This window comes from Cyprinus carpio, chromosome B20 (genome assembly GCF_018340385.1).
Source record: "Cyprinus carpio isolate SPL01 chromosome B20, ASM1834038v1, whole genome shotgun sequence".
NCBI classification, from domain to species: Eukaryota; Metazoa; Chordata; class Actinopteri; order Cypriniformes; family Cyprinidae; genus Cyprinus; species Cyprinus carpio.
In genome coordinates this window covers 17,702,058-17,763,005 of record NC_056616.1, presented here as the reverse complement: position 1 = coordinate 17,763,005, position 60,948 = coordinate 17,702,058, and the positions used below count along the sequence as shown (strand labels likewise).

The window sequence follows — 60,948 nt, the reverse complement described above, 5'->3', positions numbered from 1 at the left end:
CTAAACCTGCTATAGGAAACCTGTATAAGTGAATTTATGTATCCACTAAAATCACCAGTTGGGTAATGGAAATTGTAATTAAAAGTAAGATTGAGAGAAAAATATAAGTCGCAAACACTTGGGGAAATAAAGAACCACAGGAAAAGAAAGAAATACAGAAAGGAGGACAGAATTACAGAACTACTGAACAAAAGAACTATGGAAAGAAAGAAAGAAAGAAAGAAAGAAAGAAACTGAAATTAAATACAATAACAACATAAGAAAGAAAGAAAGAAAGAAAGAAAGAAAGAAAGAAAGACAGACAAATGAACTCCAGAAAGAAAGAATAAAAAGAAAAAAAATGAACTCCAGAAAGAAAGAAAAATACAAAGGAAGAAAAAATACAGAAAGAAAGAAAAATAAAAACAGGAAAAGACTACAGAAAGAAAGAAAGAGAAAGAAAGAGAACTACAGAAAGAAAGAAAGAAAGAAAGAAAGATTTTCTTAATGATCTAACAACCCCTTGTGCAAGTAAGGGTGACAGAGACACAGATGTTCCTTTTGTTTTTCTCCTTACAAATGCTGAAAATATTGCTCAGTAGCTGCTTGACAAATGTATCATTAAAAATCCAGCACGACTGGCTCACTTTGGTTATGTGTGAGGAGGTGCTGCGGCCGCCTCATCAGCGAGCACGTGATGGGGAACTTCAGCTTTAAGAGAATGAATCTCCTGCTGTGGGATTAAATTGAGTTCTCTGGTAGCTTGATGAGTCAGTCTCATACACACACAGTCTGAGGCAGCCTGAAGGCCAGGCGACACGGCAGACTCTCCTGAGCTCACTGATTTAAGTGTCAGTTCAGAGCACGGCCATCTGCACTATTTGGGTCAAGGACTTTGTGTTTTGATGCACATATAAGACGGTGCAGTGCTTTTTTTTTTTTACTCTAGCTGTGGTGGTATCTCAGTGTAGTGAGGGTTTTGGAGAGCTCCTAAGCAGGTGTTCTGTCTGAGAGATAGGGAGGGTGGAGTGAGAGAGAATGAGAATGAAAGCTGCAGAGTGCTGCCGCAGTGCTGGAGCTCACCTTGTCAAGCCCCTCTCTGCGGGCAGGCCCTGGCAAACAGCAGACCACCAGGCGGGTGTCTCAACCATGAAGAACTAGAGCTACTGTCCTATTTAAAGGAACATTTCAGTTTAGTGCAAGTTATATTCAGTCAACAGAATTTGTGGCATTATATTGATAACAGAAAGTATGATTTCATTTTTCAAAGCAAAAATTAAGGCTACAGTGTGGCAGTTAAAATGGAAGCAAATGGGACCAATTTTTAATTTACTATTTAAGCGAAGTAGCGACCGATCATTGAATCCTTGTCATGTACATCCAAGTGAAAAAAGATTATTGAAAAAAAGAAGCTAAATAAATCAAGCTAAATAATTGGCTAAGTCATACACGTCAAAAGTGAATCTGCCATTTCACTGGAAGACCAAGTTATGACATTGTAATGAAAAATTACGGGAAAAAAGCATCAATTATTCGCAATAAGATCATTAAGATGCTTTTGGAAAATAGTCATTTAGAAAATAGAAAATGTCATGTAAGCAGAAATAGTAACGTAGCCAAATGTTAAATGTTAAAACGTGCATTATCACGTGCCTATAAAGCTGTTTAAATTATTTTTACTTTCGTTTTTTAGTTTATAGTTGCAAAATTGGATAAAACTTATATTTTACACATTAAAACCGTGTTTCCATGCATACTGTTTCACGTTTGGTGGCTATACAGACGATTTTAATGTTTACATATTTGGCCCATTCACTTCATTTTAAGTGCTTCAGTGAAAAAAAACAGATTTGCCTGTTTAAGAAAAGGAGGGAAAGGTGGAAATAAATTTAACTGTAATCAACACTGTCAAAAAAGTTATTGTTTAACTTGTAGTTAAGTTGTTTTTCCTTTACCCTTCGCGGAAGCGGCTTCCGTCGAGCACACCGCGGTAGTTTGCTCCATATGTTTACTTCTCTCGGGTACGTTTCTTCTCCCTTCTACTATTTTGCAGTCTATGATTCCGGCAGCTTCAAAGCCCAACAAAATAAACACAAATTCAAACTCTCTCTTCGCATTAGCGCATCACAACAACAAGCGGCGAGGGTTTCTGACAGAATCTTCTCTGTCTTTATCGCAAGAGATATCAAACAGTCAGACTTGTTCTGAGGCAGCAGTTAGTTAGGCTGATGCCGTTCCAGACAGCTGTCATGGAAACAGATGTCTGTTCGGTTACAAGCTGCAGTTTTGCTCCCGTGGTAACGGCTTGCTGGTGCCTTTGATTGTGCCTCGCTGTGCCTGCTCCGAATGTGGCTTCCATTGAAGTCCCTGCACAAAGAGGCCTCATCGTGTGGTTGTTGGATTCATTAGTGTTAATTCCCCTACACTTCCTTCCAGATTTGAGGGCCCGAGTCAGCTGTGACATGGTTTTTGAAGAGAGCAGAGACCAGATGTGCTGTAATGATGGGGTGTTTTTGGTGTGCCTCCTCCTTCCCTTAATCTCCAACAAATTATCACCGTGTTTGATTATCAAATAGCCTTCAGATGAGTTCTAAACGTTACCAGTTGGAACAACTAACTTCCATAAATATTACAGAATGAGCTAATCTACATTCCCCATTAGGCTTGAGGATAGTTTTCATCTTCAGATCCAACAATAAGACTTGCAAAGAGACAATCCTCCATACAAGGCAGGCTCAAGAAACCTGAAGCTGTGAAAGGTTACGAGCACTAAATCCTCCTTGTTTTCACCAGGCAAGGACAATCGGAGTCTCCTGACCTATAACTGTTGACCGCACATCCCGCTCTGAAGGTCTTGGATCTCAGCGGGAATTCAGAGAAGCTGAGCTCTGCAAGCGAAGGTCAGGACGGGCCGCGCTGGGGCCCTAGTGTTGGGATTCTCACCTGTTTATTTCATGAAAGAGAAGTTGCCTTCACTCCTCCTCAGCCTGCTGTGCAGCTTATCTGTATTTAAGACAACACTCAAGGCATCTGTCTAGACGCAGGCTTAAAGCAGAGAATCGGACAGGACCCTTATAGCTTGAGATAAACGACAGAACGAAGAGAATTTAAGAAGAAGAGAACAGGCCAAGGCTCTCACTATATAATGAAAATTCATTTTTCCAGATTCATGTTTCCAAACCTTTATAACCTTCTTTCCTCTTTGGTATTTTGATGAGACTTGTGGTCAAAAAAAATCTGGACTTTAGACTAAAAAAAAAAAAATCTGAATGATCTTTTTGTGTTCAAAGAAGAAATAAGTCAGATTTTGAACATGACTAAATGTCAATTTTCATTTTTGGGAAAAAAATATTCCTTGAAAATGTTGAAATCCTTCTGTGTAAATCATTTTCATAGGTTTAAATATTAACTGGATAAAGCGAATTGGACGAAGTTCTCATCAGCTGTGAAGAAAATTAAAAAAAAAAATACTAAAAACAATAAAATCAGAATATCCCCATCATTTAGTTAAAATAACACGGGTGAAGATAGGAAAGGCTCCGTAATAAGAGAGCAAAGCTAGATTTTTGTAAAGATAAAATCTAAGTTTTCATCCTGAACTGCAGTGACTCCTGCTGTTCACACTGAGGCATTTCAGCACTGGTGCATTTGAGAGCCATGACCATTTCTTAACTGAAAACACCTTGCTGAAAATAAGAGCAAGATGATGCATTCAGAGATAAAGAATCAATAATACATTACGGTGGCAGAATATTAGCCAGGTTGGAGACTTACACCGGTACAATCACTACAATTATTTTTGTCTCTTGTAATGGATCCCAAAAATGTTCTAAGTGCTTCTGAGAGATGGGAAAATAAGTACCAGCAATCAATCTCAGGAACAATATATATGACACTTTAATTGACAGAACAATCAAAAACAAACATTTTGGATAAGCACTGCTCTTCAGAAAAGATGAAATCTTGTTTTTCGAGAGTTGCTTAGAGAACATTACAACACTAGCCCAACAAAAGAAAAAAAAAGTGCATTAGCCATCAAGGGTAAACAAACTACAACCTCATCCTAGGCACATAAAACAAAATGTAGCATTATAAAATGAACATAGCAACACTGGACTAAGACGAGGGCTTTGCTGCTCCCTCCCTGGACAGTCTGTCTGCTTCCTCATTGCCTGTATAGCCAGCATGACCTGGAATGTGCATCTAGAAATGAAGAATAAGAGAGATGGTACATTTCTTCATTTATTCATTTCACTGGCCATGCCATGCATTTGTTTCATCACTCATTGCATAATGCCAGAGAACATTTGAAAGTGAGCAGCAGGGTTCTGACATGGATAGACTGTCCTCAATTTTTTTTTACAAAAAATGAAAAACAGTTTCTTCAAAAAACTAAACATTAATGTTAGTATGAAACAATTATAATAAATAGCTATTGTAGCCTGAAGGTATCTCTCAGTTTCTCAAAGTTCTGGTATAGTCTTCAATATATGAAAGTTAGATTTAATACTTGGATACTGATTTAATATTGTTGTCGCTGGACTCTAACACTGAATTGATTCTTTTTTTTTCAGACGCTGTGTGTTATGTTTGATTGTAAAGTGCTAGTAACTATAGTCATCCAGCCAGTTTACATCAATACCAAGTTTTGAACAAGAAGTGCAGTATATTCACTATCCTACATTCAGAAGTAGTTAAAGATCACTTCCAGACAATATAATGGCTATAAATCACAGCATTCTTAATATATCAGCTGCTTTGATATCACATTCCCTCCTTAATTACCTGCATCAGCAAAAATTATGCAGATATGCAAGACATCTCTCTTTGTGTGCGTTTATCAAAAAAGATAGAGTGAAAGTTTACAGCTGCACATTTCCATCCCAAAAGAATGTTTACACACAAAGGTTGGGACATCATGCTTGAAATGCACAAACTGATGAGCAGATGCCATATTGTACATTACTGTGAGTACAGATAAAACATACCCATACGACCTCAAGTTCTGCGTTTAGTTTATCCAGCTTTTGGAAGTCGTCCTTGTTGACTATGGCCCCACCACCTTTTAGCCTCCAGCCATTAGACTTCCAAGTCTTAACCCAACTTGTAATGCCTTTGGAAAGCGAAAAAAAAAAGTAACTTCACAAACATTGAAATAAACTCAAAATTACTATTTGTAAGTTACGTGTATGTATGAGAGTGTGTGTGTGTGTGTGTTTGAGATATATATAGTATTTAAACAGAACAGCAGGAAGTACATACCATTAATGGTGAACTTGCTGTCCGTGTATATCACAACCTTTTTAAAATTATTTTCTCTGGCTTGCTCGAGTGCCTTGCAAGCAGCCTGTGATGAAATATTTACTGATACGGATATCGATAAAAGGGTATAAGAATTTAGAACGAACACTGCTTGTGAACACCTCACTGTTCTTACCTGCAGCTCTGCTCTTTGGTTGGTCTGTCTTCCTGGAAGCCTCTCAGCCACATTTTGGGAAACAAAGTATTTAAAATATTTTTTTTTTTTTTTTGACACTTACAAAACAGTGAAAATGTTCACAGGGCAAAAGAAACAGTGGACATGAAAGTATTGCTGTTGTTTTTTAGAATGCTCTTAATCAGAGATGACTTACAGTGGATGATCACGACCCCAATATACACCAATTCCTGCACGTGCTCCTGCTCTCCCATTGGCTGTGCAGCAGCCATCAGTGTATACTACTACAGCATCACCTGTAACAAATGCATACAAATTTTTACTATGGTATAAATGCAATAAACAGTTTACTATGGTAAAACCTTCATTTAAAACATACAGCACTATAGTCTATTATTTGTAAATATTGTAACATACATTTAGTATATATTATGTATTAGGGGTGTCACGATATACCAGTATTGATGATAACCGTAATATTCAAAGCAACAATTATTGATATTGTGTTAATTTTGTGTGTGACCGTTATATACTGTTATTAGCGATAACCGCAATATTTATAATGAACCGTTCTCTTATGATAACACCACATGTAAATACTCCATCGCCAGTACCTGGTTGACCTCCCAGGTGGCAGTATTGTACCTTAACACTGACACCTGTCACACAAGACGACGCAGCACTCGCAGCTACTCTGAGGAGAGCTGTGTTCATCAGAGTAAGTTATCATTATTTTACTAGTCATAGAATGGGAAATGTTATATGAACCTGTTAACAGCGGTTTTCTGTGTTCATATATTTAAAGGGTCATTATTTTAATAAGTACTACGTTTTCTTACTCATCTTATTTTTGTATTTGCAATCAATACGGCCTGTGCGTAGTGACACTTTATTTCTTTGTTCAAATCTATTAACAGTTACACGATTAAAACTGATCTTGAACAACTGAGCAACCACATTGCTACATTAAACTCTGTAAAGTGTTAAGTTGGTCGCAGTGACATGCACTTAATGCCTCATCTGCAGTCATTCTTCAATAAGGTTCATTAGTTAACATATATAAATAACATTAATAATGAACAAAATTTCCAGAGCATTTATTGATCTTAGTTCATGTTAATTTCAGTATTTACTTGTGCATTATTAAAGTCACAAGTTGTGTTTGTAAACACACTGTGAACTAACATGAACAATGAATGACTATTTTTATTAACAAAGATTAATAAATTGTGTAATAAATGTATTTTTCTTTGTTCATTCATGTTAGTTAATACATTAATGTTAACATATGACATCTTATTGTAAAGTGTTACCATTAATATTTATTCATTATACTGTTGAACTTGACAGTATTTTCTCTCGTTATTTCATAGGAGCGTCAAAGAAGATTGAGAAAGCCAGAGTCTTGTGCCCTGCATTTATCAGTATCCTTGTTTGTCGGGTGAAAAAGAAAAACTCAATAAGTAAAAAATAATTTGACTGATATCTTCCCCCCCAAGGATTCTATAGATATCACGATATATCGATATTGTGAATTCTTATGGCCACAATAACCGTGATATGAAAAATCTACTATCGTTACAGGCCTATTTTTAATATATTATATATATCAAAACTTTTCAAAGTTGTCCTAAAACTTAATACCAAAATGTGTTCTTTTCTTAGGACAACTTTGATTAACTTTTTTTGATCCACTTCAATTGTTGACTATTTTATATGATAACCATTATCGACTGTAAGACTATTGTAGACCATATATGTAACATATGTATATGTAACAATTACCCATATATGTAAATCCATCACTACTGGCTGCAGCTGTCTTTGGTTGTGGGACCTCAGTGAGTTTCACTCGTTTTGGATAGGACAGTCCCTCATCATCATCATCATCATCATAATAATCATCATCATCATCAGAGTCCTCCTCATATGTCCTTTTACTTCCAAGGGGAACAGCCATTGAGGCATCAGGCACATTTCTAGAAGGCAGGGCCTCATAGTCGCATCCTTAAATGGAAACAAATGTCAGTGTTCATTTCTTGCATTCCAGTATGTTTTAGCAACCTATCAATCCACAATTGCTGCGACGTGACGCACTACAATCATTTAAAACTGCATTTCATCAATTCTTTTTAATTGCAGTGAAATCTGATTTTATAACCTTGTATTTATTAACTCTTTCCCCGCCAGCATTTTTTTTTTTTTAAAGTTGCCAGCCACCGCCAGCGATTTTGATTTTTACATTAGTTGTCCTGTAGGTAAATCAACATCAATAAACAAATATCAACTAAATTCTAGAACATAAATCATATAAATATGATCCAGAGACAAAGGATGCCACACATTAAGGTTCAAGACATTTAAATTAAAAGACCTCAGAGCACATCCTATGTCTGCTTGTCTCCCTCACTTATTTATTCAATTTTAGTTTGCTTAATCTTAATCCTCCCCCTCTTGCACGCTTTTCTTTACACACCTGAAAACCTGATGATGCATAACATGGTGGATCTTTATAAGGGATGTGTATGGAACACTGGTCATTTTAAATAAACGTACACCCTTTAAATTACCTTTTGGTCTCCCAAAAGATGATGCTGCTGCTGACTGGCTCCTCACAAAGGCCCAAGCATCCTGTTCAGAAGCGAACTTCTTAAAACTCGCAGAGGGAAACTTATCCACCTGATGTTTACATTCCTCCCTTTAGGAGAGAACACGTAGTCAAGCATTGCAATGCAAATGCGTTCACAATTTCAAAGAATAGATGATATATCATTGCTCACCATGTTTGGTATACTCCTGGTCTAAATCCTTTCCTCACAGCGTAGAAAAAAATTCCTTTCTTGCCCATCTCTTCTGCGGCGTCACAGAAAGCCCTGCGTACAACATTAAAAAACCCAGGCAGTCTCAACATTGTTTCTGCTTAAAGCAGAGTAAACACGGCTTTATCCTTTAGTGGTGGCATTTTAAAAAGACAATGACCATAAAAATAACCTGACAAAGACGAATCTTTAACAAAATACTTATGGATTCAGTGGTTTTGACCGTCTTTTGCAAAACTTCTGCAGCATGTGCACTGACTGCCTCTACGTTAGCGGTCAGCTAACCAAATACTTCTCTCTCTCTCTCTCTCTCTCTCTCTGTTTTTATTGGCGGGTCGCAACCAACTTGTTCAGGTGCATACCGCCACCTACTGTACCGGGGTTTGCAACTTCAGGGCTTCACGTACTTACCATTTATATATATATACATACATACATATATATATATAAAAAAAAGAAAAGAAAAACAAAAAAACAAAAAAATAAATAAATAAATAAATAAATAAATAAATAAAAAAATACCTTATATACTGTGCTCTAACCCTGTATATTTAAGAAAACTAAAGAGAGCTTTACTACATTCCCACATTTTCTCATCTGCCCCCAAAATCCCCTTCAAACTCCATTCTTGTTCCAACTTGTATATCTTATCTTGCAAGACCCTCCTTTCTGCATTATATTTTTTACACCTCATAATGATATGCTCCACATTTTCTGTAACATTACAATCATCACAATTGTCTGATATGCATTTTCCCATTTAAAAACAGGGTTGCTTTTAAACCAGTATGTCCAAGTCTTAATCTTGATAAAATCACTTCTTCTCTTCTGCATTTCCCTTTAAAAACCTTGACATTAATCGATTTCTGAATATTATAATAATATCGTCCTTTGCTATCTATGTCCCACTTTTTCTGCCATGATTCTCTCACTTTTGTTTTAATTAATGATTTGGCCTCACCTTTACCAAATGGGATTTTCATTATTTCCTCGTCCTTTAATTTCAGTGCATTCTTTGCAGTCAGATCTGCAATCTCATTGCCCTCCACGCCAGTATGAGCTGGAACCCAACAAAACTGAAGATTAATTCCAATTCTCTCTATATTTAACATTATCATAGATATCTCTTTATATAAATCCTCTCTTATTGTATCAGTTGAATTCAAACTATTAAGAGCTGCAACAGAGTCCAAACAGATAATAACTCTTTGAGGTCTTACTTCTTCTACCCATTGCAATCCTAAAATTATGGCTACTACTTTGCTGTAAATACCGATAAATTATCATTAATTCTTTTGCATATTGTTTCATCAAACTCCAGTATTTACACTCCTACTCCTACATGATCATTCCTTGAATCTTTAGATCCATCAGTGAATATTGGTATATACTGATAGTAGCTCTGCTTAACATATTCTTGAACCAAATATCCAATATTATCAGCATTCCTTTCAGTCCATTCTTTCTTTAGTTCTAAAAGTTTCAAGTCTACCTTGGGAACGGGAAATATCCATGGAGGAACATTACCCCATACCACATTTGGGCCATACTCAAATCTCTTTAAACCATATTCTTTCACTACTGTATTAATATTCCAACCGAATCCTTTACCTTTTCATTTATGCAATTACTCCCAGCAATCACATAAGACCTCTGTCTTTCCCAGAATCTTTTAACTTAACCCAGAATGTCAGTGACAGCTTTATCCGTCTTGTGTATAGTGGTAATTCTTTAGTTTCTACAAGTAGCGCATTAGTAGGAGTTGTTTTAATAGCACCAATACTTAGCCTAAGAGCTCTGAACTGTATTCTGTCTAGTTTTTCCAAGACACTCTTAGCTGCCGCTCCATATACCATACACCCATAGTCTATACATGATCTTATTAAGGCCCTGTATATATCAAGTAATGACAGTTTATCTGCGCCCCAATCACATCCTGAAACTGATCTCATAAGATTAAGTACTTTAATACATTAAGTTTCAATCTGTTTAACATGTGTCCTCCATAGACATTTCTCATCAAAACCCACAATCCTAAATATTTAAAACTTTGTTACCCTTTCCATATTCTGACCATATAGTTTAAGCTGTATATTTCCTAACTTTCTTTTCCTGGTAAATAACATGTAACATGATTTAGCAACTGACATCTTAAATCCCCAGTCATATGTCCATCTTTCTATTTTAATTATAGCATTCTGAATATTATTAATCATGTGTCTAATATTTTTCCCTCTTTTCCATATTGCCCCCCATCATCTGCATATAATGAATACCCAATACCTGTACCAACATTCTCAAAGATGTCATTTATCATGATGTTAAATAGAATTGGGCTTATAGCACTACCTTGCGGAATACCATTTACTATTTCCAAATCATTTGAAACATCATCTCCAACTTTAACACGAAATGTCCGATTTGATAAGAAGTCTAAAATCCAGTTATACATCCTTCCACCAATACCCATATTATGTAATTTAATCAGTAGTCCTTCTCTCCACATAGAGTCATATGCTTTCTCTATATCAAAGTACACTATAACCATGACCTCTTTCATACTAATTGCTTTTTCAGCTTCATTACTAACTTTCACTAGGGCATCTATTGTAGATCTACCTTTTCGAAAACCACTTTGTTGTGAACAGATCAACCCTTTCTGTTCTACATAATATGACAGTCTATGAACTATTACCTTTTCCATCCATTTACACAAGTGAGATGTTAACGCTATAGGCCTATAATTCCCTGCATTGTCTGGGGTTTTACCAGGCTTACTAAAAGGCAATATCAGAGCACTTTTCCAATTATGAGGCAATTTGCCTTCTCTCCATATCTTATTAAACAGCCTTTGTATAATTTCCATAAATTCATCTGATAATTGCCTAAACATAGCATAACACAGTTGGTCTTGCCCTGGAGCCGTATAACCACTTTTCTCTAAAGCCATTTTCAACTCATGCATTGTGAATTCCATGTCTAGTGTTGATCCGTTAGTGTCCTTTTTTCCTTAATACATCTGAACATTTCCTAATAATATCCTCTTTTCGTTGCTTATGCAATTCATCTAAGTGACTTCCACTATGAATACCTGCAAACTTCTTACCTAATAAATCAGCTTTCTCCTTATTTGTTATTGCCAAGTATTCTCCATCTACCAGCACAGGGATTTTAACAGATTTCCTTTTCCCAGTCATCTTTTGAATCATTGACCATACATCATTCAGATGTATTTCTCTACCAATAGCTGAACAGATAGTGGCACGCTCTTAAGGGCTGTTCAACTCTCTCCATGCATTCTTCTTTGATGACTTAATTATTTTCCGTGCCTTGGCTTTCTTTCTTTGGTAATCAATCAAATTGTCTTGACTCAAATGCTTCCTAAGGACTCTAAATGCATGATTTCTTTCTTTTATTGCATTTTTACATTCATCATTCCACCATGGAACCATTTTTCTTTTTCCCATTCACTATGCTTTTTGGTATACAATTTGATGCAGCATTAATAATTGAGCATGTCACGGCACTAGTACAGCTATCTACATCTCCTTCCATTGATATAGTTTCAGCAGATTCCTTGCAGCTTACTCTAAATTTCTCCCATTCTGCTTTAGAAAAACACCATCTCTCTATTTTGTAACCTTCCTGTACATGTAGCCTCAAAATTAATTGTGCATAATATCATATAGTGATCACTCCCAGTGTTAATGTTATTCAGTATTTTCCAATCACACGAGTTACTCATATTTCCAGAGACTAAAGTAAGGTCTAGGCATGACATACTGAGTTTCTTGTAGCATCTATCCTAGTACCACTTCCATCATTAAGACAAACAAGTGATCTCTCATCCATTAATTCTTCAACTAATTCTCCATTTTTATCTGTGTGATTACTTCCCCATAGATTATTATGTGCATTAAAATCTCCGCACCATATTTCTCTTCTGTTAACACTTGGTATAATGTCTTGAGATATTTGCATTGATAACTTCTTGCATGGGTTGTAAAAATTTACTAGTTTAATGTTTCCTCTGGGACTACATATATCTACAACTACACATTCATATTCATTTTGAACATTTATCCTTCTATATGCTAGAGTATCTTTAATGAATGTTACACATCCTCCACCTTGTGATCCAATTCTATCACATCTAACGGAACCATACCCTAGCAAAACAAAATCCAAATGTGGTCTTAACCATGACTCTTGAATACAAATAATATCAGGCACAACATCCATGTCAGTTATGATTTTCTTGAACTCTTGCCCATTTGCAATCAGACTTCTGGCATTCCATTGGAGGATATGAAATACCATGAATATGTTAATCACCTTGAGACAAACCATTATAATTAGTAGGGTTCAGCATCTCATGAATCATTTCAGCCTTAATATCTTTTATCCCTAACAGCTCTGTAGCTGCCTGTACTATTGTCTTAATTCTGTCACTTTTTCTTTGTTGCTGCATTGCCACATTCACAATCTTACAGATGAAAGTCACAAAGCTGATTTTATCCATAACTAGTGTATCCTCGTTAATATTTTTGCAACATGTGATTATTTCTGTTTGCTTTTGATTTTCTGTATGAGACAGAATCTCAGCTGACTGTCTTCCCACAGACAGGTTTGTGTTACTTGCTACACGAGTATCTTTAGATCTAGCTAGTTCACTTTCCTTAACCTTTTTAACTGCGTCGGCATATGAAACTTGATTTATTATCTTGTACTTCTGTACCTCTCTAGCTTGTCTTTGAACAGGACAACCTCCAAAAGCAGCACTATGTTCTCCTCCACAGTTACAGCATCTGGTTTTTGCATCTTTATCACATTTGCCGTATTCATGTTCCCCCCCACATCTAGCACATCTTAATTTTCCTTTGCATTGTCCTGCAGTGTGTCCCATTCTTTGGCATTTAAAGCATCTCATAGGGGCTGGGATATACTCCCTAACATCGTAACTCAAGTAACCCATTCTTATTTTCTTGGCATAGCACTTTCAAACTCAAGGAGAACTGACAGGCTATCCTTTTTCACCCCATTTCTTATCATTTGTAATCTTGTAGCTTTCATCACTTTACCTCCTTTCACTTCCTGTATTATCTCTTCCATTGTCATTGCCACAGGTACATCATAAATAACGCCTTTAAGCTTAGCTGCATTTCCTGGTATATGAACACTGATTCTCTCTCCATTCAGCGTTTCTGCACGGAGGAACTTATCTCTTTGTGGCTTATCTTTAGTAAAAATCAGTAACCTCCTGTTACTTAAGTATTTGGCAAACTTTATTTTTCCCATTTTCTTTTTCAATAGCTTTTGTCAACTTTAATGGATGAAAATGAACCCCTTCTCTTTTGAATGTTACCATTACTTTCCATTCCATTTCTTCATCCTCCCTCCTCAAGCTTGACTTTGCAGCCTTTGTTTTTATTCCCACGTCACTCACCTCCAACCCTAAACTTGAACTTCCAGAGCTATTACTCCTATCCTTTTTCCTTTTCCTTGACACATCCTGCCAATGCATACCCTCACTGTCTCCATCCGTACTTTCACCCATGATAGTTGCACCCACGGTACAGTTGTTGCTAATCCGTCGCCCAAAACAGTTTGAAATCAAGCGCCGTTCCGATCGATTCCGCCGTGACGTCACCGCAAACGCCGCTCGTGCCACCAAATACTTCTTCTTCTTCTTCTTCTTCTTCTTCTTCTTCTTCTTCTTCTTCTTCTTCTCCTCAAGCGTTTTTTGCGATTGACGCTTTACCGCCACCTGCTGGACTGGAGCGTGGAACAAAAGTATATATTTTAAAAAACCCGATTATTCTATGATCTTTATATTCGTTCTAGAAGACCTTTCTCTTTCAGATATATGAAATTAACTGTATATGTTTTCCTTAGTGCTGTTCCAAGTATATTTTCCAACGTAAATTTAAGTTTACATTTTTCAAATACTTCTTTTAATATTATTCTCTTATTTTCATATGCATAACATTCTATTATTATATGTTTTACTGATTCAGGTTGGTTACAATGTGTACATAAATCATTTGTGTGTTTACTTATTTAATGCAGTCTTATTGAGCCTGTATGTCCTATTCTGAGACGTGTAATGACGATCTCCTCCCTCCAGATAAATGATACATTCGTATAATCTAAGGATTATATAGTACATTTAATTTAAAATGTAATGTCTACATGATTTCCCAGATCCAGTACTCATGAGAGCAGATGCTTCTACTATATTATTTTTATTTCTTCGTTCTATCCACTGTAAACCTAATATTATTGCTACCAGTTCTACTGTATACACTGATAGGTCATCTGTTGTTCTCTTATTAATATTTTCCTTGCATTGTAGGATGTATACTGCAGCACCTGTGTGACCATTTTCAGGGTTCAATGAACCATCTGTAAATAAAATTATTTTATTGGTGAAATGCAACTCCATATAGTTTTTTTTTTTTTTTTACTGTACACCAGACAGGCATACGTTTGGATTTTCTTTTTATTTCTTCCTGTAATTGCAAGACAATTACTGGCATTATAAACCTCCAAGGGGGAACTTCAGAGTATGGAACTGTTGGACATTTTATGCCTTCCTTGCTTTTGCACTTCCTATATCCAAAACTCCTAAAATTTGATTTATTATGTTCCCAACACTCTTGTATTAATGCCTTTTTATGGTGTAACTCACTATGGCCTTGTATGTTAACCCAAAATGCAAGCATATGTTTAAGTCTTTTAATGCTTAGAGGCATCTCCCCAATTTCTACCTGTAAAGCCGCCACTGGAGATGATTTAAATGCTCCACTACATATTCTTAGCGTTTGAGCTTGCTCCATGTCTAATTTCTTTAAGTTTGTTTCTGAAGCAGAAATATAAGGTATTCACCCATAGTCAAATGTTGATCACATGAGAGCCCAGTTTATATTTCTTAATGAAGACCTAGTCGCTCCCCAATCTAGTCCAGACAAACAACTCTAGACATTATTAATTTTCGTACATTTTGATATAATTTTATCAATATGCTCTTTCCATGTAAGCTTTTCATCTAAAAGAACCCCAAGAAATCGAGTTATCCTAACTTGTTCAAGTTCTTGGTCATTTAACTTTAATGAAATCTTCTTATGCTTCTTAGAAAAACAAAGTACCTGTGATTTTGTTACTGATATTTCAAAACCCCACTTGTGTGACCACTTTTCCACTGCAATAATTGTTGTCTGCATTTTCTTTTGCATATATTCCACATTTCTTCCCCTTATCCATAGGGCCCCGTCATCTGCATGATTTTCTTATATTGTGATCAATTTCTTCAAAAATGTAATTAGCCATCATATTAAATAATAGCGGACTGCACCTTGCGGTGTACCATTTTCTACAGAGTGCATACCTGAGTAATCCTTTCCAACCCTTACTTCAACTGTCCTATCAAATAAAAAGTCTAATACCCAATTATAAATCCTACCCCCTATATTTTATTTATTTAATTTAATAAGGAGTTCTTCTTTCCATAGCATATTGTATGCTTTTTCATTGTCTAAAACAAAGCTATTACACTCTCATTATTTGTTTGAGCTTTCCCGATTTCTGATTCAAGACATAATATAGCATCCATAGTATTTCTTCCCTTTCGGAATCCACTTTGATATGATGAAAGCAGGTTTTCCTTAACATGAATGTTAGTCGACCTGTTACCGTCCTTTCCATTGTTTTCCCTAACTGAGAGGTTAATGCTATTGGTCTATAGCTTGAGGGATCAGGTTTTAAAACTGTACCAGAGAATGTCTAATATGGCGAAAAGTTTCACTCTCACTACACTTCCGGCTTCTGAACTGGTTGCAGTTCCACTCTGATTCCATATGAGGGCGCTCACATGACGAGTGCAGAATGAATGGAGGTCAATGGCGGTATACCCCTCAAAATCCACTTTTCTCAGGATATAATTTTTTGTCTAGTAATTTGAATGTTGTATTCGAAAGGAGATGCAAAGAAATTACACACTGCTGGGTGTTAGATTTTTTTTAGAGTCTTTTATTTGCTTTAAAAAGTCTTTTAAAATGTCAATGACGTCATACGTTATACGTTCATTAGCAGAATGCTAGCGTGGTATGGCAACAACAACTCAACCTGTAAGAAATCGAAAGGGCATAAGTACTCGTTCATTCAACTTTCGACCTATAACCCATGTTGAACTTGCAAAACCTACAATCAGATATGAGATTTCTCAACGGCAATCGGGTGAAAGGGACAAATTTAGCCGTCTAGCCCCATAGACTCCCATTCATTTCTGCACTCATGGCGATCGCCCCCAGTGGAACTATGGTGGAACTGCAACCAAAATTCGGTACAATAGGACTTAATAGGGAGTGGGAAGGCTCTCCGTAGACGGGCTCTGACTGTACTATAACAGACTGCTTCCATACTTTTGGGATTTTTCCTGTTTCCCATACTACATTAAAAAGTTTTAAAATTATATCAAGCATACTATTGTATAACAGATATTATATTTCCCAGAGATGTTTTCTTTGCATTTAAAATAGCTTTCTTTAATTCAAACATAGTAAAGGGTAGATCAGTATCATTCTCTATCATATTTCTTTTTTCTGTTATATTGCGATTTTCCGCCATTGTATTAATTCTTTCTTGCTTAACTGCATTTGATAATTTTTTCAGAGCTTTGGATCTTTATGTATATATATATATATATATATATATATATATATATATATATATATATATATAATATATATATATATATATATATATATTTAACTTTTAATTAAATGTGTGACCTTTACAAATTCTGATAATATCTTGAAAACTTATGATAACTTTCTTAATAAATTCTGAATTGACAAACCACTTATACCTATTGACTTGATTTGATTTTCTAGTTTTAACCTTTCATTTTATATATCTGGTGCATTCTGACAGATCATGCTCTACTGTCTCCGGGTTTTACCCTTTGTTTTTGTTTTTTTTGTTTTTTTCTACAGTTATAAACCTGACTCATGTTTCCCAATACATGATTTTTAAAGTACTTCATAATTTGCAAGTCAGTATTTTCAGGAAAAGATAAACAAACCTATTTTAATGACTGCCAAAAAACAATTTATAATCCTGTATACGTGACTTATACAAAATAAAATAAAATAATGCTTTTATTCGGGGCGCCCTCTGTGCCCGGGATGGTGATTACAGTTCCCATCATGCAACGCACCACCGCGCTTTTACTGGTGTCTCGCGAGAATACGGCCTCTTCCCAGGCCGTCGTTGAAAGAGGTGAGACTATTGAATGTGCCCAGCTAAAAAGAAATCGAATTAAAATGTTTGAAAAAATTTTAGATTTGTGTCCACGATAGATCTTTATGTGATATTTAGACAGGGATGCGTTAGATGCGAGTGTATTTGAGAATGGATGGCTATTTTAGAAATAGAAATGTGTACATTAAAGATGTGCTAGCAGACGTGTCTGTCCTACAGTGTTACTGGGCCCCATGTGCTGCTCGAAGCTGGTCTAAAATGCTTACATATAGTGAAATAATAAAGTAAATCTCGATGACCTACACTTCAGGTAGAATTAAGCTTGTAATGTAAATATAGTCATTCTAATACTAGCTAGTCAATGCTAACGACATGCTAAGAACATGCTTAAGCAGAGTTAGCCTAAATCGTCTTCTTAACGGTAGTTGCTGAATTAAGTTAAGTTACCGAGAACAGCTGAAGTGAAGATAATAAAGTCGGAGATACATAATTCCATTAAATCCCGAGGTATGTAACTAAATATCTCTGAAACCGGTATTATGGTTTCTAATGTTTAGTATGTCACCTTGCTTATCTGCAGACCCAGTAGGTTGAATGTCATCTTTGAAGCACAGTTAAGTTATGTTGTTTTAATTTATTCATACTCATGTTGTTCTAAATCTTGCTGCTTATGCAGAACACAAAAGACGATGTTAGTGCTGACGCTTTTAGTCTACATTCACTTTCATTGCATCTTCTTTCCTCCATAAATTGAAATTAAATTAAGAATGATGCTGTCAGTTTCCAGCATTTGTGTATAATGAGGATGTACTTTTTGTTTGGGAACGACATGGGAGTTAATAAATTAGACATTTATTTTGAGTGAGCAGTTTTCTGTTGTGTAATTTTTTTTATTCTAATAAGTCTGTTTGTGTTTCAGACACAGGCCATGTTCAGTACCAGCGCGAAAATAGTTAAGCCAAATGGCGAAAAGCCAGACGAGTTTGAGTCTGGCATTTCCCAGGTATAGTATATGATCATATATTTTTTTTTAAATGTGATTGTGTATCTGTGGCCCCTAATGATAAGCTGTTGACTGTCTGATGTAGGCTCTTCTTGAGCTGGAGATGAACTCTGATTTGAAGGCTCAGCTGAGGGAGCTTCACATCACTGCTGCTAAGGTAAAAGCTCTGCTGGTTCATTCATTTTGAATGATTGCCATCACATCAGTAATTCAACTATAGCTGCTTCAGAATAAGTAGCTGTTTGAACTGATAATTGATAACCAACGTGGACATCCTGTGAGATGGCTCTCATGTGGCTCTGTCCATGTGGCGTAAGGGAGCGCAGCACTTTGGTGCCATGACGTACAGTCCCGTTCCACGACGTTGGATAGCAAGCTTGTCCCTGGCCTCTGGCTGGTGTGGACTGCGTCCTGTATATTCCTACATCTTCCCAGAGCCCTTAGGGCCATTACTGGGGAGGTAAACCATGCAGTGCACATGTCCTTAACTGTACTGGTCCTTGCAGAATGCTAAGTTAAGTCATTCATATTTATGCTCTTGTAATTGTATACTATTGATTCCCTCTCTTTCTCTCAGGAAATCGAGGTTGGTGGTAGCAGGAAAGCCATCATCATCTTTGTGCCTGTTCCCCAGCTGAAGTCCTTCCAGAAGATCCAGGTGAGGCTCGTGCGCGAGCTGGAGAAGAAATTCAGCGGCAAGCATGTGGTGTTCATCGCACAGGTAAGGCTTGTCCTTTCTAAACTTGTTTTTAATATAGAATTGAGTCATGTGCTTAGTGCAGGTATTCATCATTTTAAAAATTAGATTGCGTGCATTTGAACAATCTAGTTTTTAATAGCCCAATCATATTTCACTGGTATGGACTTTTTTCAATCTGGAGACCGTTGGGTTGGGCAATTAAAATTTTTGAACTATGTATTCATGACACATTTCACAGGACAGTTTTACAATCTAGAGAGCACTAAAAAGTACATTTAAGTTTCTTAATTGTGCACACCTGCAAAAATTGACTGGACTATTTGAAAATGTAAATGGTCCAATCACATTTTGCAGACATGCTTGATTAAAATAATTTGTCCAATCAAATTTTACATTTAATTTTTTTAGGTTTTAAAGGGGTCATATGACGTTGCTAAGAAGAACATTGCTGTGTATTGGGTGTTATGCAATGTTTATGTGGTTTAAGGTTCAAAAAACACATTTTCCACATTCTGTACATTATTGTTGCTCCTCTGTGCCCCGCCTTTCTGAAATGCATCGATTTTTACAAAGCTCATCGCTCTGAAAAGTGAGGTGTACGCTGATTGGCCAGCTATCCAGTGCGTTGTGATTGGCTGAATACCTCAAGCATGTGACGGAAATGTTACACCCCTTACCATACTGTGGTGCTGTCTCCTGTCGTGACGAGACAACACCAATAAAACCTGTTACAAACGAGGCATTTGTTGCATCCAGTGGGGACATAATTACTGATTATAATGACTTATATTGTCTTTTTACGCGTTGTGTAAACACAAAGCCATGTCCGCATCTGTGATTGGAGGAACGACAAACAAGCGTTACTCTACACTGCTTAAAACTCTCGTTTGAATTGTCAGTGGCAAATTTTTTAATACAAAAAACATACAGACTGTGAGTCAGAAGTGCCAGACTGTACTTGCAAAGTTGGAACTGCCCCACTTTGTAGAAACAGCCGTTGTGCACAGAAGCATTGTAGGCTACTGGTTCAAGAAACAGTCCTCCATAAAATACGCTGCAGACATCTGAATATTTAGGTTGAACTGGTCTGGAACAGTGTTGTAAATACAACTTAACCACTGATTTCTAGTTGTCCTCTTTTGGAAGGCAAAACAAAGTAGTTTCGCTTTCACAACGAAACACACAGCGGACTTGAGAATGGCGTGGCTAGCAGATTCAACAAAGGAGCAACCACATGTGATGACCCCGGGCTGGACTCTGCTTCGTCCACAGTGAAAGCTGATCCAGTGATCCACAGTGTGAAGTTGATGTATTTCCTCAGCGACCAGCACGGATCAGCTCTAGGCATGATGAAGTGGAAATCGTCCTCTTTTGGAAGGCCAAACGAAGTAGTTTCGCTTTCACGGCATCTCCACAACATGGCGGTGGCAACAACAATACTACAGCGAGAATAAAAATTACGCGGCCTTTGTGTGAACATTTGGGCGGTGTTATGCAAATCTTACCACACAGTGATGTAGATATGTGGGGGCGTGTCTAAACGAGGTGTTTTAGGAGGGTGTGGACTAGTCTTAATTTTTATCAAGAATCTTTTTTTTGTTTGAGACTTAGTCTTTGCAACTTTAGGGATCTTATCTATTCACGAACAGCTTGTAACACTCCAAAGAGAAAGGAAAATTTTATATTGCATCATATGACCCCTTTAAAATGTCCCTCTTTATCTGCAACCTAACTAGCATTTACTGTCTATTGGTCTTATTTTTAAAAAAAACTTTGTCCAGTTTAACATACTATTTTTAGGATCATGTTTGCACTGGTACAGAAAAACTCCAAGTGATTTCATAAGGTCCTTAAACTTTGATTTAGTCTTGGTGTGATTGATTTTTCCCAACGTGGACATCCTGTGAGATGGCTCTCATGTGGCTCTGTCCGTGTGGCGTAAGGGAGCGCAGCACTTCTGTGCCATGACGTACAGTCCCGTTCCACGACGTTGGATAGCAAGCTTGTCCCCGGCCTCTGGCTGGTGTGGACAGCGTCCTGTATATTCCTACATCTTCCCAGAGCCCTTTGGGCCATTACTGGGGAGGTAAACCATGCAGTGCACATGCTTTTTAGAGCAACAATGATGTGATTTCTCCTGAAGAATTAGCATGTTGACCACCAAAATAATTATTTTAATCTTGATTTGATCTTGTCTTCCAGAGAAGAATCCTGCCTAAGCCCACAAGGAAAAGCCGCACAAAAAACAAGCAGAAGCGCCCCAGGAGGTAAATGTCGTCTTGTTGCATTTTGGAAGCTGTGTTTGCGGAGTCAGGGTTAGTAGATGCTTGCTTTTTTCAGTGTGATTGTGCCTACCGTAGCAATGTTGTGCTGATTGGCTTGTTAGCATATATAAAACCAACGTGGACATCCTGTGAGATGGCTCTCATGTGGCTCTGTCCGTGTGGCGTAAGGGAGCGCAGCACTTCTGTGCCATGACGTACAGTCCCGTTCCACGATGTTGGATAGCAAGCTTGTCCCCAGCCTCTGGCTGGTGTGGACTGCGTCCTGTATATTCCTACATCTTCCCAGAGCCCTTTGGGCCATTACTGGGGAGGTAAACCATGCAGTGCACAGCCAAAACTGTTATATTTAAGATGCTTAATTTGTGGGTTACTTGAACTTCTGTTTAGTGGCAAAGTTAATCCACTTAATCTGTTTTCCCTTTCAGCCGAACTCTGACTAACGTGCATGATGCTATCCTTGAGGACCTGGTCTTCCCCAGCGAGATTGTTGGCAAAAGGATTCGCGTGAAACTGGACAGCAGCAGGCTCATCAAGGTCCATCTCGACAAGGCACAGCAAAACAATGTTGAACACAAAGTGAGTACCACCCTCTTAGAATTTTTTTTTTTTTAATTAATAATAATCACCCAACGTGGACATCCTGTGAGATGGCTCTCATGTGGCTCTGTCCGTGTGGCGTAAGGGAGCGCAGCACTTCTGTGCCATGACGTACAGTCCCATTCCACGACGTTGTATAGCAAGCTTGTCCCTGGCCTCTGGCTGGTGTGGACAGCGTCCTGTATATTCCTACATCTTCCCAGAGCCCTTTGGGCCATTACTGGGGAGGTAAACCATGCGGTGCACATTATTAATTGGTAGAGTGGGGCAGGATTTATTTATTTTTTTTTTTTTTTGCCTGTATTATCAGGCAATCCTAATTTGATTTGTGCAGTCTAAACATTCTCAGTTTTATTCCTTATGATTTTAACAATGTTTTCCTTATGAAAACTTCTGAATTAGTATGCATTAGTTTTGTTTTGAGATTTTTAAATTTAGGAGTTAGTCTCAGTTGCCTAAAGTTTTTAAAGGGAGACTCCACCCCAAAATGAAAATTTTGTCATTAATCACTTACCCTCATGTCGTTCCAAACCCGTAAAAGCTCCGTTCGTTTTCGGAACACAATTTAAAATATTTTGGATGAAAACCTGGAGGCATGAGACTGTCCCATAGACTGCCAAATAAATAAGTGTCAAGGTCCATAAAAGGTATGAAAGTTGTTGTCAGAATACTCCACCTGCCAATTAAGAATTAAGTCATTATTTTTTGTTTTCTTCGCTTACAAAAAGTGTTCCTGTCGCTTCATATAACCCAGAGTGCACGTCTGATGGCAGATGGAGTATTCTGACAACAACTTCCATACCTTTATGGACCTTGGCACTCCTATTTACTTGGCTGTCTATGGGACAGTCTCAAGCCTTGGGGTTTTCATCCAAAATATCTTAAATTGTGTTCCGAAGACAAACGGAGCTTTTATGGTTTTGGAATGGCGTGGGGGTAAGTGATTAATGACAACATTTATTTTGGGGTGGAGTATCCCGTTAACCAGATTTTTTTTTAAAACTGGACATTTAAGTAACCAAGGTAATTTGGGTTTTGTTTCAGGTTGAGACCTTCTCTGGTGTCTACAAGAAGCTCACAGGCAAGGATGTGATATTTGAATTCCCAGAGTTCCAACTGTAAAGCGCAGATGACAAAATAAATTTGTTTACTGTCATGTTCCCAGTCTGTTTTTTTTATTCTTTTACTAAGTCACTGAGTGACTTCTCAGTTTTTATTTGGTCATGTATTTGAGTAATGTGCTAGTTCATGAATGTATTACAGCAGAAAAAGACATGTTCTGAAAAGGTATGAGGTCACAGCAATCCTTTACTCTTGTTTTTGCATTATTGTGCAGCAGATTAAGTGTGAAAAGGATGCAGGTTAGAGAACATCCATTGTGAATGGTGGTCCATGTTTTGACCCTGTCGTTATAGAGGCCACAATGATGAGTAAACTATCTTTTATAGTGTTGAAACTAATTTCTGTTCTGATCATGACTCCCAGAAGATATGGTTTAAGATGTGATATAAACCAGGCTATCCGGCAGCCAAGATTGTGGCTATATTAAGACCATATTAATTGCCAGAAATCATATGCAGATAGTATGTTGGTCAATGCCCTGTATTGGCTTTAGAATTAAAATGAACGTTGAAAAAAAAAAAGGTTAAAACATTCAATCAGCAAATTAACAAGTGTGTTTTCCTCTTAACAGTGCAGCGGGTCAATAAAAACTGCCTAATTTTAGCTTATTTTATTGGGTGCCGTTCAATAGATTTTGTAAACGACATTCTTTAACTACATGAAACACAACTAACTCAAACGAGAATTTTAAAGCACTGTGTTGTTGTGGTTCCCAATCCTGGTCCTGGAGGACTCCCAACACTTCACATTTTAGATGTCACCCTATTCAAACACACCTGGTTCAACTCACCAGCTTATCAGTGAAGACTCCAAAAACTCAAATGTGTGTCATGAGAGAGACCCCAAAAACATCCAGTGTTGGGGGTTCTCCAGGACCAGAATTAGGAATCACTGGTACAAGGTATACAACTGTTGTGGATTGGTTTACTACTTGTGGTAGTTGTAGTCCTGGGCCCGTATTCACAAAACAAAAGTAACTAAAAACTCACCTATTTAGGAGAAAATCTTAAAAATAATGGACATGTTAATCCTAAATTTAGGACTCCTAATTTTTTTGCTCTGAGTATTTCATAAAATGTTTTAGCGCTAAAACTGCCTCTGAATGTAAACATTTGATGATAATGACCTTTTAAAAAGGTATCACCTTTGGTTTTGAAGGTTACCCCAACTCCAAATTTTCCTTTGGTTATATACTTCATTTTGTTTTTATTAACCAGTTGGGTAAGAAGTAACAGATGTGCTTGTGTACAGGTCGTTTTTATATATATATATATATATATATATATATATACATTTGCCTGTATTACTATCAGCCATGATTATTCTACTCTGTTAATTAAAAGGCTGTTTATATGCATTTCCGCTAATTGTTTTGAAAAGGCTGACAATAAGCTGAACATGTACTTGTTTAATTAGTGATACTTATACAGCATTTTAAAATCTTTATTTGAATGTGGCGATTAACACTTTTTTTTTATTTTTAAGCCTCTATTTGAATACACATAATATTGTGCTCTACACACATTTCATTACACCAAATACACAGAATACACTTTTTAGCAGCATCATATGACCTCTTTAAGACTTCTATTTCTAAGTAAAAGTTTGTCTTTACTTTCTCAGTAAAAGTTTGAATAGGTTCTTTAAGAGAAAACTCTTTGCTAAAAACCTTTACTGTTATTTAGGAGAACTCAGAGTGGAAAGATAAAATGTTTTGTGAATACTGACCCGGATTTAGCACCTTGTGCGCCGTTTAAAATGTTTCAGAATCTGTTCGATACAAAATCGATAATTATACTGCATAATTGAGCACGTTTAAAATGCACGTGTAAAAATAAGCGTGTGTGTTACATGGCGGAGAATATTGCACAATGGCATCTGATATTTTGCTAGGCCTGTTATTGTTCATCAGAGGGCGCTGTTTTTCCAGAGACTCACTGACGTTGTTGGGACAAGAATGTGAGGTTCATGGTAGTAATACATAACGTCTATGTAGTAATGGAGCATTAGTCAGATTATTGTCACAAATTCAAATTAGAAACAGTAGGCTACACTTCCGTTTACTGTTACTGCAAACGTCTCACGATTATGTTTTGAGATTACACTATGCTTTCATAATATCCAACATGACAATTGTTGATTAAGACTGGACTTCAATCTGTTTAAGAGTTTGTTTTTGAGTACCAGTTAAATATTATAGTTAGTCGACCTATTATATCGCAGAGAGTTAGCAATTCTCTGGATTATTGTGATTTTAAACGAAAGCTAAATTTAAGTGGCAATAACATCTAAAATCTAATCACAACAAACATGGAAAATCGACCAGTGCAGAAGGAGACCAGCAGTCAACCACACTTCCTACAGTTCAACAACCTCGCAAGCGAAACAGCTGGAGGAAAGGTGAAAAATGGAGCATTTGAAATAATATCTTATCACTTTATATATATTCTGATATCCGTAGATTGCGTTTGCTCACTGAAATTGATGAACAAACTACTAACATTGTCATTAAAGGTGTTTTTTTTTTTTTTTGCCACGGATGAGTGGTTTGCCCCCGCTAGAAATCTTTTAAAGGTAAAGTCCTTCATGTTTTTAACATTTTCTAGAATTATTTTGTATTAATTATGATGATCTGAAACTTTTAAGAGACACTCCAGAATTCATAGCCTCAGCGTTTACTGAATAGGGAAAATGGATGGATGGCTGGGAGACGGGAGGAAAAGAATTCCAGGTATTAGTCCATCTGCTCAAATCAAAGCGAGTTCATTGTAAAACTGGGAAATAGGGCTCTGTGTGTTTCTCATTTCTCTCTAATGAGCTCTAGTTCCATTGAGCCTGGATGAATTAGAGCAGAATAGCTGCAGGCTACTTCCTTCTCTCATCCATCCAGTCTCTCTGAAGATCTGTGAAATGAACGCATGAGAGAAAGATGTACTGCAATACTGAGACGCTTCCTCATCTGATCAGGCTTTCAGGGCATGTTTTGTAATCTCTAAGAGTGCTCTGTCTGTACTTACAACAGATTTCGGTGATCTCATGAAAGATGCATGTGTCTCTCATCTTGTGTTAAAGGTCACGACTGGTGCATCATTCAGTTAGGAGTTCCAGGAATTATTCATGGCTTTGATGTGGACACATCTTTCTTCACGGGGCACTATGCACCATACACCTCCATTCAAGCTGTGTGTCTTGGTGGGTATCTATGGCTGCAGCCTTTCAGAACCAAAGTATAAGGTTACCCTCTTTATATCTAATATATATCACATTATATCAGATCAGATGCCATCATTCACTCTTGAAGGAGATCGTACAGGCATGGCAGCTTCCCCAAGCCAGTTTGAAGCTGTAGCACAGGTATAAACCATCCTCCGGTGCACTAGATATTTTTTATATGTATAATCTTCAGCCTGTGTTTCTGAGGGAACTCATTCTGAATTTATGTTGAACAGCTTAACTCAGACAACTGGGAGGAGCTTGTCCCGATGACAAAGCTGAAGCCAGGGTACTCTAAATCATGCCACAACTACCTGAATGTCACCTACCCACACAGAGTTACCTATATCCGCCTTAACATATATCCAGGTAATACACCATGAATCATTCAGTGCAATTAAAAAAAATGACAAAACAGAGAATGTGATCATTCATAATAATAATAAAAAATGGCCCGGGGAGAGATGCTGCAGCGGAGCAGCATCTTAGAGAGCCATTTGTTTTGTAAAATGAAAACAAATGAAGGGTTGTAAAATGATAATAAAATATTAACATTTTATTTATATACCACCTAAACACTGGTACAATATGTAGTTCACTTTTTTATGTGGTAATTTATTTACTTATTTTTCTTAGCAGATGATTTCTTGCCTAAGTTGCTTACAAGAATCTTTTGATAAATTGTTGTAACAATTGTAGCTTTGACTTAAAGCTGAAGTGTGTGATTTCTGTGCCACTAGCCACTAAACCTTTCCTGCCACTGGTTGGTCAGACAGTTAGTCCTGGCCTACACCAACACTATAGAGTGCAACACACCCTTACAGTGCCCTTGGTTCCGGAAGAATTTTTCACATAGGAACAAAAAAAAAATTAAATAAAGTCTTTGTTACAGTGTTATAAGCCATGAATCAAACCAGTAAGTTATGATGTGAATTACAAACTTTGATTTGAAGCAAAAAAGTAAATACATTTTTTTTAAAGATGATTTGCCTCAGCATATTAAAATAAGTGTTTTAACAAAAAAAATGACACGCTTTAAATGTTTTATTGATGTTTGGCAGATGGTGGCATTGCGAGGCTGAAAGTTTATGGCATTGGGAAGAAGGACTGGTCCACTGTGTCTAGACCTAGTGATCATGTTGCCCTGGTCAGTGGGGGTGTATGCGTAGGCTACAGCAATGCCCACTTTGGTCACCCATGCAATATGACTGGTGAGAGATTTTTTTGGACTGACAAGTTGAAAAACATCTTAGAGAGGCACTATGGCTCTTTTTTTGTTCAGTTGTGCCAAGAGAAGCATCTAAAATGCAGACCACTTTTACAGACTTTTTCAATCAGGCATGTCATAACAACTCTGTCTGGACTGTTTCCCCTAATTCATTTTTAATAACTTCCTGAGATAATACTACACATCACTTCCCAACAAATAAGTTATGGTCTATTTAATGACTGTTTGGAGAAGATTATGGAATAACATGAGAGATTTCGAGATCTAGATCAGTACTTTCTGATTGTCTGAATGTGTGTCTCTCTGTAGGTCTAGGGAGGGCTGACAACATGGGTGATGGGTGGGAGACAGCCAGACGCCTGGATCGGCCCAAAGTTTTAAAGGTAGAAGCATTCTTTAGGAAACATCACAAATATCAGTTATATTCCACACTGATCCCATATATTGGTTTTCAGGTGGATGAGAAAGGCATATTACAGGTGCCAGGTTTTGAGTGGGCTATTCTCAGACTAGGACTGGCATCATAAGCAAAATTGAGGTAGAAACCAACCATTTTAAAGGTACAAAAAATATTAAATATTAATTTCCAGTTTGTAGGATTTTTTGTCTAAATGTTTGACATTTAAAACAACAGTATCTGTATGGAAGCCTGGTTTCGCCTCAAAATAGCTAATAAAAAATTAGCTTTCAGATAAAGTTTAAAATAAGAAATAAAGTCACCAAAATACAAAATTACAGCGTGAGATATATAATCACATTGTGAGACATATGATACTTTTTAAAAGTTTAGGGTCAGCAAGATTTATTCAGCATAAGAGACTTTTTAATCAACCATTTTCTTTAGGAAATTTCCCAGACTCCTGCAAGATTGAAACCTGCTGTTTGACCCCAGATGAGGAGAACAACTTGATTCGTAACCAGTGGCGTTCTGACAAAACCCTCAAGTGGAGAATTCTTCTTCCTCCTCAAAAAGTATGACTTGCTTATCCGATAATTTCATTTGACTTCATTTTCAACTTTATTCCTTTTTGTTTTAAGTAAATGTGATCACAGTCTTCCTCATCTAGCTGAAGGCACACCACAGACATTTGTTTTCTGGGGCGTCTGTGGTGCAGTGTGGGCCTGTGACTCATGTGTGTCTGGTCATAGCTCCTGACAGAGGGGTCAGGAGACTCAGACTCTGGGGTCGACCGGTGTCGAACAACATGACTCGCCCTCAGCAAATCTCCAAACTGTAATGCCATCATGTACTTTCAACACACAGTTAAAGAAGATTGAAGGTAATCCGTTGTGATTTAAAATATTAACACAATAATGTAAATAACAACACTGAAGACTGAGAACATACTATATACAATACAATACCTTATAGCCTTAGCTTTGGTACAGTATAAAAATAAATTAATGTCAAGGCCAGTGTTTCAGAAAACACCAATAAAATACTCTCAAAATAGCTAATAAAATGAACCTTCACTTATTTTGTTTGCATTGTATATTCCCAAGTCTGACATTTCAGATATAAAAAAGTTTTGAAAATACATATTATGCATATAATACATATTGTATCTGTCTATCAGTGTTAATATGAATGTTTGCCTAGATCAATTTTCATTTTAATTTAATTGAAACAGTAATGTGAGCAGATGCAGACAGTAAGACAGTCTCAACGTGATGGACATAATTAAAGGCATTCCACAGACTGTACAGTGGCACTGAAAATAACAGGATAATTGTTTTCACAACTACCATTTCATATACATTTGGAAAGTTCTGCTTGCATGCATCATATAAAAATCTCCTCTGAAAAATATAATTGTAACAATATAATAATTATTGCTGTTTTATATATGTATTATTATATATACATTTATTTCACATTTTGTTATGTTGCAGTCTTATTTTAAACTGCTTTAAATTACTTTTTTCCACATCAGTCTACACTCCATGCACCATAATGACAAAGCAAAAACAGAACTGTCACAACTAAATTTATTAAAAATAAAAAACTGAAATAAATACATTGCATAAGTGTTCAAACCCTTAACTCATTACTTAGCTGAAGCACCTTAACAGCCTCAAGTCTTTTGGGTATAATGCAACAAGCTTTGCACATCAGCATTTGTCAATTATCTGTCATTCTTCTCCTCACCTCTTCACCTCTCAAGCTCTGTCAGGTTGGATGGTGGCAGATGCACATTTTCAGGTTTCTTCAGAAATATTTGATTGGGATCAGTCCAAGGCTCTGGCTGGGCCACTCAAGGACATTCACAGAGTTGTCTATAAGCCACTCTTGCTGTGTGCTTAGGGTCATTGTCCTGTTGGAAGGTGAACCTTCTACCCAGTCTGAGGTTCTGAATGCTCTGGACTAGGCTTTCATTAAAGCTATCTCAATATTTTGGTGCACTGAGCTTTTCTTCTACTCTGATGAGTCCCTCAGTCCCTGCCGCTGAAAAACAGCCCCACAGCATGAGGCTGCTATCAGCACACTTTACTTTTGGGATGGTACTCTGCAGGTGATGAGCAGAACTGGTTTCCTTCAAACATTATGCTTGAATTGAGATTCATCAAACCAGATAATTTTGTTTCTCACAGTCTAAGGGTCCTTTAGGTGCTTTTTTTGTGCAAATTCCAAGTGGGTTTTTGTGTTTCTTGACTAAGGAGAAGATTTAGTCTGGCCATACTGCCATAAAGCCCAGATCGGTGGAGTGTTGCAGTGATGTTTGTCCTTCTGTATGGTTTCTCCCATCTGCATATATGATCATAGAGCTCAACTAGAGTGACCATCAGCTTCTTGGTCACCAGTCTAGACAAGGCCCTTCTCTATCAGTTGCTCAGTTTGGCCAGGAGGCCAGCTCTATGAAGAGTTCTAGTTGTTTCAAATGTCTTCTATTATGGATAGGCTACGTGATTCTGTGACCCTTCAATGAAGCAGATTTTTTTCTGAACTCTTTTACAGATGTGTGGCTTGACGCAAACCTGTTTCTGAGCTCTTTTGACCTCAAGGGTTGGTTTTTGGTCTGATATGCATTTTCAGCTTTTTATTAAGGCATGTGTACCTTTCCAAATCATGCCCATTCAATTGAATTTGCTACAGGTTAACTTCGCTCGGAGTGTAGTAACATCTACAAGCAATATGAATCCTCCTGAGCTAAATTTCAACTGTCCCAGATAAGGGTTTGAATTCTTATGCAATGGAATCATTTAAGTTTTTTTTATTTTTAATAAATTTGCAAAGATGTTAAAAACCTGTTTTTTGCTTTGCCTTTATGTTGTATGGAGTGTATAATGATGTGGGGAAAAGTAATTTAAAGCAATTTGACAAGCAACATAACAAAACATGAAAAAAATGAAGGGGTATGAATACTTTCGCAAGGCACTGTATACAGATATATATAATATATATAAATATATATAAAATCTTTAATGCTGTAAACTTTCAACTAAAGTGTTGTATTATAAAAGGAACAATGGTGTATAGTTAGATGAAAAATATCATGCCTGCTGTGTGTGTCCCTCTCTGATGGGCAGTATTTTCTAAAATATTTTGATGACATTTTTCTGATACGGGAACATGCATCAACAGGTCTTTGATTTTAAAAAATATCTCTGAGTCAAGAAACCAATTGGAGCTTATCTCTATTTACATGAAAAGTTGCAGTTGACACATTCATTTGACGTTTCTTCCACTACGTGCTTATCCCTCGGAACAGTTGTGAAAAAAGGTGGGATTTTGACATTCAGTGACATGTTTCAAACTTGCTGGCATTTACTCTGTGCAATTGCACAGATAGCTTCTGCAGATGCAGTGATTTTCCAGTGAGCTGTTTTTTTCCTCCCAGTCATTTTGTCATGTTTCTCCACAGATTAAGGCAGTGGACCATAGCAGGACAAATTGTGTCGGCATGGTGGAGAAAGATTCTGCAGGAGTCATGTACTATCAGGTCAGGCCTTCTGTGCAGTTATGAAGCCATAGCCATATAAAATACAGTCAATGGGCCTCATTCATGGAGAAGAAATCTCAATGTAGATTGTTCATGAAACCATTTCAACGCGAACCGTTGCATTAAATTACCTTAAGAATGGGTTTATGAGTTGTTCAAATTCTGTTTGTGTTCCACGAATGAGGCATTTATTCTAACTGAATCTGAATCACAGTGAGAGATGTCACTATTTTTACAAACTATAAAAATCACATTAACTAATATTTCAGCATCGAATGACATATCCAAAACAAAATAAGCAGTATTTAAAACTGCAAAAATGAATATGCATATTGTGCCCATAGTTCTAGATGTCCTTGAACAGCCTGACATGTGGAGACGCAAGACAGCACCAGACATCTCTCATTTCTCTGGAGTCAAACAGGCTGCATTGTGATTAATTACAGTATATTATGCTCACTCATGCAGACACATGAACACTCACTCACTCTCACACACTCAGGGCTCTTTGCTGTGGAGGAAGATAAGTGTTTGTTGGACTGGGCTTAAATGACAGAGGGGGGTGAACTGCACACTCAGCACTTTGCTTTGAGAAAAGGTCAATGTGAAATATCTTGCGTGTCTTTATTATCATGAAATATTACAGCTTGGTTTTCCACGCCAACTATTTTGTTGAAAAAGGTTTGTTTGTGCACATATGTTGTATCATGTATTTGTCAGTTCATTTAAAACAGGTTTCATACCAAATATGTTTCATTTAAGTAACATGAAATGTAACGAAAATGCCTTAAGAGAAAAGTAATGAGACTCAAATGAGACATTTGTTGGCTAATCTAGATATCATATCTAAGATAATTTAGTCTTGGAAGAATTTGATGAGAAGTATATTGAAACTAAAGACTTTAAGCTACAGACTTTCTCAGGGGTATTGTAATTAACTAAAATTAAAATCATAAAGCCAACCATATTTGTTACTTGAAATAAAATGTTGCCAAGCAGACATTTCTCATTTTAATATGGTATAACTTGAAGTAACTAAAACTGAAAATATAATGTAATATAATGTTACACATTTCTGTGTGTGTGTACATGTCTATACTATATAGACATTTTGAAAAATAAAACTGCTAAAAATGACAAAACAACAAAATTACTGAATTATTAACAAACTGAAAATGGAAATTAGAAAAATAAAATCTTTAAAATTATTACTAAAAACTACAAACAACTAAAAAAAAATCAACTTAGGAAACATTAGTTTCTCAGTTATATTGAAATAACTACTTACGGTCGGTGAGAAATCGCTAAGATTTTAGCTGAGACATGAATTCACTCTTAAATAAAGGTGCTTCACAATGCCATGGAAGAACTTTTTTTGTCTAAATGGTTCCATAAAGAACCTTTAACATCTGAAGAACCTTCTGTTTCACAAAAGGTTCTTTGTGGCAAAAGAAGGTTCTTCAAATTATAAAAAAGATAAGAAAGAGATGATTCTTTAAAGAACATTTGGCTGAATGGTTCTTTGTGGAACTATAAATGGAGTATGAGAGTATTTTTTATTTTTTTTCTCAGTCTAAGAAGATGAAGACAAAAGTCTCCATTTGCTTATAGTTTAATCCCATTGCTGTCTGAGAGAAACAATGCAGATGTTAAAGACACATAATTTTTTTTTTCATATTGTATTGAATCTGTTTGAGAGAAAATGTGACATTTAAGAGAAGTAATGTGTGTCTGAATATATATTTTGAATATTTGGATATTTTTGTTTTAAAAATATTTCAAAATCATGTTACATGGCTTATATGTAAATTGGAAAAGCATTTTAAGACTAAATAATCCACATGGTGTGCTATGCATAATATTAATTGATCACCCATCAACAGAACTGCTGGACTGTCACCACATACTGTACTCAGATGGTCCGTTCATCTAGCGCTCACCAGCAGGGGGCGACAGAGGCCCAACAAACCTCTTCTGACCCCACAGGTAATGTGAGACTTGTGTGCATCTGCTGTCTTAGCATGACCTCTCTTCTGTCTGTCACTGTTTGTGTCTCTGTGTAATCCAGTGGCCACAACAGGCTGTAAATGTAGAACTGCATTAAAAAAAGTATTATTGTAAAGCATGTGGATCTGGATTGACAGGGGTTATAAATGATGGTAATTTTTTTTATTTTTGAATTAATTGTTTCTTTAACAAACACCAATTTCTTCAGTGCTCTTTGATCTCATGCAGCAATGGGATTGTTTTACCCCAAACCCTGAAGCTCTGTTAGCGCACATAGTCAGTGCACATTGATGAAGTGGTAAAAAAAAAAAAAGTAACTCTACTTCTCATCACCCAGAGGGAGAGAAACATTTCACCTAGATGCCCTGATCTGATATGAAACGCTCCATGAAATTCAGATTTGTAATACGCGCACCAGCTCCCTAATACATACACAGAAATACACACACACACAAACTCCCTTTTTTGCCTCCACCTTGCCCTCCTCTCTTATTCGGCAGCCCTCTCCATCAATATCTGTCAGTTGGCTGCCAAAAAGAAGGATATGCTCAGGAATTACCTCTTTTTTTCTAACCCTTCCCTTCCAGCATGTTTGGATTTTCTCTGTTTGATCTGGATTGTTAAATAAGACGAATGCTATTAGAAATTCATGGCTGTGCTGTGCCATCAATAAATGATTAGTTTGCTGTGCTTGCCAGTGATTGATTGGCTGGGCAGGGGATGTATTGAAACCAGACTCATTCAATGCCATGGCGAGTCGCTGGGGAACGGCTTAGCTTATCAGTGCCTGAACAACCTAAAGTGGTGTTTGTTAAGAAAGGTAGAAAAAAGAAGATGGAGAGAGAGAGAGAGAGAGAGAGAGAGAGAGAGAGAGAGAGAGAGAGAGAGAGTTTGGAATTTAAGACTGCTGTTTGTAGTTAATTGCACTTATCTACTCTAATCTGATAGATTTGATATACAGAATGCATAAATTCGTCTTGGAAAGTTCCATTTTAACACAGTAAATCTGATCAGTGTCAAGGTATATTAATGACTTTATATTCTGCTATATTTTTATGGTAATATATAATTCTTACAGGCTTCAGAAATCTGTTATGCCAAGACTTTGATAAAAAAAAAACACTAAAAACTGAAATATTACAATTTAAAATAATTGTTTTATATTTGAATATATTTTAACATGTAATTTATTCCTGTGATGGTCAAGCTGAATTTTCAGCAGCCATTATTCCAGTCTTCAGTGTCACATGATCCTTTAGAAATCATTATGAATTACAAATCATGCTGATTTGGTGCTCAAGAAACATTTCTTACTATAATCAATGTTGAAAACAGTTGTGCTGCTTAATATTTTTGTGAAATCCGTGATGAATATTTTTCATGATTCTTGGACAAATAGAAAATTCAAAAGAACAGAATGTGAATCTTTAACAATGAAAAGTCTTCACTGTTAATTTTGATCAATTGTATGCATCCTTGGAACTGTCTTTCCATAAGTAAGTAAATAAATACATAAATCTGACCCTAAACTTTTGAATGCACATCTCTCTGGAATACTTCATTCTGATTGGTCATTTGCTGCATTGAGCAAATAGTGATGCTTTATTGTTTATTTCACCATTGGTCATGGCAAAATACAGTACCATATACATTCATGACTTGTATCATTCCACAATCTCTTTCATGTCAACACAAGTTCAAAGCTCATTAGCGCCATCTTGCAACTCAAAGCAGCTAGTACAGCTATCAACTGTCATAAAATTAGCAACCAGGACTAAAAATATTAATTGTAATATACACAATTAATGGCAATGAAACATGATTAAAGATGACTGAAAGTTTAGGAGTCCCCAAATAAAGCAATTAAAACTTTCTCATGGAAGAACAAAAAGCTGGTAAGAGAACTGTGGCTAAATGTGTTTTGTTGGATTGCAGATTAATAATACATAAATTAATATTGTTGCAGTGTTTTTTGTTACGTGAAGTCAAATCAATATTCCATGTGATATATATATATATATATATATATATATATTACATACTGTACAGTGTACGGAAAGTATTCAGACCCCCTTAAATTAAAAAAAAAGAAAAACTGAAATATCACATGGTCCTAAGTATTCAGACCCTTTGCTCAGTATTTAGTAGAAGCACCATTTTGATCTAATACAGCCATGAGTCTTTTTGGGAAAGATGCAACAAGTTTTTCACACTTGGATTTGAGGATCCTCTGCCATTTCTCCTTGCAGATCCTCTCCAGTTCTGTCAGGTTGGATGGTAAACGTTGATGGACAGCCATTTTCAGGTCTCTCCAGAGATGCTCAATTGGGTTTAAGTCAGGGACCTGGCTGGGCCATTCAAGAACAGTCACGGAGTTGTTGTGAAGCCACTCCTTCGTTATTTTAGCTGTGTGCTTAGGGTCATTGTCTTGTTGGAAGGTGAACCTTCGGCCCAATCTGAGGTCCTGAGCACTCTGGAGAAGGTTTTCGTCCAGGATATCCCTGTACTTGGCCGCATTCATCTTTTCCTCGATTGCAACCAGTCGTCCTGTCCCTGCAGCTGAAAAACACCCCCACAGCATGATGCTGCCACCACCATGCTTCACTGTTGGGACTGTACTGGACAGGTGATGAGCAGTGCCTGGTTTTCTACACACATACCGCTTAGAATTAAGGCCAAAAAGTTCTATCTTGGTCTCATCAGACCAGAGAATCTTATTTCTCTGTTTTTTAGCAAACTCCATGCGGGCTTTCATGTGTCTTCAACTGAGGAGAGGCTTCCGTCGGGCCACTCTGCCATAAAGCCCCGACTGCTGGAGGGCTGCAGTGATGGTTGACTTTCTACAACTTTCTCCTATCTCCCGACTGCATCTCTGGAGCTCAGCCACAGTGATCTTTGGGTTCTTCTTTACATCTCTCACCAAGGCTCTTCTACCCCGATAGCTCAGTTTGGCCGGATGGCCAGCTCTAGGAAGGGTTCTGGTCGTCCCAAACGTCTTCCATTTAAGGATTATGGAGGCCACTGTGCTCTTAGGAACCTTAAGTGCAGCAGAAATTTTTTTGTAACCTTGGCCAGATCTGTGCCTTGCCACAATTCTGTCTCTGAGCTCTTCAGGCAGTTCCTTTGACCTCATGATTCTCATTTGCTCTGACATGCACTGTGAGCTGTAAGGTCTTATATAGACAGGTGTGTGGCTTTCCTAATCAAGTCCAATCAGTATAATCAAACACAGCTGGATGAAGGTGTAGAACCATCTAAAAGAAGGAATAGAAAAAAAGCAAAAATAAAGAGTTAACCCTCTATGGTACGGAGTTGCCATATGGCAACAATTAATTTATACTCATTTCCTTGTTATTCTGAAAAAACTACGATATATCACATTATGGGAATTAAAAGGTTAGGCCTTAAGGTAGCCAATGACGTGCTGTTTTTAAAGTCACATGACAACTGAATGTCCTCCCAAAACTCCTTTTCCCACTGTCACCCTCACACAGAAGACACCTGTTGAAGTGCTCCAGAAATTGCTCTATTAACCTAATTTCTAAACATCTTTTCTCAAGGGGGATTTTTTTGCAACATCTTTGGTAAGTAAATTAGATTTTTCAATCATAAATACATTTTGTCTAACATAGTTTTACTGTAAATTAAGAAAATATCAAGGTTGCCATATGGCAACTCTGTACCACTATGGAAAAATAGGTGTGTTGCCATATGGCAACACTGTACCACAGTGGAATTGCAGTAATGTATTTCCCCATTGGGATTTTTTATAGATAGTAGCATCAATAAAATTATCACAGTTATTTAATGATTTGAAGTGTTTATTGTAGTATAGTTGTATTTATGTATAAATAACAAAATTATGTCTTCATTTCAGAAAATGAATATAGCTATATTTTATGGAAAGGGCAATAGGAAGAGTGCAGAGTTGGCCTGTCATGGAGAATAAAGGGAAGTGCAAATACCCTGGCTGCAGGGGGATCGTCCGCATGAAGTGCAGCAAATGTGACTTGCACCTTTGCATCACAGCTGAAAGGAACTGCTTTTTGCAGTTTCATGGGATGTCATGAATTGTGACTTGAGTTGGACTGAGACATGTGCACAGTGATGGACTAGGAAAACCCACACTGAGGGGCAGCTGTGGCCTAAAAGTCAGAGTGTTGGACTAGTTACCCAAAGGTCACCGGTTTGAGTCTCGGTGCTGGTAGGAGTTGCCGGTGGGTGGAGAGTGAATGAACAGCGCTCTCTTCCACCCTCAATACCCATGGCTGAAGTGCCCTTGAGCAAGGCACTGAACCCCCAGTTGCTCCCCGTGCGCTGGATATAGCTGCCCACTGCTCTGGGTGTGTGTTCACGGTGTGTTCACTTCTCACTGCTGTGTGTGTACACTTGGATGGGTTAAATGCAGAGCACCAGTTCCGAGTATGGGTTACCACACTTGGCAAATGTCACAACTTTCACTTTTCACTTTACTTCAGGGAGCCCCCTATCGTAATACCTGAATTTTATGTTTTCATGTTCTACATGGTATTAGTGCATGTTCCATGCTACCAAACATTTACTTAACTTGTATAAAATACTTTCAAAAAGACTTGTTTTTGGAATCTTTGTGGATGTAAAACAATAAAAAGTTGATGAATTTGATATGCATATATGGTACACAAAAGCGAATTTTTTTGTCCGTTTGCAAGCATTATTATAATACTTTTAAGTACTATTTTGAAGGTTAAATGATAGGAACCTACTTACTTTTGGTTTGCATGAGTTCAAAGTATAAATATCTATCAATATCTAAAAGAAATGTCAATTTAAATAGAAAAGATAATCATAGTTTAAATAGAAAAAACTACTTTTTTGGTCATTTTCCATTGTGGTACACTGTTGCCATATGGCAAAGTTTTCCTAAATACCCCCCAAAAAAAATTTTTTACATTTTTTTTTTGGATTTGTATAATTGAAGCTATTTCATGTAATAAAAACTTATTTAAAAAAAATATTTCATGGTTATAACAAAAATAGAACCATAAATATATAAATTACAACAGCAAAACATCAAAATATCTAAAACCATGTGATATTTCAGTTTTTCTTTTTTAATAAATAATAAAACTGCAAAAATGTTAAAAAAAAAATTTTCTGTCAATATAGGGTGCTGTGTGTACATTAATGAGGAAAAAAAAAAACATAAAAGAAAATAGCAAATGGCTGCAATATAACAAAGAGTGAAAAATTTAAGGGGGTCTGAATACTTTCCGTACCCACTGTGTACAGTATATATATTTTATGTGGGAAGTAGCTGTATAATTTAAGGGATAATTTAAATTCAACTGGTCACTAACACAAAATAAACTCCCTCAGGGATTCATTTTGTGATCATTTCCAACTGACTGTACATTAGGCTATCCCTTACATATTAGTCCAACAAAATTGTGGTTTCACTTGTGTGCGAACATGCTGAGTCTTTAAATCCTAAATTCTTTTTGATGTAGTCTGCAAATCGCCCAGACTCCACAGACTCCAAGTTCATTGCCAAGCCTGAGATGAGAGCAGCCAAGCAGCAGAAACAAGTCTCCAAATCTCCCTGTCTCCACTCATCGGGGGGTAGATACCTGCCAATGGGCCGAGCCGAGTGTGTGTGTGTGAACACTTTTAAGCACCGATGCTAATTCACAGGCTCGTAGACGCTACCTCAGACAGTAGGCAAGAAAATCAGTGCTGTGAAGCGAATATTTTAGCTCTGCTCAAACTCAAATAGAGTCATAAATTAATTCAGCACTTACAGGGAGTCCTCTCAACCTTGCCAGAGTCTTTCTCAGTCTCGCTTTTAGTATTTCTCGCTCTCTTTTATTTTATGTGGGGTGTGGAGACTACCATAAATCATTCATCTCATCATAACCAGATCAGACAGACGATTGTTTGGGTCATACAGTGAACCTTTTTTTTTTTTTACAGCTCCGCTCAGACTGAGCTGCTATTTCCAAAGGCAATGCAAATCAGTGCTTTTTCTGATGGATGTTTGGACATTTACATTTTTTGGTATACTGAAAAGACAGTTTGTAAGATGGATCCATTGAGGGATGCTGTAAAGTCATGGTTGTGCATATTGTGGCTGTCCGGATCGCAGTCTGTTTATTAAATGATGACCTTTGGTGATGAATTCTCTTAATGTAACCTTGGGGAAGTGGATTTGACTCCCTTACACATGTCATCCTGTGTCAGAGCTCCAAATGCACCTCATACCGGCTCGTGATTGACACGGCGTGTTGCTGGTCTTGAGATTCCTATTAAATGCACTCACATATTCAGCCACCCGTCTGCATCAGTGTCAGTGCCACTTTACTGGGAGTGCAGCCAGAGTCAGCGTGGCAGCAGAGGTCAAACATCTCTCCCTCCTGCTTGGGCCAAATCGCATTTCAAACACCCACAGTTGAGGAAATGAGGCCCCTTTTTCAAAGTTTATCCACAAGTACAATTTAGATGCTGGAAATTAAAGCCATTTTTGAGCTGAAAGGTTTAAAGAAGTCAATTTTGTGGTTGTGGAAACCTTTCCAGGTGACACTCATGGGGGGCTTGGGCTTTAACGGTGATTGACAGGCTCATTGAGTTCGTTCATTGTTGAAGAAAGGCAGAAGAGGGCACGTAGCAGGCTGTACGAGACTGAATGAGTGAGTGAGAGAGTGTCAGTGGGCTGAAGTAACACTGATTAATGGCCTTTCTTCAGAGGGCAGCGCGTCCACCACCAGAGATCGCCGGATAAGACCACAGAGGTACCCAAAGCGGACCATTGAGGTGGATCTGCTTGTCGATTAGGTGCCTCTCTGAACTCTTCAGTGCAAAGAAAATAACATGGTATCTAACTGATATTATTAGAAAGCACAGAGATAAAGATGTTTTCCAGGTTCTGATTGCTTGCTTGTGGTTATTAAGGAATGTGTAAGATGATTTTTATCTTTTAACAGTCAGTGTCTGAAGTAAGATAGGAGCAGTGTGACAGAAAATGCCATGACAAAAAAATGAAAGTAACTCTTTACCTTATAGCAACCCTTAGAGAGGCAGAATAACCAGTGCTACGCAACAACTGGACTCTATGGTATTCTGACACAAATTCATCTGGCACTAAGCAGAAGTTAGCTAGGTAAAATAGAAGAAGACAAAATAATTAAGAACCACTTAGATGTACACTGCTTAACTCTAAGTTTTGGGGATCAGTTATTTGTTTAGGTCTTTGTTTTTTAAAGAAACTACTTTTATTCAGCAAGGACACACAGAGCTGATCAAAAGTGACATTTGACACATTTATAATGTTACAAAATAGTTCTATTTCAAATAAATGATGCTCCTTTGAACTTTCTATTCATCAATAAACGCTGAAAAATGTGACGCAACATGACTGTTTTCAACATTGATAATAATAGGAAATATTTCTACTAAATAGCCCTAAATCTGCATATGTGACCCTGGACCACTAAACCAGTCATAAGAGTCAAATAAGGCTGAATAAATAAGCTTTCAATTGATGTGTGGTTTGTTAGGATATAGGATATTTGGCTGAGATACAACCATTTGAAAATCTGGAATCTGGAAAAAAATATATATATATATTTTTGGCTATTGCTACAAATATACATGTGCTATTTAAGTCTGGTTTTGTGGTCAAGGGTCACATATTAGAATGATTTCTAAAGGATCACGTGACACTGAATACTGGCGTAACGGCTGCTGGAAATTCAGTTTTGCCATTACAGGACTAAATTACGTTTTTTTTTTTTTTTTTTTTTTTTTTAAATATAGTAAAACCAAGAACAGTTATTTTAAATTGTAATTATATTTTACAGTATTGCTTTTTTTTTTTTTTTTTTACTGAATTTTTTATAAATACGCCCAGCCTTGGTCAGCAAGATAACATAACACAAGTTCAACCCAGAGAGCCCCTTTCTATGAAAAACTAACACTGTTGTTTGATTCAGAATGATGTGTAATTGTTGGTTTTTCTTTGCCTCTCACTCAGGTATCAGGAAGTGAAAATAGAGCCAATGGATTTCTGCCACCTCACACATCGCACATATCACTATAATCAACACCAGCAAAGCTGCTCAGGACCCGTTAAAAAACAGAGGTATGTTTATAATTTCAAGAAATGCAGTAGATTATCAAACACAAACTGCTCTGTTGATTCAGTGAATCATCATTTCCCTGTATATCTGTTCAAATCAGTTTTTTAAAAATCATTTTAAATTAAATATTAGCTGTTTTAACTTTTGAGGCATTGATTTGACAGAACTGTGTGTATACTAATAATGCATTTAGGGATTATAGACCTAGTCGATGAGTCTTGGCCTTCAAAAGTACTGTAATTCTCCTCACAGGATGCAATAGTTCTTTTTCCCCCAACTTTTCTGTATTTACATAAGTGAAATCTACATCAAGGTTAACCGTCAAGCTCATTTTGTGTTCATCACAAGCATTTATTCACACTTAATGATCTCAGCCGATTCATCAGTCATTCAGCTGGGCATTTCTCCTCAATGAATAACAAAGTCTGCCGATACAGTACGGATGCACTTGATCAATCTCGCACCCCCTCCTTCGTCAAAAGAAATTAGCAATAAAAAAAATCAAATTGCTATCGATTGGTCTTCATTGATTTCCTTTAGTCTTTTCCACTGCAATTACTCCTTGCACAACAGCCACTGTTTTCTGGTGATTGCCGGATGGCCAGCTGGGGTTACAGCCACACGCGATGCTTCTCTCCCTTTCTTTCTCTCTCCCTCTTCCTCACTTCACGATCAAGGTCAACTTTAATCAACCTCAGGGCCTGTCAGCGGCTGCCGACAGCCTCAGCTGCGCCTCGCTCTCAATTCCTTTGGGCCTCGATGCGGCGGCTTACAGAATTACCCTGCTGTTCATCAAACACCCAGTTGCTCATTACTCACCGCACTCCTCCTGGAGTCATTAAGAGTCTGGGATACAAAGGACTTATAGCAGCCAGACGAATGTGCTTTGCTACTCTGTTGGGCCCCACTGTACCACAGGAGGAGAACGTGTACTCATGAGCGACGCTGTTGTCGTTTGTTTAGAGCGTGATGTTGATGTCGACGGCGCTGGTTAATCTCTGACGTTTCACATTATGCGAGGTGCTTGTTGAAGCCATATCACATTATTCACAAACAGAGCCATACTGTAAAAACTGACTCTTGGATTGGTGGTTGGAAAGTACAGATAGTTTATTATTGGGTTATTCTGTTGAATCATTGATGTTTGAATGTGGGGAGGCTGTTTGTAGTCGAATATCTGATATTGATGTGTTCATGGGCGTTCAAAGGAATATTTTGGGTTTGGAACCATTGAAGTTTGCTTGAACCATGGAAGTTTTTTTGCTGATTACCACAAAAAAAAAAAAAAAAAAAAAAAAAAAAAAAAAATTAAATTCCATTGTTTTCCTAAAAAAATCCAAAATTGAGGAAACCATGAACACTTACTGTCAAATGAAAGTAAATGGGGCCAATTTTTATTAGAGTTAAAAGCAAAAATGTGAAGCTTATAATTTTATGAAAGCGTTTAAATAAATCCCTCTGTTAAAACTTGTGAATTACTCAAGTTGTAAAGTTGTTTAAATATCAATTAAAGGGTTCAAAAAAGTTTTTTTTGTTTCCACACTAAGATCATGTTTACATGCAATACAGTATGTTTATGTCTGGTTGCTATACTATTGAAACAGTGAGTATTTAACATTTATGGATTAACTCATTAACATTAATTTCTAATATAAGTGTCTCATTGTAATCCAGATTTTTGCCAAGAATTTGTTATTCTTGTTTAATCAATTTTATTCCATGAAAACTGTTCATTGAGCTTAAAGGGATAGTTCACCCAAGAATGAAGATTCTGTCAACCTCATGTCATTCCAAACCCGCAAGACCTTCGTTCATCTTCGGAACTGAAATTAAGAATTTTTTTGATGAAATCTGAGAGCTTTCTGACCCTGCATAGACAGCGACCTAACCACTACATTCAAGGCCCAGAAAGGTAGGAAGGACATCATTAAATAATCTAATTTCTTCTAGAATAATTTCTTCTCCCGTGTCAGTTGCATTCCTGTCTATGCAGGATCAGAAAGCTCTTGGATTTTATCAAAAATATCTTCATTTGTATTTCGAAGATGAACAAAGGTCTTACAGATTTGGAATGATATGAGAGTGAGTAATTAATGATAGAATTTTCATTTTTAGGCAAACTATCCTTTTAACTGAACCCAGAATATTACTTTAACTTTATCATTTAAGTGCCAGCTGTGGTAAACATGGTTTGTGCTTTGTGTTTTGAATCAGTATACTGTCTATGTCCTCACATTTAGAATATATGATTACACACCAGTGCCTTGATGTCTAATGGAATAAACATATGAAATATTTCAGGCTTGCATTCAAGATGAGCTAGAACATCTCTTGCATATGCCCTCTAAGTGTTTTTGTGCATAGCTTTGCTTTGATGGTACTCAACCTGTCCTACGCAACTGAATCTTTCACATGCGCTGCCACTCACCAACAAACAAAAAGAGTCTGTAAAAGATTAAAAAGCACTGAACTTCCTTTATGACTGATTGACGCAGCCTGCAGTGCACAGTAAGTGGCAGACATGAGGGTCACCTCCACAGTTTTCTACAGTGTCAAGAGCTGCTGCTGTGACCATGTTGACTGTGAGACCACATATACACTGTAATTTATTTTTTTTGTATTAATGGAGTGTTTTAAAAGAAAATACAATTTCAGTTGCTCTACTTTAAAATTGAATATCTTACTATATATATATATATATATATATATATATATATATATATATATATATATATATATATATATATATGAATTGAACTGAATGCTAATTTTTTAGAACATATGGCATATCTGGTTCAGCACTGTCTTCAGATCAGATGTGTAATGTAGAGAATATATATTTGTGTAAATGTATAAATTCAAGTTTGAAGTTGTATCCTAATTCAGATGAGAAAAATCACAAAAATGCAAACCTGATTCCAAAAAAGTTGGGACACTGTACAAATTGTGAATAAAAACATAATACAATGATGTGGAAGTTTCAAATTTCAATATTTTATTCAGAATACAACATAGATGACATTTCAAATGTTTAAACTGAGAAAATGTATCATTTTAAGGGAAAAATAAGTTGATTTTAAATTTCATGGCATCAACACATCTCAAAAAAGTTGGGACAAGGCCATGTTTACCACTGTATAACAGTCTGCAAACGTCTGGGGACTGAAGAGACAAGTTGCTCAAGTTTAGGAATAGGAATGTTGTCCCATTCTTGTCTAATACAGGCTTCTAGTTGCTCAACTGTCTTAGGTCTTCTTTGTCACATATTCATCTTTATGATGCGCCAAATGTTTTTTATGGGTGAAAGATCTGGACTGCAGGCTGGCCATTTCAGTACCCGGATCCTTCTTCTACGTAGCCATGATGTTGTAATTGATGCAGTATGTGGTCTGGCATTGTCATGTTGGAAAATGCAAGGTCTTCCCTGAAAGAGACGACGTCTGGATGGGAGCATATGTTGTTCTAGAACTTGGATATACCTTTCAGCATTGATGGTGCCTTTCCAGGTGTGTAAGCTGCCCATGCCACACGCACTCATGCAACCCCATACCATCAGAGATGCAGGCTTCTGAACTGAGCGCTGATAACAACTTGGGTTGTCCTTGTCCTCTTTAGTCCGGATGACATGGCGTCCCAGTTTTCCAAAAAGAAGTTACAATTTTGATTCGTCTGACCACAGAACAGTTTTCCACTTTGCCACAGTCCATTTTAAATTAGCCTTGGCCCAGAGAAAACGCCTGCGCTTCTGGATCATGTTTAGATATGGCTTCTTTTTTGACCTATATTGTTTACAATGTTTTCTGGAAGCATTCCTGAGCCCAAGTTATGATTTCCATTACAGTAGCATTCCTGTATGTGATGCAGTGCCGTCTAAGGGCCCGAAGATCACGGGCATCCAGTATGGTTTTCCAGCCTTGACCCTTACGCACAGAGATTGTTCCAGATTCTCTGAATCTTTGGATGATATTATGCACTGTAGATAATGATAACTTCAAACTCTTTGCATTTTTTCTCTGAGAAACTCCTTTCTGATATTGCTCCACTATTTTTCGCCACAGCATTGGGGGAATTGGTGACCCAACTTTTTTGGAATCGGGTTTGTATATTAGTAAGCCACATTTTAATCATTTGTCCTTCCTCAAGACTGATAATGCAAACTTGAGTAGTGTGCAGGATTGATATTTTTCCAGTTCATATCTGTTTTTTCACATTCATTTTAATTCAATGATTTATCCGAATATGCAAGGCACTATATATTTTTAACCTTATTCAGATTTAAATGTTCATTCATTTCAAAACTCAGTTTTTTTGTGCAAGAAAACTATGATTCTGATTGAATTACAAATAATTTAATTATATAAAAATATAATATTTATATAGAAAACATTACCGTATAATATAGCTGTGATATATTTAACTGTTTTCAGTAGTGTAAATATTTAATTCATGCTTCAGCCTTTTCCAGTATTTATATACTTCATAATGTTATTATAAAGCTGATGAAATAATCACTATTGATATACAAAGTCATAATAGTTCTTTAAATTACTTATTACATTTAATGTGGGATGTACAATGACATGTTTAGATTTCTAACTTTAGCTTTGACTATTTTATTTTATTAGATTTTATTTTATTTTACTTATATTGTAACTTGACTCCCTGGTGTTCTAAATTTTACAATTATATTATCTTCGTACTCTTTTTTTCCTAAAGAGTCTTTGTAAAAAGCCAAATCTCGTAACTCCCTATTTCACATGTGGTCCAGAATCTTCTGCCCTGTAAAAGAGACATAACCACAGTCCACTCCAATGAAACCTCCCCCAATGAAAATGTCACATCTTCTTCCCATTAATTTATTCGTTTATAACAAAGTGAATTTATGGCTGCCCTACTACTTCTGGGTTAACAGCGACAGCCCATGCTGAGTTACTACTTTCCACCTGAACAACAGCACACGCCTCCCACACTTTTATGAGATTCTCTTTGTTGTAGGCCGAGAGCGCAGGATACTCGGCTCTTGGTGCGCTGTCTCCCCTTCAGCAGCCATCAGCTCTGTGAGCGCTGACCCGCCAATTTACTGTGACACTGCCAGTCTGCTGATATCACTCATAAAACTCGCTGATTGACGACGAGGAAAGAAGGTGCGTTCAGTCATCACGGAATGTCATAAATTCACACGCACACACTTGGATGGTGTTGTCGTGGCACGACTGGTATATCACAGAGTGCACATGATGATGCCCTTCACTCTCATTGAGGTTTTACCACTGTAAATCAGAGGTCTGTATGCATGTGTGCGTATCTGCTGTTGATTAAAGAATTAGATGTCATTAATATGGGGTAGATCTCCCTGACATTACGTTATAAATACTGTCAAGAGTACAGTGACTTTGCACGGGTCAGAAAGCTTATGTTTCTAGTTCTTTCTTTGATTGTTAATTGTTAGAAAGAAATGGTTTCAGACATTTTTTTTTAAATGAGCCTGCAAATGTAAGAGAATTGTATTGTTATTATTATTTTAATTAATTCTATTAGTTTTTATACTTTATAATCTTGGTGCCTGGTGTAGAAACAGTTTTCACTCAGAAATTGCTAGTACATTTCACAAACAGTCACAAAGACATGACAATTAACACACTGAATTTAACATGAAATTTTGAAGTAGAAAAACAAAAATTGTATTTACTTGTAACACATATTACATTAAACTTTTTTATTATTATTTACAATGTAGTTGTTGATTGTATTAAAATAAGCTTTTGATTATTTTCTTAGTACAAATTTTAACACAAAATCTTCTCCTTTTCTGCATTAAAAATAGAATAAAAATATAAAATCTATATCATTTAAAAAGTGCTCAAAAGTTTTGTCCGTATTTTTTTACATTTGATTTATTTATTTATGTTAATAAATATATTAATACTGTTATTCAGCAATTAAGCAAGTACAATTACATTTATATATATATATATATATATATATATATATATATATATATATAAAATAGAAAATGGTTATTTTATATTTTTAAACAATATTTCACAATACTATGTATTTTTGATCAAATAAATGAAGCCTTGTTGAGTGTAAGATACTTATTTCAGAAACATTTACAAATCTTTTAAAACTCCAAACTTTTGAACGGCAGTGTATATTATAAAAATATTTACATTATTTATGTTTAACGAAATATAATGTCTAGCTTCTAATTCTCAACATTCTCTTTTTATTTTTTGGCTTCACTGTAAAACATTATCTTTTGAAGTTGTAAATAAAACATTGATTACTGGAGATTATTGGAGTGTGTTTTACAAGCAAATCCTATTTAAGTGTTGCTACTTAAAAAAAATGTTATTGCTGTTTCTTTGTAAGTATTTGTGAAATTTACTAGTGATTTCTGAGTAAAAGTTGTTACTATAGTATTTGTTTTTCAGTGTAGAAATTTCTCTTTGTAAATTATTTTATAGTATATCTATAAAATATTTTTTTACAAATGCCTATGTAGTAATTATGGACTGTAAAAGTAAAGGAACTTCATTGTGGGTGGGAAGTTTGTGTTTGAAAGTGTAGCATGTCAGGGCAGATCTAGACCACACATGATCAAAACTCCTCTGCTGTACACAAACCCATCACAGATGCATATCACAGGCTTGCCGTCTCCCACAGTGTGTGCAGGTCGGCCATCCATCCCTGCCCCTGTTCATTAGATGCCGTCGCCTGGCCTGCCAGCGCTGCGGATGCAGAGTGTGAAGCGGAGAGGCTGAGAATGTGTCAGGCTTGTCCACTGCCGCCACACTTTGCTTATTTTTCCCCCAGGCAGCCATCAAGGGTTGCAAGACATGCTGAGATTAACTTCATATATAATTCATCATCCTGCACGCATTCTCCGACAGGCCGCTCCCTATCTAACTCAATTTAGCATTAAAACCCTTCCATGTGTCTCCCCCCTCTCTCCCCCCAACAAATCTTATTCAGTGTGTTCTGAAACCCACATTCCCCTTTATAGTATCGCAAGCGGATAAGCAGCATTTCCAAGCAGTTCACATAAATAACACATGCACTCATTTATTCTCTCTATCCTGTCTTTGTTTTTGTCCTCCATCTATTTTTCCCTGTGGATGTAAGGAATTCAAAGCTTAACCCTCTTGTTCTGTTTCTTCTCAGATACCCCAAAGACTATTTCAATAGATTTTAGAATGGTATTAGGTTGATTTTTTTCCTAACCTTATGCTGGTTTTAATGCACCAACATGTTCCATAAAAGCATGTGTTAAAGGGATAGTTCACCCCAAACTGAAAATTCTGTCATATTTTACTCACCCTCATGTCGTTCCAAACATGTATGACTTGCAGTATTATTATTTTTTTTGTTAAACATGAAGATATTTTGAAAGATTAATGTCTGAATGCATTTTGAATGTTTGTTTTTACAGTAAAAGTCAATGGTAACTATTTTGGGTGAAAAAGATAAAACATGAATGAATGCAACTGACTGGCTTACACACTGAAGCAGTACACTCTTAACAGTTGTTTATTTTGATTTATTGCATTTATATATTATGATATTCATATATAAAAGGAACGTGTGTAAAAAAACTGCTGCATTTTAAGAATCATGCATATCATAGGCCACTTTTTAGTTTTCCAACCAGGGACCGGACTGTTTTGATTGCTTAATTAATTAAGATGCATGTGTTGGCTAGTTTCACAACTTAGGTTTTTCTCTAGGTTGCTTCTGTAGTGAATTTTTGGTTGGTTTGTGTGTAGGTGAATACAGTCTTAGTGTGTGTGTGTGTGTAACTTTTTTTTTAAGCCTAATATCAAAGTTAATGGCATGACTAGCTCAGCAAATTTGCAGATGGAGCAGGTCCAGGGTTCTAATGGGGAATAAATCACTTCGCTGATTAAAAGTGAGCTGAATCAACTAATATCATGATGATAGTTAACTCAGAAGAATTACAGTGTGTACACTTCTATTGATATTAAACTCGCTGAGGCCTAATGAAGCAAAAAATGAAGGTGGCTAATGTTTTTAGCTCTAGGCTGGGGGTGGATCTAAATGGAAAAAACAAGACAACCTGATAAATTGTCAGGTTTATGTGAGTTTAACAATCCTTTAGCTTATTTGTATTTAACTTTACTATCAAGCCATATGCTACCAGTTACTACCATTTTTTAAAAATGTTTTTGAAAGAATTCTGCCATGCTAACCAAGGCTGCATTTATTTACTTTATTTATTAAATAAAGTAAAAAACATTATTACAATTTACAGGAACTGTTTTCTGTTTTAATATAGTTAAGTAGAGTATTAAAATATATTTTAATGTTAAAACATATACATTTGTACATTCTATATTTTACTGTATATTTTATGTACTGTATTTTTATATTTTAATGTTTATTTTACTGTATATTTAAATCAGAATATTTTAATGCATTGTCTGTGTCACATTATCCTTCAGAAATCATTCTAATATGATTATTTGGTGCTCAAGAAACATTTCTTATTATTATCAGTGTTAAAAACAGTTTGTGCTGCTTAATGTTTTGTGGAAAAAAAAATTCTGTGAATTTTTGGTTAAAAAATACAGGTTGTTGTCAAATAAAGTCATTGTCAGTCAACAATTGTTAAGTTTAGAAGAATAAGGGTTTACTATTTAAAAGTGTGTCTATATGTAATTTAGAGTAGTATGATAAAACTACTGTTGTTCATTGCAGTAAACATTGGAAATTTCAATAATATATTGACCACAGAACTAGAAATTCCTTTTTTATTTTTTTCTTATTGGAAATCTTGTCAAGCTTGTCACATTGCAGTACTGCTGCCACTGCTTTGACCCGTTATGTAACATGATAATACATAATAACTGATAGCATTGCAATCTAAAGCAATATTTCTCCAAGGATATAGACTTTTTTTTTGTCATTTTCCAGTGTGAAAAAGATGGAAAACTGACATATTTGTTCCATCAACTCATATAATGTGAAAATGATGGTGGGCCGAACAGCTCCGTTTATCTGAAGACATATGAGCTTGTGTGGTTTGACTGTCGCGCTAATGGTTTACACTGGAAGTCATGAGTGGTACATTACAGTCTTTCACAGAAGTGAAAGCTTTGCCCATTATTTCATGTCATTGAGAAAATTAGAGGCCACAGTTTCACACATTTATTAGCTGCTGACAGTTATGGTCACAGCCTCTCTGCTCTCTGGGTATTACTGGTGCTCTCTCAATTTGTAGCCCAACTCACAAGAGGCAAAGCGTGAGTGTGTGTGTGTGTGTGTGTGTGTGTGATTGTGTGCTCTTGTGCAAAAGCACATTCCCATTAGAGCACAATATGCTTCAGCTGTTGTGAGATCTTTGATGATGTTCTCTATCAATTATTCCAATCACTGAGAGGAGTGGTGATGGTCATAAAGCATTATCAGAAAAGCCTTGACCCCTGAAGGAAGTGCAGACTTGCATTATCTCTGTTTGACGATAACAGGCGTTTAGGTACAAGGTCAGCCAATGTCAGTGTTAGCGGAGGGTCAGGTGCTACTGAATTAACTTTACTGGAGAAAAGCACTTGAACTCACAGCGATGTCAAAAATATATAGAATGTAGCTTGAACAGGCACAAACAAGCAACACAGTCAGGTGTTGATTATGCAGTAGGATTGCTATTATAAATTAAGTGCTGCAATACATTTGACTGACCAAACTGCATCTGATATGTGTAGCTGTGGGCGTTTATCAAGTGTTTTTTTTTTCTTTCAAAAGAAAACATTTCAAAGAAAGCATTCTTACTTTGCTGCAGCCTGCAATTGAACTGCTGGTTTCGTCTGGTCAGAGGACAACTGGCCCCCCAACTGAGCCTGGTTTCTCCCAAGGTTTTTTCTCCATTCTGTCACCGATGGAGTTTTGGTTCCTTGCTGCTGTCGCCTCTGGCTTGCTTAGTTGGGGACACTTCATTTAAAGCGATATCGTTGACTTGATTGCAAATTATTGCACAGATACTATGTAAACTGAACTGAGCTGCATGATGACATCACTGAATTCAATGATGAACTGCCTTTAACTGTCATTTTGCATTACTGACACACTGTTTTCCTAATTAATATTGTTCTTTTGTTTTGACGCAATCTTTTTTGTTTAAAGCGCTATATAAATAAAGGTGACTTGACTTGACTTGACTTTCCTCCCACTCTTTTACATTTTTTTTTTTACAACATTCTACTCCAATTTATATGTACACAATTTTGATAAATTTTTTGAACATTTTTATATATTTACTTTTAACCCAGTTTTATATTCTGAAACTATAGAAAACCAATATAAACCTAAAAATAAACATACAGTAAATAATAAACAACATCAAAATTAAGAAATGATTTTAAAATTGTATTTTGAATCTAAATAAATTACATTTTATTTATTTGTCATTTTCATTTTATAATAAAGTTATATTATTGTATAATATATTTATGTTTTTAACTATTATTATATTAATAGTATTTAAATATTATTTATATTGCTCATTCTGTTATATAAAATGTGTTTGTGTGTGTGTGTTATATATATATATATATATATATATATATATATATATATATATATATATATATATAAATTCATTACTTCTTAATATTTCTATAATGTTTTAATAATAAAAAAGTAAAATATTTATTTATTTTGCTCATTCTTTTATTAAAAGAAAAAAGAGTGGCAAACTAAATACTAAGACATTCTGAAATTAATGTGTGTTCAAATTTCTATGTTGTTAATATAATTTGTCATTTCAAAAATAACACTTTTGTTGGTGCAAATAGCCTCGTGGGCAGCGCAAAAACACCAAAAATAAAGCTTATATATATAAAATCAGAACATTTTTAAATTAGAAGTATTTTCACTATTGGTCTCCGAATTTTGGACCCCACTGTGTGTTAATGATGTATACTGGGTGATATAATCTGTGCAGAAGATGCCTTATTACTATAGAAAAGATTAATGATAAAGTCACATTGTCTCTACATTTGAGTTAGTACTTTATATCTTTTATGACTGACTCCTGAAATGGAAACAGTTAGCTCATTTGACATTTTCAGCACACTGTAGGAACTTGCATAGATAACAATAGGATGGATCACATTCATGCGATGACACCAATATCCGCGCTCGTAGCCTTTCTCCCCAGACCCTAAATCAGCAGCGTTCCTCCTCCGACTCCCCACGCAGGATGCGGATTTAGTGCTTTGGCTACCTGACACTGGTTGTAAATCAGAGTCTGAAGTGAACGTGAGGACAATGCTGAGGGGCTCTGGCATCAGTTGCGGGGGCTTTCTCTGGGGAAGGAGACTGTATTGTGTAGGCTGCTAAAGATAGAGCACAGCTTCTCTGAGGAGGTCTTTAAAGACAAGGTGAGAATGAACACATGGACAGAGGTCAGAGTTAGATTAGGTTGAAAAATGATGACTGGGCATATGCTTATCAGCTGCTTTGATTCAAGGAAAGAGTCAGTGGTGGAGTCTATTTTTGGAGGCTGATATTGAGTTTGGTAACTTGTGTAAATGGATTTTCTCATTAACCGGACGGAGAAACAGTGTTACTCAGGGATTTATTGTTCCTCTGTCCTTTAGAGACATAAGAAATGAGTTTGTTTGAAACTTGGGGTATATTTTTCATAGGAGTTGGTAGCTCTTTTCCAAATCCTAGTGAGCTGCCATACTGCCTTGCTCCCTTGCTCCCCACATGGGCAGCATCATAACCATAATAACTCTATAAGTGGCCAATTTGAATAACTCTGCACTGACTGCAGCTCTGTGTGCCACACAATCAGTGGGCAGCTTGACATGCAATTAATTTAATCAGTGTTTGTTGTTGACATAATTCTAGTGTAAAAGCTTACACAAGTATTATTTAGAAATACTAAATTTTTAATAATGCAGAAATATTTTAGAATATTTAAGAAAATATTTAAGAAAATATATCATTACAATATTATATTGGAATATCTTATCGTTAAACAATTGGGGGACGTTTTTCTTTAAAAAAAATTTATACTTTTGTTCAGCAAGGATCCATTAAATTGATCAAAAGTGGTGATAAGCCATTTAAATGGTACAAAAGATTTCTATTTCATATGAATGCTGTTCTTTCAAACTTTCTATACATCAAAAAAATCCTGAAAAACAAACTTTATTTCATGGTTTTTCACCAAAATATTAAGCAACACAGCTGTTGTCAACATTGATAATAATAAGAAATGTGTTTCGAGCGCTAAATCAGCATATTAGAATGATTTCTGAAGAATCATGTGAGACTGAAAATTCAGCTTTGCCATAGCAGGAAAAAATTACATTTTAAAATAACGTAAAACAGAGACTAGTTATTTTAAAAATTACTGTATTGCTGTATTTTTGATAAATAAAGGGAACCTTTTACTGTATTTTACTGCATTTTTTGATCAAATAAATGCAAACTTCTTTTTTATTAACTAATAAACTTTAATAAATATTAAAAAATCTTACATAATCTGTATTTAAAATTAACATTTTTCAATACTAGCTCTCACTAGTTTTTGGAACACAGCCGCACATCACAGAATGCTTGTGTGTAATTTTAAATGGCTGACCTTAGAGAAACAACATCTGTGAATGTAACTGACAACAGAGAAGTGTGGTTAGAAGCATTTAAATTTAATACAGGATTTATGAATGAGTGGAAAAGGGTATAAATGCTGTGAAAAACTGTAAAAGCTACTATAATGCCTGACAGTCCTCTGTATTGAGAATGAATGCTCTCTGGGGTTGAATAGATGTGACTTTTCCATCCCTCATCTCACAAAGTCTCTGATCATCTCACACACACAACAGCAGGCTGTTAGCGAAGCCCAGTCTCTCTTGGGAGGCAGAATGTCAGTGCAGTGTGTTGGGTCAACAGAACAGGAGAAATTCAATACTTCCTCTGTCACGTCCAATAATTAAGAACGCTTACTTTGACCACGGCTGTATTGATTTCTTCCACATTTGAATATATTTCCCAATGAACACAACAATGTAGCATAGACTTCCAGCTGTGATTGTGGCTTTCAACAAACAAAACTCTTTCAAAACATCCTACATTATCGTAGGGAGGATCAACACCACTGTAATCAAACAGGGGGCGCTTCTACTTTGCATGGTGGATATTTCGCAGTCTGCCTTGTGGGTGGCCAGACACAATAGTCCCCTCTCTCCCTCTCTGTTGGGAAAACCAAATGCAAACAGGTGTCCAAACACAGAGCAGCTCTCCAGAGACCCTCTTCAGGGGCCCACCGTGGTTAGAGTGCAGCTACTTTTACCAGCATCATAGAGAAGTGAGCTCTGGTATTGTTCTCCAGTCAATGGTCCTATATAAACCTTAGGCCATCTCTTACAGAGAGAACTCAAGCACATATATCCATTATTGGAACTTGATCAGAGCTGGGGGTACAAGGTTTTCTGTTGTGCTTATGCAACAAAAGCATTCCTCTCATGCCTGAGGACAGGGATGGATGCACCTTGACAAGACAATCAAAGTCATTCTCCTTTCTGGAGGAGTTATAATATGATCCTTTGAATATTGAATAAAAACAAACTCTTGTTTTGGTTTAGCTGTGAATGAATATGCTTGAAAAGGAAAGGTTAATTTGTTGTTGTTATCTCTTTTTTTGTGCAGTGTACTTTGGTACACAACTGAATGGCAAATTCTTACTCCAATTTTATTTCAGATCTAAATGTTGCTTTTTTAAAATTATTTTGTAATGTCTCTGTCTTCTCTGTTGTCTGTATTGTAATTATATATACATACATACATATATATATATATATATATATATTATATATATATATATATATATATATATATATATATATATATATATATATATACATACAGTATGCACACACACACATATACATACATACATACATACATACATACATATACAAACCCGATTCCAAAAACGTTGGGACACTGTACAAATTGTGAATAAAAACAGAATGCAGTGATGTGGAAGTTTCAAATTTCAGTATTTTATTCAGAATACAAGATAGATGGCATATCAAATGTTTAAACTGAGAAAATGTATAATTTTAAGGGAAAAATAAGTTGATTTTAAATTTCATGGCATCAACACATCTCAAAAAAGTTGGGATAAGGCCATGTTTACCACTGTGTGGCATCCCCTTTTCTTTTTATAACAGACTGTGGAGACAAGTAGCTCAAGTTTAGGAATAGGAATGTTGTCCCATTCTTGTCTAATACAGGTTTCTAGTTGCTCAACTATCTTAGGTCTTCTTTGTCGCATCTTCCTCTTTATGATGCGCCAAATGTTTTCTATGGGTGAAAGATCTGGACTGCAGGCTGGCCATTTCAGTCCCCGGATCCTTCTTCTACGCAGCCATGATGTTGTAATTGATGCAGTATGTGGTCTGGCATTGTCACGTAGGAAAATGCAAGGTCTTCCCTGAAAGAGATGACATCTGGATGGGAGCATATGTTGTTCTAGAACTTAGATATACCTTTCAGCATTGATGGTGCCTTTCCAGATGTGTAAGCTGCCCATGCCACACGCACTCATGCAACCCCATACCATCAGAGATGCAGGCTTCTGAACTGAGCGCTGATAACAACTTGGGTTGTCCTTGTCCTCTTTAGTCCGGATGACATGGCGTCCCAGTTTTCCAAAAAGAACTTCAAATTTTGATTCGTCTGACCACAGAACAGCTTTCCACTTTGCCACAGTCCATTTTAAATGAGCCTTGGCCCAGAGAAAATGCCTGCGCTTCTGGATCATGTTTAGATAGGCTTCTTTTTTGACCTATAGAGTTTTAGCCAGCAACGGCAAATGGCACGGTGGATTGTGTTCACCGACAATGTTTTCTGGAAGTATTCCTGAGCCCATGTTGTGAATTCCATTACAGTAGCATTCCTGTATGTGATGCAGTGCCGTCTAAGGACCCGAAGATCACGGGCATCCAGTATGGTTTTCCAGCCTTGACCTTTATGCACATAGATTGTTCCAGATTCTCTGAATCTTTGGATGATATTATGCACTGTAGATGATGATAACTTCAAACTCTTTGCAATTTTTCTCTGAGAAACTCCTTTCTGATATTGCTCCACTAATTTTTGCCGCAGCATTGGGGGAATTGGTGATCCTCTGCCCATCTTGACTTCTGAGAGACACTGCCACTCTAAAAGGCTGTTTTTACACCCAATCATGTTGCCAATTGACCTAATACGTTGCAAATTGGTCCTCCAGCTGTTCCTTATATGTACATTTAACTTTTCCAGCCTCTTATGCCTACCTGTCCCAACTTTTTTGGAATGTGTAGCTCTCATGAAATCCAAAATGAGCCAATATTTAGCACGACATTTCAAAAATTCTCACTTTCAACATTTGATATGTTATCTATATTCTATTGTGAATAAAATATAAGTTTATGAGATTTGTAAATTATTCCATTCCTTTTTTACTCACAATTTGTACAGTGTCCCAACTTTTTTGGAATCGGGTTTGTACATATATTTTTGCTAGTTTGTCATATTTTATCTCTTGTTTAAAAATCTAAATAAAACTAATAAAAAAGGGTATCCATCCATAATAAAATATTTATTATTTATTTAGATTTTAATGAAAAGTAGATTTAAGTTAGAAAATCTTTCATCATTTATTCACCTTCACCTTGTGACTTTTCCTTCTTCTGTGGAAAACAAAAAAGAGAAATTTAACAAAATGTGTTAGCTGCTCGCTCCCTTACAATGAAAAAAGATCCAAAAAGGCACAAAGCACCATAAATGCATCATAAAGTATTCCATATGACTTGTGCATTATATACCAAGCCTTTTGAAGCCACTCAGTAGTATAAGAAACAGAGTGAGACTGAAATCATTACTCACTGAAAATCTTCAGAACGTTCTGCTATTTTGTTTTCTTCAGAATAAAGAATGTCGCACAGGTTTGGAACAACATGAGGGTGAATAAATGATGACAGAATGTTCATTTTTGAGGGTAACTATTCCTTTCCCTCTGCACTCTGTATATTTCAGTAGTTCAAGACTAATATGTGCAGATCTGCTCTTTTTATAGTCTCAGAGGTGGCCCAGTCCTTCATGTAGAGCAGCATTGCTCTGTGGCTCTGCAAGAAAAAGGTCACGGGTGTGATAAAAGCCAGTTCAGGCAAGACGGCAGCTGCACAAACTCAACTCTCACTGCTTGGTCAACCCTGAGCTTGGACCTGACCTCTGACCTCTCGCTATGGGTTGTCTGTATAGTATCATGATGCGGGAGGTCAGGTTTGGCAGGTATTCCAGAGGGACTGTATAGCTACAAAATTAGAGCAATTTCACCCTCATACAGTGACATAGTTCTGACAGATCATCTATAGGCATTTCAGCTGCTCTTCTTTTAAAAGACCATAAAGTTTTATGTAAAAACAGTAAGAGTTGGCTTAAAAAATATACCTGAAACAACAGTTGATCAATTTTAAAAATATTTTATTTGTGATTGAGCCCAATTTTAAAACTGTCATGGTTTGTGGAATCAGCTTCTAAAACAAGACATGCAATCATTCAAACCAGAGACCAGAAATGGAGCAGAATGTCATCTAGGCTGCAGCTGTATCTAATATAATACATATTTATGAAGCCTTTATGAAGCCTTTATGGCGGTGCTTCATCAATGAGGAATGTGCTAGAAGTTGACGGGAACTCCCCTGGGATGCCATCCTCCAAGAACTGCTTTCTAGCTGGCAGATTCTGCACAAATCCACCTTCTGCAAGTTGATATTCTCCTTTTCTCTTTCATCTTATCTACTGTCATTTCCTTTACTGATTTGCTTGCTGATGATCTGATGGACCAGGATAGTTCTGTCCCATTTATTGAAAATGTCTGGTGCGTTCATGCAAAAAGTTACTATTTAAGGCACAATCAAATGTATTTATTTATTTTATTAAAATAGACAAATATTTATGTACAAATAGTTATTTTTTATGAGTAAATTGTTTGGATAAAATATTTATTAATTCTTTTCTATGTTTTTTTTTTGTTTTATTTATTTTCTCTCAACACTGTTTACTACACTGAAATTAACCACATGAAATAACAGCTTTATGCAAGCATTAGCAAGCAATGTAGTGTAAATGTACTGCATTTCAAGTGTTGGACTATGTGTTTGCCTATTCAGTGGATGATGTCCCTTGCACTGGAAGAGTGCTGTTTAGTCCCCTATTTTTAAAAAGAATGTGGCATTGGAAATGAGTTTGTTCGGATGACTGCAGCTTGTTTCTCTAACACCAGATTTGCCAAGATTTCTTGTATGGGATACTGTGATGCATGTTCTTGCCGATGATTTGTGACCAGCGTTATTAAATATGTGTGTGAAATTCACGCTTTACCCCTCTCCTCACCTGCAGAAGTGAATGTGTGGCTATCAATCGAACTGACAAGTGCTGTAAAGTATGCGGATTTAAAAGGACAGCTACATCTCAATGAGAAGCAGTATCAATGTTCCAGCAGAGTGGCTGCATATAGGCACTTCCCTCTACCTTCTATCTTCACCTCACTCTTTACATTTACATAAAACAATAACTAGGCAGGGCATCTGAAGGTGCCTCCACTTCTATAAGGACAAGATGTATCATCGTCACTGCAAATGAACAAATAAACTGATCATGTAATGACAATGATATATTGGTTATTTTAAAAACGAAAAAGGTTTGTGGTCAGTACAATTTTACCTCTTTTATTGAGCAAGGAGGTGTTAAATTGATCAAAAGTGAAGTGATAATAAAAACATTTATTATCTTGCACAAGATTTTTTTTATAAAGCCTGTTATTTTAAACATTATATTCTATTCATCAAAGGATCCTAAAATGTATCACAAATTCCACAAAATAATTAAACAACTTTTACATTGATGATAAGAAATGTTCTTAAGGATCATGTGGCACTGAACAATGGGCACTGCCATCACAGGTATAAATTACATTTTAAAATATAATAAATTCGAAATGTTTCATTTCATACTACAGTTTTCATTTAACAAAACAACAGATAACTCAAATGGTACATGATATAATAACTTGTAACTTGCAAGGTCCTTGCATTCAGATTTGCAGTTTCATTTTTGAATACCGTCCTAATTAAGCTAGATAATTTACATGTACATACATAAGAAGTTTATTTACAAAAATGATTGTTTGAAATATTACATCCCCTAGGTTTTCATTATGGTGTTCAGGTTTCTTGATTATCAGTAGCTGTTTATGTTTTGTGAAAGTCTCTGCTTTGTCCTGAATAAATAAGAAAAATAATTAAATTACAATATTATTAAAAAAATAATATAATATAATATAATATAATATAATATAATATAATATAATATAATATAATATAATATAATATATAAAACTTTGGACCCCATTGATTTTCATTATATGGCCACAGAAGAAAGAAAGTCATACAAGTTTGGAACGCCATGAGGGTAAGTAAATGATGACAGAATTTTCAATACTGGGTGAAAGGTATTGTGCCTCTCAATAAGTTTTGACATGGTCTTATTCCCATGCTGTACTTTTGAGTTGTCTGTGTGTCTTCGGTTTGACCCGGTGATGTGTTAGTAATTTGTTCCAGTGATACTCACAACAATCTCCTTCAGAGCAATGCCCCGGCTTGATATTTGTCATTGGGGCATCGTACAAGCAGTGATCGAAGGCCTAATGCAATTGACTACCTGCTGCTTCTGACATTAATAAAGATGGAACATGCGCAGGAAATTAAAGCTTCACTTTCCCATTTTAATGAGATCGTATCTATCACACTTTGCTCTTTAACCCCGAGCACCACTGGAACACTTCAATAGGCGCTAAATCAGCCTCCATACCCTGCCTTTTCCCTCCCCCTGCTTTTTGTCCCCATTTCTCCTTTCACTTTGCCCACTTTTCGTTCTCTCTCCATCATGCTGTCATTTTCCCTCTCAGCTTTCCTTCCTTCTCTGTCCTCAGCTTCCCTCCCTCTGTTTCTGCAAATGTCATTCTCCGATCCAAGCGACCACGGCTTCTCGAAGGTGTTCGTTTTCCATCTGAGCTACAGAGGCAGGCTGTGAACCTGACAGAGCTCTTCCCAGCACGGCCTACATTATTTATGAATGCTTCTTTCACATGTCTGTGTGCCTGATCAGTTGGCTGAATGGCTTTCTCTCTCTATTCTCAGAGGTGACTGAGTAGCGTGGCCC

The 60,948-nt window shown here is 36.4% G+C and overlaps 2 protein-coding genes, 4 non-coding genes and 1 pseudogene across 8 annotated transcripts; 6 read left to right on the top strand and 1 right to left on the bottom strand.

Annotated features, from left to right (window-relative positions):
- Nucleotides 1-3,853: 3,853 nt before the first annotated feature.
- LOC109107172 (ribonuclease H1-like) lies at nucleotides 3,854-8,551 on the bottom strand. Of its 3 annotated transcripts, none has more exons than XM_042746483.1 (9): nucleotides 8,408-8,551; nucleotides 8,197-8,289; nucleotides 7,987-8,114; nucleotides 7,202-7,423; nucleotides 5,613-5,712; nucleotides 5,417-5,471; nucleotides 5,242-5,326; nucleotides 4,968-5,092; nucleotides 3,854-4,182 (listed from the first exon to the last, which is right to left on the bottom strand). In XM_042746483.1, the coding sequence occupies exons 2-9, from the start codon at nucleotides 8,262-8,264 to the stop codon at nucleotides 4,096-4,098; spliced, it is 870 nt and encodes a 289-aa protein (XP_042602417.1). In that variant the 5' UTR covers nucleotides 8,265-8,289; nucleotides 8,408-8,551; the 3' UTR covers nucleotides 3,854-4,095. The 3 variants fall into 3 exon arrangements, with proteins under 3 accessions (XP_042602417.1, XP_042602418.1, XP_042602416.1); XM_042746484.1 differs by having other exon boundaries at nucleotides 8,437-8,533; XM_042746482.1 differs by having other exon boundaries at nucleotides 8,197-8,544.
- An 8,891-nt stretch (nucleotides 8,552-17,442) lies between these two features.
- On the top strand, nucleotides 17,443-23,237 carry LOC109107614 (40S ribosomal protein S7). The gene is made up of 7 exons (XM_042746277.1): nucleotides 17,443-17,514; nucleotides 18,416-18,499; nucleotides 18,585-18,656; nucleotides 19,077-19,220; nucleotides 21,402-21,466; nucleotides 21,910-22,060; nucleotides 23,126-23,237. Exons 2-7 carry the CDS (start codon nucleotides 18,425-18,427, stop codon nucleotides 23,201-23,203), a joined length of 585 nt encoding a protein of 194 aa, XP_042602211.1. The 5' UTR covers nucleotides 17,443-17,514; nucleotides 18,416-18,424; the 3' UTR covers nucleotides 23,204-23,237.
- On the top strand, nucleotides 18,761-18,981 carry LOC122141176. The gene has a single exon (XR_006157602.1). It is a non-coding gene; the product is annotated as a small nucleolar RNA SNORA73 family (small nucleolar RNA).
- Nucleotides 21,087-21,307, top strand: LOC122141177. The gene has a single exon (XR_006157603.1). It is a non-coding gene; the product is annotated as a small nucleolar RNA SNORA73 family (small nucleolar RNA).
- Nucleotides 21,597-21,817, top strand: LOC122141178. The gene has a single exon (XR_006157604.1). It is a non-coding gene; the product is annotated as a small nucleolar RNA SNORA73 family (small nucleolar RNA).
- LOC122133874 lies at nucleotides 22,111-22,331 on the top strand. The gene has a single exon (XR_006157605.1). It is a non-coding gene; the product is annotated as a small nucleolar RNA SNORA73 family (small nucleolar RNA).
- Nucleotides 23,238-25,583: 2,346 nt separating the features above from the next.
- On the top strand, nucleotides 25,584-29,434 carry LOC122141085 (annotated as a pseudogene).
- Nucleotides 29,435-60,948: the final 31,514 nt, after the last annotated feature.

Excerpts from the sequence above, each read along its gene's own strand:
- LOC109107614 (XM_042746277.1), top strand. The coding sequence starts at position 18,425 with ATGTTCAGTACCAGCGCGAAAATAGTTAAGCCAAATGGCGAAAAGCCA. Across the intron at positions 18,500-18,584 it reads TTGAGTCTGGCATTTCCCAG|GCTCTTCTTGAGCTGGAGAT; the intron begins GTATAGTATATG and ends TGTCTGATGTAG. Across the intron at positions 21,467-21,909 it reads AAGCAGAAGCGCCCCAGGAG|CCGAACTCTGACTAACGTGC; the intron begins GTAAATGTCGTC and ends TTTCCCTTTCAG.
- LOC109107172 (XM_042746482.1), bottom strand. The coding sequence starts at position 8,327 with ATGTTGAGACTGCCTGGGTTTTTTAATGTTGTACGCAGGGCTTTCTGT. Across the intron at positions 5,327-5,416 it reads ACCAAAGAGCAGAGCTGCAG|GCTGCTTGCAAGGCACTCGA; the intron begins GTAAGAACAGTG and ends ATTTCATCACAG. Across the intron at positions 5,093-5,241 it reads CAGCAAGTTCACCATTAATG|GCATTACAAGTTGGGTTAAG; the intron begins GTATGTACTTCC and ends CGCTTTCCAAAG.